Source organism: Teleopsis dalmanni, chromosome 2 (assembly GCF_002237135.1).
Source record: "Teleopsis dalmanni isolate 2A chromosome 2, ASM223713v2, whole genome shotgun sequence".
Classification (NCBI taxonomy): Eukaryota; Metazoa; Arthropoda; class Insecta; order Diptera; family Diopsidae; genus Teleopsis; species Teleopsis dalmanni.
In genome coordinates this window covers 229,468,599-229,531,681 of record NC_051847.1, presented here as the reverse complement: position 1 = coordinate 229,531,681, position 63,083 = coordinate 229,468,599, and the positions used below count along the sequence as shown (strand labels likewise).

The window sequence follows — 63,083 nt, the reverse complement described above, 5'->3', positions numbered from 1 at the left end:
GAGCTGTTTTTTTGTTATTCGATTGCATCCCTCACAAAAGTCTGTTTCTTTTATGATGTGCGCATCTTTGGAGTAAACACAAGCCAGTCAGCATATTTTGAATCCTGATTGGAGATGACTTTGGCTTTCTCCTTTTTACTGTTTATCATTAACGACAAATTGTGTAAGTGACGTTTAACGTACAGTGATTAAAATCCAAGGGGCTTGACATTTCAAAAGTTTTATGAAATAAAAGTTGTCGAGAAAAACACTGATTAATTGCTGTTTCTCAAACAAGAATTATTTCTTTTTAAATGCAAGTCCAACTGTGGAGATTTTAGGTAGTGTAAATAGAATTGTTGTAAGTTTGGAAACGGTTAAGTGTCTTATAATTGTGGTACTAATTATAGGAGAATATGCCCTATCCACTTCCATTTACGTCTTTTAACTTCAGTATTCGCACATACTTGATCTGTTCGCTTTCAAAGTTGTTCATTTGATATGCGAATTGGTCACCATATATTAAGAATCTGCCGTAAGCACTTGTCATACGTTTCGCAGCATACTAAATGCGGCTTTGGCTTTAACAACACGTGCAGCAATGTCTTTATCCGCGCTACTCTTGTTTATAACTATACTGTCCAGGTACGAAAATCGGTCGATGTTTATTATAAAGTTTCCGCACTTTGCGTTTTTGCCTAATTGCTCTAGGTTCTCCTGCAGGTCGCTTAATCTAAGGCTTAATAGACAAACGTCATTAAAATACTCGAAATCCTCTAACTGTGTAAAAGGCGTCCACTGTATGCCTTTCCCTCCATTCATTGTGGATCACATTACTTCCTCCAAAGCTAAGATAAACAAGATAGGCGACATGGTACAACCTTGACGAACACCAGTAGAAATTTCAAATGGATCTGAGAGTTTTGCCTTAATTATCTGTAAAATTTTTATTAGCATACCTCTCCTTAACAACCGCCAAATAAAATCGCGTATCATCTTGTCAAAAGCTTTTTTAAAGTCAACGATATTAGAAGTTAAGAAAGAAATACTCATTTTTAGGTACATGAAACGAAAGCAGTATAGACGTTCAAAAAGAAATTAAGAAATACAGTGTAGGACAATTAACTTATTGAGGCGAAAACGGAGTTATATTAAAATAAGATAACATGCACAAATGTTAGATGATCATTGATTTATATGAATCATATTCTAGCTCGTCTTCAGAATATCTGCTGTTCAAAGTGTGATCCACCATTGAAATCTTAATATTCTTTACACAATTTTGTGAAGAGGTGTCCCGAAAATCTAGTCCAACTGCCAAAAATTATACGCCATGCGTCTGTAAAAGGAGGCATCAATCCAACTGCCAAAAATTATACGCCATGCGTCTGTAAAAGGAGACATCAATTCAAACCCTGTCGAAAAACATTATTTACAAACCGCACTTATAAAGATTTATTGCCGCTTAATCTTCTAATTCGATTTTCAGTCTAATTTTTTATACCAAAAAGAAATACTCATTATTAAAAAAGATTAATGTTCACGTAAAGCTTCAAAAATTTATAGATAGTTAAAAATGGGATCTACCACTGAAGCACAGAAAGGATTCCTTATCATATAGTACTACTTATTTAGTTGCATACAGTTAGATTATTGTATATTTCATGGTAGGTTCAGATTCCATCTAAGTGTACAAAAAGGAATATATGGACTTTGAACTGAAGTCATTTTTCTACAAACTAAATCCTCGTGTCAGTGAGATCAACTTATAAAAAAAAAGGTATCGGTAAACATGGTTCTGGACGTGGAGTGGCAATAAAACCCCAAATTGGTTCATCTTGAAATCCTGATTAAAGCAGGAAAATTTATTCAATTATTATCCAACATAATGTAAAAGTAAAGAAGTCTTGTACAAATAAATATCGGTTAAAGATATATATAATGCTGTAACAGATGTTCTCTATAAAATCAAAACAGTTACTCAATTTTTTTCTTAAACTGTTAAAATTTCCTCAACGCTTTAAAGTAAAATCATGCACACATGGATTATCCAAATCTCTGAAATCAACCAACAGATTTGTTTGTCTTGGTTTTGTCACGATTATAAATAAAAAAAAAAATGTTACATATTTTAAAGGATATACCATTTCTCGTCACATCCACCCAGTAACTCATAAATTTTACGATTATTCACACACTAGCGGCTTGTCGGCGCATGAGCATCAAAATCCATCCTTCTTGTGCAGAAGGAATGTGGTTCATCCTTAAGAAACTCCAAAACAGTAAATTGTTAGTATTCAATAAATTGTGTAAAACTATTTGGAATGAAATGGTTAAACAAATATTAGCCCAAAGGAATTCAAATAAAATTTATTTTCCTTTTTCTGGTTAAGAAAAGTTAAGCGCTCTTAAACATTACCGACTAGAAATTTATGAATCGATGAATGGATTGCGACTTAAGTAGTCTCAAGGTTCTCAATAAATTGATATTGAATATTGAGTATTGAAGTATTAAAAAAATTTATAAATGATTAATTGCAGGAATTGCAATAACAAAGAGGACTAAATTCAATTCACTTGAATTCGATGGAATAATGTATTTCATGAGAAAAATCCAGATAGAAGAAGCAGAGCTACTTGAAAACATTTATACATGAAATGAAAAATATTTGATTTATTTAAGGAACTCCCGAAATGACAGACACAAAGTTAGAAAACGTACTACAGACAACAGAAACAGTACATTTTTTACACATCCTGCCTTCTAATTCCAAAAGGAAAAACGTTCGACAGTTGCTTAGTTTAGCCGTCTAGCCGCTCCGATCTCTGCGATAAAAGTAGTCAAACGCACATAAAAGTCGTTTTTGCTAACTAAAAAACAACAGTCATAAGTCAATGAAATTCAATGAGCAAGGCAAAGCGGGTTGAAGGAATGACACATCATTTGCATTTCATCCTCTTGACTTTGTGTGGAATTAAGTTGTTTCGCTAACCTTTTTAGGCTGGCTTGGGAAGCAATGGAGACAAATTCTTATGTGCAGCAAATTTACATAAATTTCGTGAAATTTATTGAGGCTGCGTCAACAACATTGGAGAACTTTTCAAGTTTCGTCAAAATATTTTGTATCGAGTACAAATTTTACATGTCCTCTTGAAATATTTTTTGAGTCATAAATTGTCTGGCGGGGTGCTTAAATTGATTTTAAAAGCTTTTCATATTTTTGACTACGATAATGACATTAAAGCAATATTCTCTATATGTCCATGTTGAACATAGGCGTAGATATGGTTGGGTTGGAATGGCGGCCTTGTATATCAAAGCCCACTTGATCTCAAATAATGGCCTGTTGGGATAAATAGTACAAAAATAGTTTCAGTGCTAGAGGTAATGAAGCAAAATTGGAATGAATATGGGTTGTTTAATCACACAAATTATATGTTTGGCTGAATTTTACGAGAAATTTTCCACACATGTTTTGATGATATGAACTGGTCAACAAAATTATGCGACTTATCGCTACTGGAATTTTTTACAGAGTCACGTAAAGAATCGTAATTACATGGATCATCTCAAACCTTTGACGCTCTTTAAAAAAACATTCTTCAATGTGTGGTTGAGTTATTCCATAAAGCTGGCAATGATTCGATAAGTCTTCTAGAATTAATTCAAACCGATCCAAAGCTGTAAAATGTCTAGTAGAATTTAATTAAATAATGTTGTTCTTTACTCTTAATAGCAAGTTCCAAACAATTTATTGAGATTAAAATTTTATGGAACACTCAATTACAAGTTGGCCTTTATATACGTTTACTTTTGGAACCACGAAATGGGTAACTTATGTATCTTCATTATAGACCATACCTACATCTTATTACATACTAAATATAATTTTATAATATTTTTATTATGAATCCTTTTTCTATAAGAGTTAAGATAAAAATATAACCAATTGAGAACATTCAGAAAGGTGATAAGAGGTAAGAGTTTTCCAGTACTTGCTGTTATGCTGAGATAATTTCAATTAAAATCAATCTAATAATTAATTGGCTACATAAACCTTAAGTACATAATGAACGAATTTGTACTTCATTAAAGGACTGAGTAAATAACACTTGTGTGATTATTAACACCGAGTCCAATCAATTCCAAACGACAGGTCGCACTTTCGCACATAATATGCAAATATATCTTCTTCAAATTATGCCGTTAACCTCATTGTTGATTTACTATTGACAACATTAGTATGCAGTCCTGGAAACTCATATGTGTATCCGTACAGACTAGAATAAATATTTACGAATTGGCATGAATGTACGTCGGTACGTACACTGATAGTACGAGTATATATTCGTATTTTGCAACAATGATAGGTTTGTTACATATAAAGCCGTACACCTTAAACACGTTTATAAGCACTTACGGCGGGAGTTTGTATGTGGTTGAAGCATTAAGCCATACAAGTATAAATAAGTATTTTGGTCTCGTAAACACGTACTCCTTGTATATGTGCCAGGACACAGCTTGGCGTGGCGTAGAAAAATGCAGATTCACACATTTTTAGTGTATATGTCGTTAGTTGTACGTGATTTCGTTTTGGGCTGCAGGCGCCAAAATATTATCACGACTTCAAATTATTTGTTATTATTACATTGTGGACTTGCCGCATGTTTTTTAAATGAAATAACTTTAATGTGCTGTAAATTTAATAATAGGACATTAGGTGCTATATATTTGCTAAATTACAGATAAAATTACCTTTATTTAATTTAGTTTATATGGTGAAAGTCACCGAAATCCTGGTGGTACTCATATTCGAAGTGGTTCAATAGTGCACATGTGGCTTCTCTGGTATATTATATATCTAACACTTGGTAAATCGATTAATATTGTATTTAACGCATTCCATTCTCAGGACTTTCAGTTTGGATACTGCATAACATTTGGTTATATATAATCAATATATAATCATTTGGTCAAACAAAGACTTCAAAAGTGTGTGGACTTCAAAAGTTAATGACGTCAGCAAAAAAGTCTTCAAGGTTTGGTGAACTTCACCCCTTTTAAAGGAATGTAATGGACTGAGCAATCTAATGTAGTGGACTGAGCAGTTACAACACGTTCCAAAAACTTAATTGCAGGCTGTCTGTCCGAAAATTTGCTATATTCATATTAAAAATAGTATGGCTCCAGATCGATCGAGTAAACCATTACTTCTGCCTCAAAAACAATGCAATGGTGAAGCAGGCGAAGCAAGATCCTTGGATCAAATTCGTCGATGTAAATAAATTAAAGAATTTAGATCTTAAATATGCAGAAAGAGATAACTTTGAAATCCAAAATAGCTATAAGAAGGTTGTTCAAACGCACGAAGTATTTCTTAAATTAAATGATAGTTCTATTTACGATATGAACCTTGTCTATAATTGCTTAGCAATTAACTAATTTCAAAATCATTCAGTAAAACCTAGGTGTGATGAGGTTTTGCAAGGTATAAAATAAATTTATAAAGTTTTTGAATATAAATCAAAATTTGTACTCAAATTGAAACAACTCAGTCCATCTTCTTTCCTGATATACATTTTTATTAATATTTATAAATTCTAATGCCCAAATTCGTCGGACGTACCCCAGCTTCGCACATTTATCAACAGCCCATTGACAGTTTACAATTTTATTACTTTTTTATTAAAGCAAATAGTTACAAAAGGACAAATGTGTGGAGTCCTTAAAGCACACAAATATCCTAACGTGCTGTTACTTATCGAATATATTATGTGTTTGTTTAATAGTAACATTTTCATATCGTGTCCATATTATTACATTTATTTACATAAATATGCTTAAAATATATATACTCGGACAAATGGATATATGAATGAGTATTCGACACACACGCATGAATCTCAATATTTTTATTATTTACATTTCTGACGTTTGATGTTTGTTATTTTTTGGCACTTGTTTTTAATGTTTTATTGTGAGGGGAGTCCGACAAGAGCCTTCAGATTTCAATAATAAGGTCAGTCGTCCCAAATGTTTTCACTGCATTCATGTCTGATGATACTCGACCACCTCGAAAACTTCAGCAAAGCATAAGCATAAAGTCTGAACAGCTTGGGACGAAACTAAGTAACCGCAACGCTGCAATCGTTTCGATTCGAAGCAGTGCTGGGCCAACTAGGATTGAATTCGATGCATCAACTGGTATGGGTTGCATTAGACAAACATTATCAAATTAGAATTCATTTAGCAAGTCCGAAAGCTGACAGTTCTAATGAAACATTGTGTCGTTCCAAATGTTCATGCCAAAACATGCGGTCGAATATTTGCGCTTCATTTAAAAGAACTCAGAAAAAGTAAAAAAAAAAAATTGAATTGAAAGTTTAAGTTTTTATTTTAAAACATTTTTTTATGTGTTTATTGTGTGGAAATATAGCCATACCCATGTTAATTTAAAATCTGTACTTTGTTGTTTTTGATAAGCAATCCTTTATGGTTCTGAGCTGTGTATTTGTCTAAAATGAACTCATAAAAACGTTTGTGCTATCCTTTGTTATGGAAATGATTTGTGTTTCTTACCTTATTTATATAAATATTTTTATTAATTTTAATATTTACAATAAATACATATATATATTAATAAATACATATATATATACCTAAATTCCATTGAAGGCAATTAATATCCATTCGCTAAACTGACGAAGGCTATAATGGATTAAAATCACAACTGAAAGAAGATTAAAGTGGGTTGATCCAAAAACAAACCGGAAACAGGAAGTCAACTTAAAGTACAGTCTACTATTTTGACCTTGACAGTTTACCCGTATCTGGTTAGCAGTACTCGCAAATGCAAATGACTTTCTTCCCGCTGTACTATCAAGGATGTTTGTAGCTCTGGTTTTGCGGGCAATCGATGCAGAGGTCTGATTATTCAAAGTCAATAGCATTGCTTAGCTGCGTAATGTATGCCAAGACATGTTGCTGAGTAATAACGAGCAATTTACGAGTTTCTTAAAACAACAGCAGAAAGTCACAAGAAAACCATAACAGTATATCTTACAGACCTTAAGAAATACTTGGAAGCAACGCATCAAGTTTCTCCTTAGAAAATATTGTTGTTTTTTGCTTTTAAATTTATTTGGCTGCTCTGCTTTGTTTTGTATATTTGCCAGGATTTTAAAGGAGAATATAGCATAATAAATAAATTATGCGAATTTATTGTTTGTATTGAAGAAATCTATTTTGAAATAATTCCACAGTAACCGTGGTTATTAATAAATTCTAATTTTGTGTAGAGTACCGATTTCCAATGGTGACAGACAATCAGAGGGAATAGAAATGGGGCGACACGGCAATTGATACTGTGCATAGTATGTATTTAAGTATGTAACTGAGTATGTATTTAAGTCAAATTCACGACCTAAAAATAATTATTTTCTGCATTTGTTTTAAGGCACATAAATTTGAGGATGCTATCATTTCAATTGGCCCACAACTCCCCGTGACAGTAGGAAAATACAGAAGGCAATCATTGATCTCATCAATCAAGTGCAATCAAAGATTAAAGCGTGAGACTACTATTGAATTTTCACGAAATTTTAGTTTTCCCTATGCTGATTTTCATGCTCGTACGTTAACGTGAAAGCAAACAGGTATCAATTGAGTATAAGTGCCATGGACTTATGTCTTACTTACACTAGGAACACTTACTATATTGAATGTTGCTAATAGAGAGATTTAGTTCAACGCATGATTCAACTTTCTGTTAGGAATGTTTTCAAAGTTTAGAAAACTGGACGCGGTTATTTTAAATGGAAATTTAGTTGATTCTCTGAAGAATTATCAAGAAATAATGCATAGATTTAGCTTAACCAATATTAGTACCGAATTGTTAGTGAACAAGTTTCATATACGTACATACATAAGCATTAAAATCTCTTCATGTTCGAAAATTATTCAATGTCTGAGATCAGTTTTCTAATACCACAAACGAAATTTTTTATGTTCCTGATATATTAACATAACTACATGTTCCTAGTCTGATAATATTGATAATATTTACAAGAGCAGTGAACTCTAAAGAATCCAAAATAAAATGCCCCAAAATGTTTGCAGTTTCAAGTAGTATTCGTAAGGCATAAGGTATTTAGAGGTATTTAAAAAGTTTATATGTAACGGATTATGCAAAAGCAACTATTGCGGCCTAGAGTTTATTAGAGTTTGAGATTTTTAAGTAGTGCACTATTACATTGATACTAAGTTTTATAAGAAAATATAACCAGTATGTACAATACTTACTATTTCCATTGTTGCCTTCCAAATTTAAGAAAAGGAAAAGCATTAAAAGGAAAGATTAAATGCAACACTTGGAGTTAGTAGAAGAATCTAAAAGTTATAGATAACACGTTCGTTCTATGTTTATAACTACCTATTATTTCTCTAATATATAAGTCGTTAGTTCTGCACATATTGTTCCGTATACATAACCATAAGTTTAGGAATTCTATTTAGAATTCTAGTCCCTTGTGAATCTGAGAGGTGTTGCTATTTTGAATTTTGCGTTTTGTGTTCACTTTTTGAATGTGAAAAATATTATTCCTAACCAGTACAGGATACGAGCATGTGATGTGTGTTAAACTGTAGTTTTCTCCTAATTCTCACATTTTCTATAAGCTCCAGTAAAAAACACTTTTGTACATCTTTTAAAAAAAGACTCGATTTAGTATTGGCTTCGTTTGAAGAAGTACGATGTATTTGAATAAAAAACCTGAGAAATTCTTCTTTAATTTTGATTGCTGAATAGTCTTAAACTGTCTAGATGAATGTAAACAGGTCACTTCTTCCTTCAGTGAAGTCATTTATGATTTTTGTAATTAAAACATTGTATCGCTAAAAATGTCGTCATTGTCTGAAATTTATTCAATAGATCCGAAGTATTTCTATACTTTAATAATTCTCAATTTAAAAAATAACATTAGTGACTTTCTTACCTAATCTTTAGTGACTTTCTTTGACTTACTGACGTTTTTTCTTAACATCCACGTCCTTATAATCAGTGTTATTTTCTCACTCAAAGTGAAAATAATTTTGCGCTAAACTCTTCATTAAAGTTTTCATACAAGCTTTTATATTTACGCCTAATTGTTTATTTTTTTAAATGAACATTCCAAAGGATTCCTCAACGCTACATCTCGCATAGCACGTACATATTTGTATATCCTAATATCCTGTTTTAATTACATCGAAATTACAAAAACAAGACACGTTTCTTAGCACTCAAACTCTGATTTAAAATGACTTGGATGATTTGGAGGATACATTTTTATACACTTAGTGGAGTCAAAGATGGTTTTATTTCCAACACTTCCAACACATGCTCGGAAATTTTATTTTTCTGTTGGTACATAAAGACTTGAAAATATTATATTTTGGGATGCATCTTATTATGGATGTTTGGGTACATAACTTTGATAGCTTTGTTATCATGTATTTAATTTCAAATGATGGTACATAACGAAGTAAGAAAGGTGAAAAATAATGCTGCGAGGAATCACACACATCTACGAGTATATCTACGCAATAGTATCCCTAAGCTAGATTAGGAACTCATTGCCATGCTTTGAAGTTTTTAAATGATAAGCACCGAAACCATAATCTTCTGAGTCTGTTATTTCATGTTTTTCCCATGCACACATATCCTCACGATTTCAATTTGCTGCTTTAAGTTATTACAGAATTGAATTTTTCTAAATTTCGCACCAATCGATGTCTTAATGCTCCAAAGCAAGTTACTTCCCAATGCTTTTTATATGAAGAAAGTGGAGTTCGGAATTATTTAATTTGTTTTACTGTGTCTTATTTTTAAGGTCACAGGTGCGAATCAGCTCTTGGTTAACAGTCACCTTCCCAAAATGTGGAGTCTATTTTGGTTTAGTGAAAAGGAAGAAAAGAAATTAAACTTTTGATGAAGTCATGATTTCGTTAACGTATTTTGGGCTTGAATGAAAATTTCATTTGGAGTAAAGTTGCGGTATTCCATCGAAATTACGTCAACCATTTAAATTTAATTTAAGAGCTTTGGTTGAGGTAGGTATGTGGGAAGTAAGTATCTTATAATGACAGTCGTTACTATTGAGTTGAAATTTAAGAAATATTTTAGCAAAGTTTTAAACTTGTGAGATTGTTGAATATATCAAGATTAATTACTGAAGTTTTAATTTGCAATTATTATATTACATTTTTACCTATCTAGGCATACGTAGCCTTATTTTCATAATCAGTGGTCAGTGAAGAAAACTAAGATTTGTTTACTACTTTATAAGATTTTTGATTTTATAATGGTTCATTACCGAGTTTATTGTATGTATAAGAAGTAAACCATTATTTTGAGGAAATGAAGTCTTGCATCTTCTACTTCACAGTTCATATATTTTCTTTACAAACATAATTTGACTTTAAGTTTGTAGGTGACTAAAGGCGCTCGAATGTTTTCTTTCAACTGACAATTTCTCTCTACCGTATTGCATTAAGTTTAACGATATCATAGATATCTAGCAATTAAGAAAAATATACACCTCAAGTACTCATAAATTATATCTTCCAATTGTTAGATTTTACTCAACTATTGTTGAGATTAGCAAATAACTTACTAAGAATAAGTTTGTGTATTGACAACAACAAATAAAAATACATTTAATTCATATAATTTTGTCTTCATTTAAAGCCTTTGATTATTTAACAATTAAATACAACTTAATACAAATATATTAACAATACAATTTTATTAACTACAAGTATATTAATATATTAACATGTAATTTACAATTAAGTTTAATAAATTAACATTCTCTAATATCCTTTGACATACAAAAATCTCATTCATTTCAATGCAGCTAAAATCAAAATATTTTATTTATATTTAAAATTAACTAAACCTAAGCTATATGTACAAATTGAATTTTAGTTAGTTAAAAGGGTCCTTAAAGGACATCATATACAATGTTTATTTCTATTTACTAAATCTTCTGTTATTAACAGCGAAAAAATCATGTTAATTCGTGTAATTCAGTTTAACTAATATTGACAATAATTATCACTTTCAATAATTTTTGTTATTTTAATAAATTTCATTTATTTATTTTTTATTTTCCGATTGGAAAACGCTAGATTTATCCATGCGCCATTTTATGGCTCTTAAATTCTAGCAATAAAAAGTGCAACGGAACATCAATCATTGTCCGATGTTGTTGCTATTTTATTAGTTGTTATTTTTCTTATGTGCTTCTTTGACAAATCAAAACTCTTACTGTTTTGTTGTACTTTTATTAGATTACAATAATATTCATTCTATTGTTGTTTTTTTAGTTATTCCGTCTTTCATACATCCACTCATATTTAACGTATTTTCTTCTTATCATTTCTCGCTTCTTATTTTTTGTTTTTGTTTTTGTTTTTGTATATGTTCTTAAGCTTAACGAAGTGTCATATGTTTTCTTGCTCGTCTTGCAGGGTACAGCGGCACACTTATTCGGCTAGCAGCCGAATTTAAGTAAGACGAAAATTGATGGACATGTTTTCTTTTGCGATGCTGCAGCGCTGCTATTGATGTTGATGAGTTCGCTGCTTTATCGTAGTTTGTTTTTGTTGTTGCTGTCATTGCTGTGTGTTTAATGACATTTGACAATGTTGATGAAGTTGTTTGACATGATTAGTGTTTTTTTTATATAAATTTTTTTCTAACTATATAACTAAGTATGTTCTTGCATATTTCTTTTTCTTAATAGCTTTGTGTATTTCTTCGTGCTTCATCATTTGTGTGTCTGCGAGTGAAAAATTTTAACATGTGAATGTGGTTGCTGATGATGGCTGTGTGTATAAGTTATTTTATTTGATAATTGGTGTTGTAGCAATGCGTGTAACTCATTTATTTCACACTCAACATGTTCATGCATATGCCTAAATTCTTAGTCCTTTTCTTGCTTTTTGCTTGCTTGTTTCATGTTATTTATTTGTTACACTTTTTTCACATTGTGGTACATATATGATATATACGTACACTTGTACGCAATTTTTTATGTTATTGTCGAGCGAACGACATTTGACGGTTGATTGCACATATTGAGCATATAAAAAACATATTGCATTAAAGTAAATATTTGAATAAAATTTTATAGTATTTTTATTGTTAGCAGTAATACGCAAATAAATATATCGGCGCCCTTTTTAAAACAAAATCAATTGTTGTTGTTCTTGTGCTCGATGTACGCTTTTTAGCCTATAAATTTACATTGTGCCCAATTCTATTTTCTTTTCGTTGAGTTATTGCTGTTTATTTTTCTACGCCAAACAAAATTCTGCTTCATTAGCTTAAGTAGGTCTCATATTCTACTAGCAAATTTTAAATTTCATACATTTGGAATGTTTCTATTTCTCTTTCCTTGCCCTTTCGTGTGTCGTGTGTGCTATTAACATCATAATGCCTTCGGCATAGCGCTATATCCCAAGCCACTGTTGCGTATCGTCAACTCTGAGTTCGTGGGTGTTTCGGTTGCAGCTGTTACTGCCGCCGCGGGGTAAACTACACGCATCAGCGCTGTCGTTGGTGTTGGCGTGCCGGCTGATGATGTTGACGAAGAAGACTCCTGCCGAATGCGGTTGTTGGCTTCCGTTGTTGAGCGCGGTATGGTGAACTTTTTTCGAGCGCGCCAACGAAACTTTTCCGTTAGACTGTCTAGCGTTTTACCACTTTTATGGGGTTGCGCTCTGGCTTTGACAGTCTTTCGGAAATCACGGACCTGTGCTGGTTGCTTGCGGTTGCTTGATGTTCTAGCCAGCGGTAGAGGCGCGTTGCTCATACCGGGCAAATGTGCACGCATCAACTCTACGCGCGGACTAGTTTGAGTAAGATAAGCGTCTTGATCGCGCCGGCTTATGATACGAGAAAGTTTGAGACGCGAACGGGAAGGTTGTGTTTGAGCGCTTAACTCAGCTATTGTGTTCATTGGTTGCACTGGTTGCGTGGCAACTAGAGTTGCTGCCATTATATGTGGTGCCACTGGCGCAACAGGTCGATTGTACATTTCAGTCTCTTCTAAGCAGTGTGGTTCTAACTCAATGTTACTCTCCTCCCAATTTTGAGAGTTAATCGACATTCGATCTTCTACAGGTCGTGAATGCAAACTGCGGCCAGTCATGTTGACACTTGAACGCTTAAGTTCTCTTAATCGATACGAGTTACTGGGATGTGCATGATTGTGGTAGTGACTGCCAACCTCTGATTCAAGTAGTGAATTCGCGTCACCCACCGATGAGAGTTGCGAGATTTGTGTTTGCAATATGCGATGCTGCAATGAGTCATTGCCGACGCTGCTACGGTGATTGCCGTTGCTATTGTAGACGTCATTCTTGCCAAGTGATGTCAGCAGTGTTGATTGTGATCCTATTGATATGCAGCGATTACGATGCGATGATCTGCAGCTATTGTTTCCACCCATACCATTGCCGCTACCGCTGTTAGCACTGTTGATCGTTGTGGTTGTTGTTGTTGTACGGATGCTGTCCTGCAGAGAAAGATGATGATTCGGGTCACGACATTGCAATTGCACTACTCGGTAAGAATTAAAATGCTCTAAGGCATTATTATTCACCGTTGTGTGCAGCCGCATGGAACCGTTCTGGCGCAACAGAGCGCTGTAGTTGTGATTCTGCGTTTGGTACCTGTTCGCAAGTCCAAAGTGACGAGCCAATGTCACCTAAAACAGAGAAGAGAACAACAGAAACAACAACAAACAAACACAGGAAGTGGTATAAAAAATATGTCAGAAATTAGGCAAAGTAAAATGTTAGGGTTTGAGGATGTGTGAAGGTGAAGAAGGTGACAACAGTTAGCATAGTTAGTTGAGAGCAAATGTATTATAAGATTCAAATGAGTTGACATCTTACCTTGAAGGCCTCACGAAATTTGTGACTCATAATGTTGTAGAGCAGCGGATTTATACACGTTGAGAGGAAGTACAGCACGCCCGATGTATAATCCAGTATGTGAAATATATCATTAAATATTTTGGACTCAATGCCAGCAGTTGAACCATAAACAGCCATAAGACGCTGGGCATGGAATGGAGCCCAGCAAAGAAAGAACGTAACAGCAACAGCAACTGCAAAAAAAAGACACAAGAAAAAATTGAATAGAGAATTAAAATAAAGTCACATTGGACATAATTTATGAAAAAACAAATAAAATACAAGTGAGGGTTTATTTCAAACATTCCAGTTGATATTAATAATATTTAAATACTATCAACCCAGAAATCTTAAAGTTTTTCCAAAGTAAATTATATTCGTTTAAAGCGACGTCAAATTAAAACGACTTTATAGGCCGACTCAAGGATAACTCCTCCTGTATTTTTATTTGACCAGAAATATAAGAAAACGAAAGAAAAACAAATGTAAAATGTGAAATGAAATTTAAATCAATTTGTAGAGAAACTCTTTATTGTTGACAGAATCATTTTAGTAGCGCCCAATTTAACTACGAACACACTTAGGTTCTGGTTTTTCGTTTCTGTTTTTGTTTTCAAATAGAGTGAAACACACAGATTGTCTGGGTTTGTGGGTCTATGTTAGTTGTGGGTCTGATTGTTTGCCTAACATAGTTTGAGCATTACTTAAACGCGATTAAACTTAAGTTCTGCTGCTGCCGTTTTGATAAGCAGTAAAATGCCTGAAAGTGTTGGATTTAATGTGCACTTGAAATTTATCAGCCGTTTTTGTTCTGAGCTTTTCCAAATGGCAGACAAAAGTGATTTGGACACATTTAAATTGTTCCAGTAACACATTCTCGTTTCGTGAATTTCTAAGTTAAGTTCTCAGCTTAATAATAAGTGCAAAACGGTTGAAAGCAAGTGAAAGTGATCCCTTGAAATTATCAAAAACTTTTGACGCTTTTGGTAGATTTATATATCTTTTTAGTTTTTCAAATTTTTAAATTCAGTGAATTCTATTGTAAATATTCAACATATTCAATTAGTTCACAGTGCGTATGAGTGACAACAATTCCGAACTAATTGAAGTGTATAGTAGTGGCATATTGTAAAATGTAGAAATAAATCGGTATTATTTATTATTTTTCTAAAATTTTGTAGTTAGAAATATGCATCAATGATTTAAATGTTTTCGATTAAGTAGAGAAGTAGCACAGTGGCACAGTGGCTTATAAGTGATGAGAAACGTTGTATTGAAGTATTAAAAAAAATGGTATGCTTCCTCTTGTGTTATTAGAACTAACTCTAATCAGTGTTAGTTCTATCCCAAATTATTTAAACGTTATAGTGTCTAACGTAGGCAAAAATATTAATTAGTAATTAAAATATATGCAAAGGTATGTAATATAGATTTTTTTTTCATTATTTTTAGTTTTTTTTATTTTAGTATTTTTTATTATTAAAACTTATTAATTCGCTCAAGTTTGTATAAACTTATCAAGAATAAATAATAATTAAATCTTATTCAAAATATAGCTTGTTCAAAGTATATATCGTATTTGAAATTCAGATATACAACAAAACTTTGTTTCCGTTACTTACCAAGCATGCGAATGACTCGACTCTGTGCGCTAATACCGCGATTTACATCATAGCAACGTCTTGGCACCGCTTGAAGCAAACGACTACGCTTCAACTTCATACCAATGAGCACATACAAAACACAAATCGCAGTCATGGGTCCACCGAAGAAGATGAATCCAGAGACGGCAAACACATGTGCGAAGAAATCATTTTTCATCTGCAAAGAAAACGGAAAACAAATAAGAAAATTGACAAAAAGTCAAAACGAAACGTCAAGTCATGATCCCAATGTACACCAATTGGATGATTAGAAACAGCACATGACAATAATTTTCCATAAATGACTTGTCTTATTTTAAACTAAATTCATTTCTTATGTCAGTAGAGCAGAAATTTTGTTAAATAATAATTATGATAAATTATGAAAACAGAATTGTTTTAATCGGATAAAGAATATGTGTCAATTAATACAACCAAGTTTCAACTCACCGTGCATGAAGTGCCACCATCCTGTGCCACAACGGAAAACTGCATCGCCTGTGGAAGAGCGAGTAGGAGCGCTGTCACCCAAATGGCAAAAATGAATTTTATTGCTCTCGATAACTTCGACATGGTGTGTTGTCTGTAAAAATATGATACAGAATAAATACAAAACATTTTCTTGAACATTTTTTTCAAGGAAGCTACTTAGTGTAAATTATTTTGCATGATTTTGAGTTTTTTTTTAAAACTGAATTATGTGCGCTTAAAACTTTTTGTTTTGCTTCAAGAATATAAAAACAGCCAAGTTTTATGAAAGTGCAATATTTTGTTCGACTCACCGAAACGGATGACATATGGCGATGTAACGCTCCACTGTAAATGCCGTTATCGTCAGCACTGTGGCATTGGCTGCTGTCTCCGATAGCACACTTTCCATAACACAAAGGACATCCGTGAAAGGATAAGAATACGGAAACCACAAGTTATATAAATCCTGTGGCATACCTACAAAATATCAGACATGTAAAAGGATCTGTAGTAAGTTTGGCATTCACTGTACGTGTAGCGTTTTTTAAACTAATATTTTGAAGGTATTGAACTATTTTTTGTATATTTAAGGCATAAATCATTCCCCAGTGAGCGATTTTGCTGTATTTTTCGTTATGACTGAGTAGGACAGTGATTTGGTTTGTTGAAAAATCGTTGAGGTGTGGAAATAGTAAATATATTTGTGAGCAAAATACTGTTAAAAAGCAGAGTTGAAGGCGCAGATACGAGTGATTCAAATACATCTAAAGTGAGTAAATAAATAACATATGCTTAGAATTAGAAAAAGAACTGCAATATCTAGAAGTCGACCAAAACATGACTTGACGAATAAAATTTTATTGGGAAATGAAATTTATACAGTTTCTTATTAATTTCTTCTTGTTATCGAAAGAGATAATCATAGTTTAAGAGAACTAGTAAAGATATATATATTAGTTACGAATTACGGAAACTAATATATATATCTTCACTAGTGCTTTTAAACTAAGATTATCTCTTTCGATGTCTTTCAATCAATATTATTTTTTCAATTTTTTATTTTTCAACATTATTTGATGATTATCATATAACAGTTTCTATAAGCGGTTTTGTGAAATTCTCCAAATATTTTTTGGTTTCTTTAATAATTTCTTCTACTGGCGCTATTTGTTCTTTTTTGGTTTCTTACTTTCCTATACCTCAAGTGATGTATATTTTAATACATATATTTGAACTATATGAAGAGTGTATGCGGATTAGACGGTTTGAAACAAGTTTGAAAGATGCCGTTGTAGTTGTGTAATTCGTAGCTCCTTTAAAAATTAAATGAAACATCAGAAGAAATATGCTATATTATGCCTCATTATTATAAAAAAGGTGAAACTGCAATGAAAATATGCCGAACAAATTGCATGGTTTATGGTAAGGACGCTGTAAGTAAATCCCGAGCAAAGAAGCAATTTGGTCGACTTTGTTTCAGAAACTATGAGGACAAAAATGTACCTCGTTCTGTCAGATCAATCACTAAAAAAGCCGAGGACAGTGTCGGAGACAAGGAAAAAGACGTGTTCCACCATGACAAAGTCAGGGCTTATGCATCTCTGATGATTTGAAACAATTTGGCTTAACTTGGGAAGTTTTGACGCATCTACTGTATAGCCTGAATCTTGCATCATCTGACTATCACTTGTTTGGATCTTAGAATTCTTTTAATGACAAAAAAGCGTACTAAAGATCTGCTAAAAATCACAGAATTTTTCAACTATTGGAATTATGAAGCTACCCAAAAAATTGCATGAGATCACAAATTTCAAAAAGGTGAATTTAAGTGTTTTCTATGAGAGTTAGCTTTCAATATTTGGTATCTTATTAGTATTATAAGCATTCAAAAAATAAATTTAAATTTGTATATTTAATAGAATAATTTACAATACTTTTAGCACTGTAACGATTAATCACAGTTTAAACTTTTTTACATTTTCACAATAACTTTTCAGGGTCTGGAAGTTAAGGTAAAGATTTGCATTTAAACTTCTGGCGCGTGGTTGGCCACCGTTTACCATATTGTTTGCAATTGAATGCAATCTTGAGCATGGTAACTGCTTCACAGAGTTGAATACAAGAAAATATCTTTCCCTTTTTCATTGTGGACACACAATCAAACGGAATTTCATTTACAGCAACACGAATTCCAATTTAGATTTGAGAAAGGAATTTACAGAAGAACGTTTACAGAATGAAGCAAAATCTGTTAAAAACATTTTTATTGTAGAAGTAAGAAATCCTTTATCCATCATGTTAAGAATATTTTATAAATTTTTAATAAATAAAAAACACGTTAAAGTAGCAAAAGTTGTTTCAACAGTTTAAATTCTTAAAGGTTTTAAGCAATTTGCTCTATTGTATTTATTTCTTAACTAAAATTTCAGACAATTTAGTTAATAAAAAATAATTTGTTAGTTTAAAAACCTAAAAAACATATTTTTTTCGCTCTTCCGAATTTTCATATTTAAATAATAAAAATCATAAAATAATACGAGCGTAAATATTGTATGTGATTTGATATGATTTTTCTAATAGTGAAGCGCTCATAATAAAATCTGCAAATATCTACAAAAATCTATAGAAGAAATAGTTAAAATTATTCTACACAATTTCATAAAAAATAATTGCACACTTTGCAAAAATGTGGCTGAGCAATAAAATAAATTAGTGTTGCTCATACGCCGTGGTGAACAAATGTTTCGAGCCAAGCGAGCATATGAGTGTATGTGTGTATGCGTGCGTATGTGTGTGTGTGTGTTCGCTGGAAGGTATTCATTTATGCATGAATTCATACGTTGGGCTATAAAAAATGAATTATTTTTATCAAAGCGGTAAGGGTTTGCATAATGTTTACTGATTACAGACGAATGTAAAGGATTCTGTGTAATGCTTTGTGTAATTTTTGCATATATTTAATGTAATTTTGTGTAATTTTGTAGTGCATAAAATGAAATAGTGAAAAAAGTGAAAAAAAGTGAAAAAAAGTGAAAAATAAACGAAGTGAATTCAATGGCTGATAAATACCAATAAAAAGTGAAAATGATCTCATAAGAAAAGCGCTTATGTTGGTGGGGTTACTTTTGCTCAGATTAACGACCGCAAATGTACGTTTTAAGTGTCTGCATTAGTAGTGTAATGAAGTTAATTTAGATATAGTTAAAGTAAAAAATAAATCATTTTAATGTCTTATGAACTGCAGTAACTAAAGTTAACAACATTGCAATTATTTTGTGCCTTAAGCTCTTCACAATCATATATGACACCCAATCATTTACATACTTACATTGACATTTCTCATATAAATTCCCTCAACAATTTATAACCGATGTGTCAATCTATTGGGCATAAACTCACCTGACAACAGCAAAATCATATCGGACACAGCCAAATTGAAAAGATAAAAATTGGTCGCCGTGTGCATGAAGCGATTTCGTGAGATGACAATGCATGTTATTAAGTTTCCGAGCACACCTGCCACAAAGATGAACGCATAGAAAATTGTCAGAGTCATCAGCAGCGGTAGTGGATCACGTTGTGGCTGTGGATGTTGTGCGGTGGTCAGCAAATTTGTAAGATTATCTGTCGACATATTCAGCATTTGACTGATGTTCTGATGGAATCTTTTATTTTGTCGCAAAAATTGTTGCAAATTTTCGATGTCTAGCGCTGTTATTGAGGCATTGACACCGACCACCTCGGAGGAGAATAAAAATGGCGAATATGATTGATTAGCGCCATCAAGTAATAAAATTTCTGCTGCCGCCCCCGCTCCTAGCGGCGACTGACCATCTGCAGTTATTGTGCTCATTTCGCGGTAAATTTTTGTCTTTAATTTATTTCGTTGACGTTTAATCAATTTCTGGATGATGGAGTCATGGAAGACATCTTGCTTCTCTGCGTATGGCTGGATTAGACAGATTTGGTTGGTTGATTTTTATTGCTCTCGTGGAAAATTTTTATATGCAGTCAAACTAAAGTAAGAAAAATTTCCATTGATGCAAGGAGTTAGCAGTGTCACATGGAATTCTGAAAATTAAAAATAAAATTTTAGATACAATGAAATATATTAAAAAGATACAAACCTAAAAAGGTATTTGAAAGTTTAATATAATCGCATCAATTTAAATAGCTCAAATAAAATTTTTTTTAGTTCAATATTGACAGAAAACATTGTTTAATTAAAATAATGTAATATTCTCGAATCCAAAATTTTCAATAACCTTATATCCTGTATTTATTTCTATTTAATGAAATTTGCTAAATTCGTTTTCATACCATCTGAAAACACACCTTTTCAAAAAATTAGTTAGTTCACATGTCACTTTCTCAGAATCCTTATGACTTTGTGCAATTTATTATATGAAAATGCAATCAAATGCATTTCAAGTGCTTGGTTATTAAAAAACGAAATCATATAAAGATCCATAGTAATTCCTTTCAATAATTTATATTAAAAGTAAAATAAGTTTAAAATGGAAATTAAATTGAAATTTGCTGAATATTTACAATTCAAATCTTATGAGGCAGCAGTTAATATGTCATATAGGCTCTATGCTTTATGCAATAGTATTAATTAAAAATTTAATATTAACAGAAAGAAATTAATTTAATTTATTTTATAAAGTATAGATATCTAATTTTTTTATTTATTATTGAATTCATTATTTAACGGCAATTGTTTTTATTGTTCTTCATATATTAATTTTGATATCCTAAGAAGACTACAGTGAAATCAACATTTAGCCGGCACAGAGGAGCCGCAGTTGGAGATAATAAAAATAAATAACGAGAAGTTTGCAGTTATAAATAACTGAGTCATTTGCTTAGTTAATATCAAAATCATTTTAAAGTTCCGCATTTAAGAAGTCGTAAATCGATAATGATTGACACAATTAAAGATATCGTCAAAGTGATTTCTTGTGATATGCCCGATCAACTCTCAAATGATTGCTGACTTTAAGGTTGGAAGTAAATTATTGTAATGAAAACTAATATATAGCATGCAATCCATTGCCCTCAGTAACATAGGTTGCCTTCTTTGGACAAATCTGAAGCACATTCGTGATACTTCTTTGGAAGTGCTGCATTGGCTCGACACTCAACATCAAATGACATCTGTTAAAGCATTGCTTGTTGAAATTTTTTAAGTTTTAAGTTTTAAGAAATTTTATGATTTACTTCAGGAATATTCTGAAGATCATAAAGATTTATGATGGCAGTGAAGTTTAATTATATAGAGTTTACACGTATAAATAAATTTAATGGACCGCATAATGTTGTCAACACATTTCATTATCATAAGAGTACATTTCAGTTCTTATAAATCACATTAATTTTATAATAATTGATTTTATTTGATTTGTAGAGAGTCGAAGGGTGAAGTAGCTGAATGGTAGAAGGAAATTTTGTTTTCTCAAGTTAAAGAGCAACGTTTATTATATTGTTGACATAGTAGTCCTTCTTAAACCAATCACTTTATTGGCAAATACACATACCTATATAATGAGCTCCCCCAAATACTTATCTTGGTAGCATGTAAACATAGTTGGTGTTAACATATTTTGTTACTTTTGATGATCGTGTGATTTTTAGTGGATACAGTATTTACGTTACTCTCATTCTATGTTTTCTTTGGCATATCAAATATTCGCTAATTCAGTTTTCAACTACTTCATCATATATGAAATATTAATTAGAATAGAATATTCAATGCAATGTTCTAATATATTATATGAACAATGGCTTATAACAAAAACCATTAGCAATGTACGTCCTTTGGCTTTTAGTGATTAGTGATTTTCAAAAATATTTATTTGGTTAATAAACACAGTAAAATCGACTGAGTTCGTCTCCAGAACCATGTTTTATTTATGTTTATTGTTCTTGTAATTAAAATGATTAAAAATATTTCCTATCTGCTCTCAAATAATAAATAAGCACGTTCACAATTATCATTTTTAATACTTCTATTTGCAGCTATAAAATTTCAATAAAGTGAGATTGCGGAGTATTGCACTTAGACAATGCACTTAAAATCTCTTCACTACAATTTCTGCATAAGTTTCTGCATCAAGTTTTAGTGAAGTGCTTAGATTATAAGTTTTAAGAATATTTTTATAATATTTTTAAGAATATTTTTCTATGATAAACTAACGAAATGAGTTTCATCCAAAAACATCTCAACATTACAATACAAAACCATCTTAGTGGTACTAATATAAAGTCACTCGCAAAGAGAAATAATATTCATTTAAAATCGGTTAGAACGAGAACTATAAATATTGTAAATGAAAAATTATCTTTACAAAATTGATTTTTAAACAGGAAACTAAAGTTCATAAATAAAATGAATTTTTTTTGCAATTTGAAATTTTAATTTTTGCATATTTAAATCAATAGCGTATATATATATACCATATAAATTACCGCATATTTTTCCTGAACTTTAAATATTTTATTTTCATCTAAGCATTCAAATTTATGAACAAAAGGGAAATTTCCTGCACAAACACAGCTCCTGAGATTTCTATTTCATGCTTTTGATTCTATTCTATTGTTATTTTCCCTTAAGCCACGCCTATTCATTTACACTTCTGCAAACGTTTTATGTAGGTCAGGCGCTCTGTGAACTGTCAATTGCAAAAGCGAAAGGATTAGGCCTGAATGTATTGTATTTGCCTTGCTTATATTCTATATTTTTACACATTTATCCTTTCTTAGTCTGTTGCTGTCTTCGCGAACTTTCACTTAAGCAAATGTATTTCTTTTGTGTTAAATATACTGTTCCTTGCTCCGTAGAAGTCACCCATCTGTCGGCAGACATTCAATCAGTTCCTTAACATTTGCAGTCCTGGGTTGTTAAGTCAATTAATCTTGTTAGTAGAACGTTTTATTTATGGGATTTTCCAGCAGATTTATGCATGTAGCCTCTCCTCTGGTGACTTTTCTATGTATTTTTGCTAAATTGCAAAACTCTTAATATTTATGTTCTTATAAATATTAAATTCACTTTTAGTAAAAATTTTCTTAAAAAATTTAAGTGTATTCTGCCATTTTCAATTTATATCCTTAATCACCTATCTTTTCTGGAGCAGCTTATGACATGCCCTTCAATTTGTCTATTAAAGTCCTTATGAGCCTAAAATATTATAGAAAAACAAATGTTGTAAATGTCATATGTCTGTAATTGCATTTTATTTTTAACATTCTGATATTTTCTGATGTGTGGTCAGATGGGCGAACACCACCCACCTGTTCGAATACAAATGCCAATTTTTAGGTTTTTTTTGTCCCTTTAATTACTAAGTATTGTCAACGGTCCTGTATATTTCAATTCAACAGCACAGCAACGTTTTAGCTTTTCATCGATGCGAATTCGGTTTCATATTCCTAACACCAAATGTAATTTTCTACACTTTAATGTAGGTTTAAAGCCAGAAGTATGCCATAAAGTATTTGTGGGATTTTTCCACTACTGTTGCCGTTTTGCACAGTTAGAATAGCTATTTTGTCCCAAAGAGAGCGTATATAGCGTGCAGGTTAAAAATAAGAAAAGTCGGAAGTTTTTCTATTTATTTCACATTATTTTCATTTATTTCGTCGCTAAATGTTAACATTTTTTTTTCTATCATACTTGCCCTTTTAGAAACAATGTTATCTTAATGTTATCCTTATTAAAGAGGTTTTCCTACTGGCCGCTACGTAATTTTTTGCTTTACTTGCTGACATTTTGCTGCGGTTACCGTTTGATCGTGAAGGACGGGACTAACGCTTCCATTCTAAGTCTGTTATTCTGCTATTTAAGGCTTACTTGTGTTGTTGTGCTTTACTGTCACGTCGTTTGAAATTTATGGTGTGAATATTTATGTGTACCGGCCTCAGTCAAAAGGTTTTCTAACACAGCGGAAAATATTTAACTAAATTATTAAACATTTAAAAACTTTAACAATGAATTTTTTCCTCATTCTCGTACTGCTGACTCATGAATTGTGGGAGCTAGCAGAGTGGAGAGAGTGGGTTATAAATTCTATTACCAACAAATTTGCTAACATTGTGCTCTGTTAACTTAAGCAAACAAAAAACCTAAATCTGGCCTTGTATTTATTCTCCATTTTACAAAAACATGTCGGCTTCCGGTTCGCTTAGCGAATATTACTGAACGTATTTTATCCTTTTTTATTGGGAGTGAAATTCAATCTTTAAGCAAAAAAGTTTAGCTTTAATTCTATTTGTTCATTGCAAAAAGTTCGTGAATTTATATTTGTTGTGAAACTTAAAAACTTTTTCACTAAAAGCATTTAAAGTCCGCTTCAGCGGCGCTTCATATGCGCACCGTGTGAAATGAACGACTTTGGCAACACTTTTTATTGCAGATTTACACTTCGAACTATAAATTAGCGACAGGATACTGAAATGTACAAGTTTACGTGGCAAGTAAAATGGAAATATAAAAGCGTAAAGTGCTTATCGCCGATCCCAATATAAATGCTGACAGCAGTAATTGGAGCAATGAAATCATTGAGGACAATTTTACTGTCCTCACCTGCAGCTCTTTATGGCAAGGATTCTGATTATTTTATAGCTACAAAAAATCTATTGCTTTTAGAAAATTTGAGAGTAGTTAATAATACAATTAGTGTCAGAAAAGAAAATTTCATAAGATTTGTGAAGCAAATTATATTGCACTACTTCATTGATCAATTCTGATTTTTCAAATACGTCATTAGCTTTATATATAAATTTTTGTCTAATAGATACTTTCCAATCTGCTGCTTAGTTCCTAGTGACTTACTTAGGTATTCGCTCTATTCATCCTCACCTTAGATTACTTTCATTATATGCTGTTCTTGTTTGATTTTGTGTTATTAAATTTAACCTTTTATAATATTTTCTGTTTTACGTTGAATGTTCATGTCTTATTCAAATAAAATTTTTTTTTTGCAATAGATACTTCCCAGGCTGCTGCTTAGTTTCTAGTGACTTACTTAGATATTCGCTCTATTCATCCTCACCTTAGATTACTTTCATTATATGCTGTTCTTGTTTGAATAACTTATCCATTAGGAGCAAACTTATGAAAAATTGGCAGAGTATTCAGTGGTGTATTCAGAAGGAATCAAAGGGGCTAGATTCCTTCCTTGACAATATCATTAGACCAAATTCTGAGTCATTCTATTTATTATCTCAGAAGCAGTGGAAAAACTTGTTGAAGAGTTGTTTTTGGTTTCCAAGTAGAGTGTATTAAAATAAAATTCTTGAAAATTATATGAGGCTGTAATAATGTTAATTTTTTTATATAATAGGCTGTTGCTTACTGTCATTTTTTCTGCAAAACTTATTAAACATGTAGTAATTTGCTCCTAAAAGGAGTAAATTCTAAAATTTATTACTAAACAACACTGCTTTGCTTAGTCCCGAGGCACAAATACACCGGCTCTCATACCGGAATTTGAACCGACAAATTGTTTTTTCTCTCAATCTCAATTTTATAATTTGCATTGAAAACAACAACAATTTTATTCATGTCATCCCTGAGATACTCTATATAATATGGCATTTACTGACGTTTATGAATATTATAACCACTTCTTTATATTAAACCTTAGATGTTCATTCTATAACTTTTAAACCCATTTTGGTACTAATTTATTTTTATTTATTTTATTTATTTTATTTTAAATTGAATTAATTACTTAAAGTATTAAGTATTAAATTGAAGAATATTTAATAGGCTACGAATTGTATATAATTTAAGCTGTTATCGTTTATTGTGCATATATGATCCATAAATCAGAAAGACCCTGCACGTGAAGTTTGGGAGCATTATTAAATAGAATAGAATGTCTGAAATTCATATTACTAAATAGTGTTTTAGGAGTTCATAAAATAATCTCAGACTTCTTGAATTAACTTAATATAGTAAAGACCGATATGTTACTTAAATTCTGTTCAGTAAACACATAAGCTAGAATTGCTAAAAACTCTGTTATAAGTATAGATAAATCACTTTAAAACCTTTATTGAGGTTGCTATAATCTTATAGATTATAAGATTATTCAGCTTCGTAGGAAAGTAAGACGATCGCCCAGTACTATGGCAAATTACTTTCCAATTCCATGTAAATAATTTCCAGCTGCGTTGCCATAATTTAATTAAGTCACACGCAAATTTGAGTAAAATTAGCGAATGTTTTGCGTTTGGCCACAAAATGTTCCCAGCGATAATTGCGGCAGGAAAAACGGCTACAGCGTCAACAATAAAAATGTTGCCGATAAAAACAGCAAAGGCTGGAATGGGCCGAGTTCGGTTGTCAAATGAGGCAGTAACAAGGGCGTTTAATTTTATCGGATTTGTGAGTGGTTGCAGCAAAAAATGTGCTATTGATAATGAATTTATGAATTTCCTGTTGCTTTGTCAATTGGAAACACTCAAAGCACGCAAACGGATTTCTAATTCAAGGACAACGAAGCCAAATCGAAGCTAAAGTATATAAAAAAGAATTTAATTAAATTAAGCGCATTTAGCATAGCAACAGTTGCTGACTTTCGTGCAAAGTCAAATGAATTTAACTAACATTGTGAGAATATTTGTCGTATGATTGCTATGTCAATCAGACTGCGGTCCTTAACTAAGGATACGGTTTTGTTCCTATGCTATATTGCGATTACTTCGACTCGCTGAAAGCATTTCTCTGACTGTACGTGTCATTGGCGTTGCTTCCTCTTCAATGAATTCAAATTAATTGCAATAATTTTGCTGTTTTTTATTATAATTATTGTGGTTTGTGGTTGAAATTAATGCTGCTATTGATATTTATCAACAGCAATTATGTTGCTGCTATCGACATTTTTTCCATCGTTCATACAAAATATCATTTATATCTGCAATCTAGGAAATTAACTTAATTTCAAATTAATATACCACAGTTTCGTGCGAAAAACTAACATTTCATTAGAATTAAATTTAATTTAATCACCCTATAATATTTTGATATATTGAAATTTAGATACGCTTATGTCCAAAAAAGCGAAATAATGATTATGATTCCACTAATTTGACAAATATTTAATATTGCTGTTCTTTTTGTGTCCTTGTTGAAAAACGATTACAATTATAATTCATTCGTCCATATTTCGAATCTATAGATAAAAATAAGTAAGACCAGTATAGTCGTAAATCAATCGAAATGCTAAATTTTTTTATGTTTTTACGTTATGTGTGCCTTTGCCTATGCAATTCAAAACTTCATTAAATTCTATTGCTATCAATATTTCACTACTAATCATGGCATAATCAATATTATTTCCAAAAATACGAAAATCAGTTACAAACAAAATTAATATAATCGCAACATGCTATCAATCTTATCAATTGTTTTTATATCCGAAAGATACCCGCAAAAGCTGATAGATTTATCATTAGAGCGATAAATTCGCTCCCCACCATTTCGCAATATTCTTTAAACAATTTTTCAACAAACTAAATTATGCAAATTACAATTATCATTAATGTTCGAACATTTTTATTAATATTTTTATTGCAAAATTAAGCAGCTTCCCAACAAATTGGTGTTCGAACTTCAAAGTCCTTGCAGCTCACAAATTTGTTTTCTTCAACTTTGTGTTACTGTTTTTGAATTTTCAAAAAGTTTTTAAATTACATATTTTCGTATATAAAATAAATATTAATTTTTTAAATTTGCATAAAATCCATTTGATAGCAAAACTTTTCGCAACTTACTTCCGGTCCGCCCTTTCAAACCCTCATGAAGTGAAACAAAAATACTTCCAAATAAATAACACATGTCAGCAACCCAATTTCTGAATAGAGTAACTAATAAGTAGTCAATTTCATATATTTATCTTTTGAATATAAAAAAGGACTTTTATTTGTTTATCTTTATTCAAAGAAATTCACATCAATTGAACTGAAATGAGTCAAGTGTCCTTCGAGTTAAAGTAAAATTATTAGGTATAATTTGCGTTGGAGGAGCGTAAAAGGCAAAATAAAGAAAGTTTGTCTTTACTTACAACATATGAACGTCATCATTCTTAATCTGAGCGGTTTTGAACTATCTACCCCGAAAGTTATACTTTAATCAAGTTCTTTTTCTTATTTGAGTAACTGTACATACTTTAATAAACTATTCATATACCAACAGAGATCTATCTGACAACTGTGAAATTAGATAATCCATTTATATAAGTATTTATATATAAGTAATTTAAGTATATAAATATATATAATAAGTTAATTACTTTATAATAGGTTTACTTTTACATGCACTTGAATTATAGCACTTTTACGTCTGGAAAATCTGAACTCAGAAACATGTTTTTTCAAGCATTCATTAAGCTCTTTAAATAATGAAAATGCTCTTTTCTGTATTTAACACCTAAAACAGGAAAAAACAAGCATCCATAAAGTTGAAAGACAGAACTGTATAAGGAAGTCTCATTAAATATGTATTGTATATATCTTGTTGAAGATATTTATTGACAAAAAATAGTACAGTTCTTATTCTACAATTGAAACAAAAAAAACTAAATCATTTTAAAGATTAGAATGAATATTCCAAAATAATAATCGAAACCATGATTATTATATATAGTTGAGATTTTAGAGAGATTCAAGATTCGAGAGACTACGGATTTTAGAAGTATCTTTGTTACATCGGGAACTTATATATAATCATAGGAATCAATGAAAACTATATGAGAGCTTCAATTGACATTTGGCAATTCTTCTTTTGGGATTACTAAAGTTATCGATACATATATAACTTTGTCTACTATTTAAAAACTTCTTTTGTGCTGTGAAGAAGAAAAAGAAGTGCAACAGAAATACTTTGTATAGCCGATGCTTAAAGTAGGATGATTTATGATGACATGAACCTGATTTATGTGACATACAAAAGCTTTTAATCTATATTCAATTGGTTTGTATGTCCAGGGTAGATATGCACGTATGTTAATTAAAATATATCCTCTGTTTCACATAAGTCACATCTTCTTTGAAATCGGTACATAATTTCTTCGATATTATGCTACATAATATAATTATTTATAATTATTTATTTCCAGCAATCTGTTAGCAAATTATTTATGATTGTAGATTGAAAAACTATTATGTGATCCGATCGAAATTCATTGAATGAATTTAAATTGTAGTGAGTAGATGTAACTCTACCAAAGGAAAACTCTATCTAAATTTTTTTTTTTTAATTGAATTGAAAGAAAATGTTTGTCATTTTAAAATTTTATGTACATAATATTTATCTTAGTTGTTGGTTGTTAACAGCTATTAGTTTGACAAAAACAGTCCGCCCCCAAAACATAGAACCTTGAATACTCAAAATCTACCTGTGGAAAATAAAGTAATTAAGTACCCAAAATTCCGTTGGCATACAATTGTAATAAAGTCTTTTCAAGTATTTTTTAAATAAAAAGTATGCTGAGTGTATAAGCTTTTAGTAAAATATACAAGCTCACTTCATCGTCCTGCGAATGGAATCCATCTCGGTATGCGCCCCTCGTAACGGAATAATTACTCCATAGCAACGAATAAATTTAGTAAAATTTGGATTTTTCTAGCTTCGTTTGATAAAAAGGTCTGGAAACATTATTTATTACCTTGTTTTTGCATAACGGCAAAATAAACAAACAAACAAAAACAATTTGAGTGAAATTTTTTGGAATTTTGCGGAATTTTATGGAATTTTGCATCTTTCCTAGTAGGAGCATCGCAACAATAACAATCACAAGTGTAGCAAGGCAAGAAGAATATTTTCTGAAAGTCGAGTAATTAAAAGAGCCGTAAATAAAACGCATAATAAGTGCAACGTACCGTAAGGACTAAATAACAATTAAATTTAAACCATTAACAGGCGAAGTGACGCACGTATCTGCACACATGCGAACATATTGAAATCTCTCCAGCCCTAAGATGATGTATAAGTGTGTACTTATGTGAAGAACCATTGACTTTTAATGCTTCTGTGGACAATTTTCGCTTAAGACGAGAGTTGGTATTTCAGTTTTGATAAAATGACACACTGAAGCATTAAAAAGGATAAAATTGAAACATTGCTTGTCTTATTTAATGAACATTTCATGCGTTTGGTTCTAATACCATTTAGATATGTTTTATAAATATCTCAGCAAGAAGAAACACAACAACAGATATATCGGTACCGCCACTTAACCACATAAAAGGACATTTGATGTGCAATGACTTTTTGACTGAGTACTCACAATTTTGCAAACTCCATTTCCAGAGTGTGTATAGTTTACTTCAGAGCCTTGGCCAAAATAGAGTTTAACATTTAACGGAGATTGCATATACAGATTGTATATCTGAAAAGTGTGGGGTATTAATATAAACTTAAATCTAAAGTTGTGATTAGCGATAAGCGATTAGCGATTATAATTAAAAATAAATTGTTGTTTGTTATATTACGTATAATACAAAAAGAAATATGGTACGAATTAATTGTATATTGTATAATAATACTAACTGGATTTTTAAAACAGTCCTTAGTTTTCTCTAAAACTTCTAAATAAAGTTTTTAAACAATATTCAAAAAGATTAAACTTTTTAAAAATGTAATGAAAGCAAATTGATATAAGGACTTATGACACAATTATAAGGACTTGCAGTTTAAGAAGCATTTTTGATATATGTATATTAGAGACATAAATTATTATAAGTTTCTTTCACAATTGAAGATAGTTCTGTCGGAATTAACATTTTTACTCCAATGATGTCCATACTTGATATGAAAAATTGAATGAAAAATTTTTCCGTATCTTAAACTTCTTTTTCTATTGTAATAGTTCAAGAATTCAATATTGGCCGATATTCAATTTTTTGGCCAATATGGGTACGCAAATTGAAAATTAGAAGACTATACAAAGATATCTTAAAGGATCATATAAAAATGATCGAATGTCTATTTAACTATTTCTATTGACATAACAAGCTTATTGCTTGGTCATTAAGTATTAAGTAAACAGTTAATGTCTCAATCCTCAGAAGTTATTCCAATTATTTGCTTTCAACACAAAATGTTTAAAATAACAAGCGGATAAGATTAAAATTGAGAACTAATTGAGCAATGAATAAACTTAATCATTATTATAAATTAACAAAGCTAGTAAAAAAATCAATTAAACTTTATTGTTAAACTTTTAGTCTTTATCTTATATGTTATATAGTACTTTAACATTTTCTTAACAAAATCCAGAAGAAAAAAATAATATTTAAAAAACCGTTAGCAATAAAGGACAGAAATTAGAAAACTGGGAACTCAGCATTGCTGGGTATTTGCTGTTAGTGCAAAATAGTACAACAAAACGTATATGTGCCTTAGCTTCAACTCAATTAAGTTTAATTAAATGCGGTTTGGTTATGTGTAGATCCGTGGTTTGTTGGCTTTGCCCTTTTTGCCAGACCATTTCAGCAGTCAACCATTTATCCTTTTGCGGCCACTACGTCAGTCACTGCGCTAGTCAGTTAAGCAGTTATTCTTATGATCCATACAATTCTCGAAATCGCACTGAAATAGGTTTATACCCGCATAATTATGCGTAATTTAAAAAAAATTATATTCCGTCTGCGTCATCTAAGCAGGCGGTTCACTGTCGAGCGCTGTCGAGCGCTGTTGAGCGCTGTTGAGGGCATTTCAGCGTTGATGGCCATCTTAATTATGTGCCTTAATTATTCATGGTTAAATACTTTGGCTGAATTATAAAAATGTTGAATTTTATCTGTAATGCCACTTCATTTGCTAATAGTCGGTTATAACAGCTAAAAAGTATCTATGCGAAATATAAAAGCAAAGTTTTTTTTCCTTTTTTGTTAAAAAATTGAAACGAAAATTTTTACTTGCTCGCAAGGATGTAGACAATGTAATTTCGGAAAAAGAAAAGACAAAAACTCGTAGAGACAATATAATTAATTTGCTTAACTTCCAGGAAAGAAAAATTTTATGTTAATTTACTTACGTCGAATGAACGAGGATTCTTTGCCTGGCAACTCGCATTTTTCTACACCCCATCCTTGATATGCCTGGCCTTTCCTTTTTTACTGTTAAATTTACTTTATGAAAAATGTATTTATGGTTTAATTTTTGTTTTGTGTTTATCCGAGCATTTCCCAATGCTTGTATTCTTTTGTAGCTTCAGATTTCGTTCAAACAATTTATTTTAATGCCTTGTGTTATGGTCAGTAACAGTTTTCATTTATCAAAATTCTTACAAAACACCAAAAAATAACTACGGAATATACAAAAAATAAATATAATAAAGCTTTTACCTCAGTTTCATGCATGAAAGCAATAATGACTCCATTGACTGCTGATGATATAGACAAAGGATGCAATTCGATACATTAAACTAATTGCATATTAATTTTCTTTTTATCGAAAGTCAAAAAATTCTCTATGTTCTTCAACTTTTCGACTATTTTTGTGTTTCATTTATTTAAAGTGAGTGAATCGACAAAGGATTTCTTTTCAATATACATACATATGTACGAAAATACGAACTGAAGAATCTTGTAGATGTGGCCTTAAATGTAAAAAAATGTATCTTGAATGGGTTTGTTAAATACATAAAAAATCTAGAGTAACGATTTAATCGTTAATCGTTTTTTTATGGTTAAGAGAAAAGTAGAGATACAGTTGGATCCTTTAATGGATATTTGCACTTCATTTATAAAATGTAGCGTACAAAAGTTGTGCCTTCAAATTAGCATATTTTCAAATCTCATCAATGTGGTTATGTTCAGTCCCAGTTAAAGGAAATATTTAATAGTTGTTAGTGAATTTCGAAAGAAGTATTACGACTATATTCTCCTCTAGAGAATAATATACCGACAGTAATATTACAATTTTAAATCATCAATTAAGCACTGCATGCCTTCTCTCTTCTCTGTATCTTCTTATATGTATATATGCATAATATCAATGTATCTTAAAGTGAAATATTCAAGAAATTTGTGTCTATATTGAAGACATCATAACTAAGGATTCTTAAAAACATGGAATTCAGTTTATATGTCAGTTCCGTTTAAAATTTTTATACGGTTAACTAACAATCGATAACGCTAATATTCTGAGGATAACAATAGCCCTTTCTTCTTAGTGTTCATTTCCTCCTGTGAGGCATAGGACTGCAACGATATGTTAGGTGATTATTCCATGTGTAGTGCGCTTCTATCATTTCTCTTTCAATTGTCCTTCTCTAAGTTAAAGCCGGTGCACCAGGGACCGTGGATTTGTGGATTTCACGTCAAAGCTAGTTGTGGAATGTATTATTTTGGTCATAGGATAGTATGTCCAATCCATTTACATTTTCGCATTTTTGTTTTCTTCACAGCAGCTTTCTGATTTGTTTACAGCAAAAGTTCACCATTTGATATGTGTTTGTATTTGTAGGATATTTGTAGAATCTTCCGCAGGTATTTATTTAAAAATATTTGTATATTCCTTACTATCTGTTTTGAATGCTTCCATGTTTTGCAGCCATTATAACGGACTATTTTTACATTTGAATTGAATATATGTATTTTCATTCTTCTGTTCTGTTTAGTATCTATAATTGTAATTAATTTCTAAATCATAATTTTTCTACAAGTAAATATTTTGATTTAATTAAACTTAAAAGTCAGATTTAAACCACAACTTCCGAAATGAATTTATCTTGCTCTATATCGATTTTTTATCCTAAGCTATCATATCGTATATATATATCATATATTCTATAAAATAAAAGAAAAAAATTTATAGGTAAAGTTGAGATTATAACTCATGAAATGCGATTCGCTTGCTCTCGATCAATTTTTTATCTTAAGCCTTCATGTATTTCGAAAAGAAACGTTTTTCTTGTGATATTATTGCGATTCGTGGTTAAGGCATAAACCCACTCCATACTAATCTGTAAATATTAATATGTGCACATCAGCGTTTACGATCTTATAAATTTACGCACAAATTACTTTTAATATTCGACGCCTACGTTTGCCATAAACACTTGATAGGCGGCAGTGCTATTTTTACAGTGTACGCGTGATGTTTATTTACATTTCATATTTGAAACTGTGCCTTCGCCCTGCCAGATTAAAAATGAGTAGCATTTTAAGGTTGGTATGGCCATGCTCCGAACCAAAAAATATATTAAACGTTGTGTGACACATACATTACTCCATCAACTCGTCATAATCATAACTGGAACGAACCATCAACATCAACATCACTGGCAATGGCAATGGCAATGGCAATGGCGATGGCGGTGGCAACATAAGCGTCATGTCACCAAAAATAAAATATGAAGCCACAAATATATAGGAATAAAGAAATTCTGACAACTTAAGAAAAAATGTAGCGAATTTTTTTAAAAAATTTCATCATTTTCGACATTTTCCGCAAATTACTTGCATGCGCTCATATTAAGGATTTTCACATAAGCAGAACGCAGTAGTACACATTTTGCCAGTTTTATGTGATGACAGCAACGATAGTAGCTATCGTTTTATCAGTAATGGCCAAGCTTGAAGTTGTAGATATAAAAAAACTGGAATTGTAGCAGCCTATGGCTGATAGCTGGTGAGCTGGTGAGTCAGAAAATCAATCAGAAAGAGTTTATTGGGTACGCATTCACTTGTTACCCGTTTTGCAAATGTGGTTCTATGTTCAGTCAGACACAGGATATGCGATTTATCATTGTTGATTTTGGTGTTTGCTGCTTGTTAGTTATTATGTAAGTAGGTCAGGTCTAAACCATACGCCAATACGCCAAGCATGCAATATTGTCATAACAAATTTGTGTAAATTTGTGTTCTCACTACTGTACTTGACAGGATACTTATACCTTTCTGTGTATAATACGTTCGTTTACGTTGGCATTCTTAATAAGTTCTATTAAAGGACAGAAACAGTGATCGGTTTCGGGTGTACTTGTGTAAACTTTACAATTTTATCTTTATATTTACACAACCATTTCCTTTTTTATTGCAAATTTCCGTCACGTTCACATTTTTCAACATGTTGAATTTCATTTCATTTTGCATTCATAATATTTTTGTATTTTCATTAATAAATGAATAGAGCTGTGTAGAAGTATGTTATCTCAAAAGTATGACGTCAGTAGTGCTCATATTACTTGCATGCAAAGTATTCTCGCTTCCTACTTAAATGACTTTAATTCGATTTATCTGAACAAAATTCTCTGTTATCCTGGCACAAACAGGATTTCACTTGATTAATAATGTTAAAAGCTTAATTTGGTTATTTCTTCTATTAATAATTAACCATTATTTTTTGGTTTCATGGTGCACACACAGGTTTAATGTCAATAATATTAATGTTTCAATTAATAATTGATATCACAAAAAGGATACTTTTTTGTGTTTACATAATGTATCGCATAATTCGAGTGTATATGTATAGATTTATCTGTGGGTTGGTAGTGATTGGAAACCTGTTTTCAATTTGAGTGCTGTCATTGAGTTTTAATGATTACGTTACTTCTTAATGACGTTACTAATTACGTTTATACTGACGCCATTTTCTATGGCTTATGGTATATCTCATAGTTTGTAGCTAAAATTAACATAAAAATCAATTTTTGATTGTGCAATGCATTGTGCAATAACATTGCTTATTTTAATATTAAAATATATAATTTTTATGTATATTTAGAATGTAACTGAATAAGGTTATATATGTTGCACGCAGTTGTAATTATGAATAAAATTCCTTAATCAAACAGAGTGGAAAAAAGTATATGGTGTTTATTTGAATTTGAATGTTAGAAATATTGGGCGCTTAGTACTACCAACTGGCGACAGCAAGCAACTAATCGGGCTGACTGGTGGAGGCTACTCGACGCGGTCAAGAACGACTCACGTCTGTAATGGCCAACTAAGTAAGTAAGTAAGTAATTATGAAATATAAATAAAATAATCATTTGTTTATAATATCACATATAAAAAGTAAAATATTTGAAAGCCATTTTAACAAATTTAACGACAAATTTAATCCTGATACATCACATATCTTTAATAAGCCATTTTGGGCATACTTGTACTACTATTGAGCTATAGTCATCACAGTTGATAGAATAATCATAAGATATTTGAGATTGGGACGCAACGGACCATGATTGTTTTGAAATTAATTCCACAAAAATGAATAAAGTAAAGATTTCAGAACAATATATTTTTAAGGGCTTAGATGAAAATTTAATATAATTTAATACATCGCATCCTCCTCACAATTTTTAACGCAGCTGTCAAACTGAATTATGAAACGAACAGTAAAAATATTTCCAATTTTACATTAAAAACTTTTAACATTTTCTCTTGCTTTCAATTTAATGGCTTATGAAACGTGTGTAGTATTTTTTATAAATAATTTTTATAAAGCAATCAATTCACGTGCTGTCCATTACCGCTGCTTCGGCAAGCACCAATGCTATGGTTAACGTAGCGAATTCTGCTGCAAATATAAAATAATTCCATACATAATAGAAAAATCGTATAGAGCATGAGTGAAATGAGTAAAATGGGACTGTATGTGTTTGTTAAATTAAATTTAAATGGCGCTACCCTTCACGAACACCTATACTCATACGTGCTTGTACATACGCAACGAGTCTCGTTGGTAGTCGGATTGACTGAGCGCATAGCAGTGTTAAAAAACATACAACAAACGGAATTTAAACGAACATCGCACGTTGACGAAATGACGACATTTTGAATGCTTGTTGCACATACACGGCTTACGAAGCAATGGCTCTAACTAGCAGCAATGCTGCAGCGAGCAGACACATGCACATGACTGTAGTGCAACAACGAATTATAGCATTGAAGCTATACCGCGTAGACATTTGGTTAGTTATGTTGCTCTATAAATGATTTACGGTTGAGAGCTGCGACATAAAACTGCTGCATGCGTGTATGGGCAGGAATAATGAGGTTAGAGTAGCGTCGTTAGTTGCGCCAATTGCACATAAAAAGCGGATTGCAGCAGTACAGTTCTGAATTTATTGAGTTGTTAGTGTAAATTTCAAAAGCTTTAATGAAAATAAAATTTTATTGTAATTGAATTTAAAGGATTTACTTGTTACACAATTGCATTTTTATGACTTACTGGACGTAAAGTTAGTTAGTTTTTTTTTTGCTACTATAGAATATAACAACACACGATACAGCTAAACGGAAACAGATTTGATGTAGATGGATCTGCGCTCTGTAGTATGTGCAACTTAGATGAGACTGAAGATATTGTACATTTTCTTGGCTGTTGTTATATTCTACAAGAGTTTCGATTAGCTTACTTTAGTAAAGCTATTCTATCTTATGAAAACATTGGGCAAAAGTAGCAGAATATGTAAAAAATTGTATAGCATACCGGTCTTATTTAATATCAGAATATAATAATTAATATTATTTATAAAGCGTACCATTATACTCGCTATTATACAACTATTTATAATACCACTATTATACTATAAGTCGACGGACGACATGTGACACAGTCGCTATTTTGATTATATTTATACAACATATAACACCATTTTACATACGATTACATTTATGGTTTTCTCAAAAATGGTAGTTTAGTAGCATTTTGAAATAGTAATTAAAATCGATCTATTGAACTGCAGAGTGCACACCAAGCGTTCTAAATTGTTAACTTCATTGTAGCAAATAAACTTTTAAAAGAATTAATAAATATTTTATAAAAGGTTATCTACTTTTTAGCACCATTTCAGAATAGCCGTCTATGGTATCATACCTAGAACATATTTTGATTGGGTGCCCGAACAACCTCTTTCGGATAAAGAATTTTTTGCTGTGATGTTCATTTTTCACTTACGAGATAAGTCAAGAAGTAAAATATGCGCATCAGGGACAGTGACATTCCTCCTGTAACCACAGCATCCCAAAACACCCCTGTTTGGTGTGACATGTGCTTTGATTACAATAATTCATTATCTATTTTAAAGTTTCGAAGTTAGACATTAAAAAAAAACATTTTTATAAAGATTTTGATTACATTATTTCTATACTTTGTTTGAACTTTGCCATTAGGTATTTAATGCAACACTATTTAAATAGCCTCTATGGGAAATCTTACAGTACTGAACCCGTTTCATATAATTTCCGATGATTTGTCAACACATAGCTGGACATAATTGATGGCCGTTCTTCTTAAAAATATTAGGAGTGCGGATTACCACATAAACATGATCATTTGTTCAACCTCTCGAAAAGAACTTTAGTGAAAAAACTCATGATATTGGTGGCAAAATTATATCACTAGGACATCACAAAATTAGTAACAGAACATCTTACTTATAATTATTTTGTGAGCGGCTTATTTGCCTTTAGTCTGTAGCACGATAACAAATGTAGCAAATGAATGATTTCCTTTGCTCTTGGTACGCCGTTTCAAGTCACAGATCAAAAGTTCTTGAGTCCGATGTTGTAAGTATATTTGCTCCTTACTTCTTTCCGTTTCTTTAAAAAGGTGTCGAAAATTATTATAAAATATTGTATATGTGTGTTTTGTATTTTTCTACAAAGCATTTCTAAAAGGTTGTTTAATGGATTAAAGACTCACATGGTGGCTTTCAATACTTTCCATCTACTGAAAAAAAAACATAAAAGCCACTGAGTTAGGATTGTTTTTACTCTATCTCACTTAGATTAATAGATTTAGCTTCTTTGCTATTCACTATTCATGACCACGCGAAGGACGGTAGTGGGATTGGTGTTTTTTAATAGTGAGCCACAATTGATATTCGAATAATTTAAGACATAGTTTTGCGTTTACCTGATTGAAAATGTCTCATAACAGTGGCGGTATAGGTAATAGTTAAGGATGTTGTTTAATTTGATTGCTCATACTGCCACTGATGCAGAATAAAGTATTCAAATATGTATTACATTGTAACTATAAAAACTCATTTCTCAAAATCTACTTAATAGTTTTCTTGACACATTGTATATTACTATTTTATTACTGACCAAATCTGAAACTAAACCTCTTGTCCATAAATCGACCCTCCCTTGTCAGCTCATATTATTAGTAAATATTTGATATTTTCTAATTGCATTGCAGACATTTAAGTGATTAAAAGAACGTTAAGCAACTGCGTGTCTTTCTACAGATTGTGTATCATCCCATAAAGAAGTCATTCACTTATTCTGTTGTACCATTAAATACCAATCTCAGCCATTCATCAATGTACTTAATTTCTTATTTATTTTATATATAGCAACTAAATTAATTTCAACACTTTTTGCTTAAAGTTATTTATGTATTTATGTATCGAAATCACATAACGCGCAAAGCATAACGCACTCTTGTACTCGTATACTCTTGTACTGGCCTTGTAGTCTGCAGTGTTTAATTTGGAATATATTGCCACTTAAATCCGACCATAAATCCGTACTGCCTTTACCGATAAGATGAAGTCAAGTCAAGCACTTTGTGCGCGCATTCAGCGAAAAAACGACAAGTTGGTTATGTTTTGTTAACGCCTCAATATGTTGCAAGTAAACAGCAACAATAATAGTATAAACAACAATGAAAAAGTGCCAAAATCTAAAATTGGGAGCTGGAGATAATATCGAAGAAATCTCTTTATTTTATGGAGCGTACAGCATGAAGTTTGGAAGGCAGTTTGGTATATGCAATAAGTGGCAAATGGTAAAGGGCAAATGGCAAGTGGCAAGTAGCAAGTGGTAAGTGGCATGTTCTGGCCTGTTTTAGTATTGATTAAATGTGCAATTTGACGCGTCGTCCTCATTAATCAATTGTTGCATGTCTGGTTTATTCTGCCTTTAAATCATTTGCTCAATAAATGTGATAATAGCGTGTTGATAATAAATAGGTTGTTAATTAGCTTACTTTTGCTTAAAAATAGTTGTTTTTAAGTATTTTTAAAATTTATATATTTCATCAATTCAAATGAAATAAACTATTTTGAAATGGAATAAACTAATAGCATAGCACTCAATAACTAATTAAATTAAATAAACACTTTTCAAGGTACCATGGTACATTAGGACGAATGACATCATCAGGGACCTCAAGAATGATCCGATCAAAAAATACAAAAAGGATAGAGCCCTGAAACTATTTACGAGCTCTGGCAGGCTTACCAACACTGCGTTATCGAATCTCAGAATGGTTACAGGCTCCCCGAGGAGGTATGCAGATCTGAGTTCATTTATTGCTTGGTCTGATAACGTGATAAACAATAATCCAGTCAAGGCGTAGAGAGGGATTATGAAGAAATTTTGGAGTTAATAGAGAATAAAAGTATTCAAGTGTATTGACTCATATAACCTCAACATAATAATTTTGAAATGGATTTTTTGTTGATATATTTTTACGCAATTCGAAATTTTTTGCAATTTTTGAAATTTTAATAAAATTTTAATGGGCTTAACTCCTTCACACTTTCTACATGTCATGCATACATGTATACATGTTTAATTAATTTTATGGAAACATATTGCATTATATCAGTTCTTTGATACTGTGACAAAATCCATCAAATTAACTTTTAATATTTTCAGAATTTAACCAATTTGCATTTAAATAATAACTGCAACACTTGACGCACGTCACTCATACGCCATGTATGCCGCACGCTCAACTTTTGTTAATTGTTCGAGTCCTTAATTGGAAAATCGTTAGCCAAAATTTGCTTTTTCAAATGAAATTTATGCAAAACTCTCATAAGTGCCTCAAAATAATAAACAAAGTATTTTAAGTACAATGAATGAATATTAGGTCTTTCACTTGAAATATTTTGCACGCATTTGAGGGAATTTTGCCAGATTTTCTAATTAATTGTTACTTGCATTTATCTTAACAAATGAACGATTTGAAAACAATTCATCTACTATATGCATATAAATCTACCCAAATACACAAATACACAAATATATCTATTAGTTTTATTATCAGCATAAATAAATATTTCAATTTATTAACGAATATGTCCACAAGCTGAACAGCTCAACTCAAATATAAAATCAATCACAGTGAAATACTTTATCTTAGAAAATTAATGAATTTTATTGACGTACTCAACGTTATATGCCAACAATTTATTTTATGTGGGAGACATTGTAAATACGTCTGGTGGCAGTGGGGTTTTATGTTGTACTTCGACCTTTGATGACTTATTGAGTCTACTGTTGGTGATAGTATTGCTCTTGCACTTGTCTTTGTCTTATTACTAAATTTTAAAAACAAATATACTCCGCTTTTTACACAACCCCTAGAAATTAATACATCATGAAATTCGTTTTTCATATTTTTAAATATAAAAACTAGATAACCCAAAATCATCTGAAAAGTAATCTTATTAAATATGTATATGAGAATTCTGTTTTTCTATTCTAATAGATTGAATGTATCCAATGCCTCAGCGAAAAACCTTATTTAAAACCTTTTAAAAACCTTTTAAAACCTTTTAAGGAAGAGTTGATGTTTGTAATTCCACTCCAGTAATCAAGAGCAGTAAAAAGAAGTAAATGGATCTAATGCTTTGCAAGCTATATATTAATCTAATCCGCAGAGCATAAAAAATATTAGTAGAGGGAACAGCTGTGATCTCTTCCATCAAAAACCCGGATTAGTTTTATTTGTTGGGGCCTATTTTTCAATTAGATTAGACAGAAAAATTTTTTAAGTATTTAATGTTTCTATTGAGCTTATTGGGTCTGTGGAACCTATTTTTGATGTCATTACGCGGGGAAGTGACATTAATCTCCGTGTATTTATGAGTTTACATTACTCTAAAATAATTGAACTAATTAGTAAGTTGTGTGTAATTCATTCATTTATTAAACAAAGAGTGAGCCTAAAGATTTTCTGCTATCACAATGGTAGCTAGTCACTGAAATAGTCGGCTGAAATTTGGAGAAGTTAAAGCATAATTTTCCAAACCAAAAGTCTTAATAATAAAAAAAAAGTTTGTGGACGTGATGTCAACAACGGAGAATATAGATGATCTGTATTATTATATGCTTATCGCACGATTGACGAATAAATTACTCATGACTAAATACTAGGACTAAATAACAATAGAGTAAAAACTTATGGAATGGTTTCATAGATGGAACAAGTGATTTCATGTATTTTTAAATTAAATTAAAATTCTATCTTTTTTTGATATGAAGCAAGAATGCAATACGAAAGTGAAATATAAAAGCGATGCCTCTCGTTATGATCTCAAAAGCAGAATATATAGGATTAATAAATTAATTTAAAAAAAAGATATTTATTAAATTTTGGCGTAATTCGCCAACAGAATCTAATTTCTTGGCTTCAAATTTTTATCAGAAATTGCAGTTGCAAGAGCGCAAAGAAAATAAAATAATTTAAAATCTTCGAACTTATTTTCGATTTTAAGCTTATTGTCAAGAAGTTTTGAACTTTTCTACTTTCTTGAATCCATTCAAATATCTGAAGTTTGTACAGCAATATCAGTGTTCAAAAACAAAAGCAGATACACAACTTCTGACCTTCATGATAAAAAATTTCAAGGATTGTCAGTTACTCTAAATCCGCTAAATGTATTTCGTATATTTTCTTTCTAGTACATTTATTTTGCGAATATACACACAAGTCATAGTTTAAAGAAAACGGGATGCTGAAAAATATTTAGCTCAAAAATACATCCCATTGAATATATTTTTCAAAAAAAAGTATTGATTGTATTTTAGAATAAATTTCAAATTAAGTAAAATAAAAACTTAAGCAACCGTGAAGATAAGCGTTCTTAATGTAATTTAAAATGTTCTCGAAGTAACATTATTTACTCCCTTCCACATAACGTATACTCTCTTCTTCTGTACGTATCAAAAATAAATTTATATATTAAGTACACATTGATAAGTGAATCCACCAAATAAAAACATTTTCGTATCCTTGAATCACATTCGGTGTATCCTTTATTTCCTTGTCGTGTCGTAATGATTGCAGGCATTACTCTAACAAATTACAGTACACAACTTGAAATTGAACGCTTGTTATTAAGCTTTTGATGTATACACTCAGTCATTTTAGTCATTTTTCCTTTACCGCTACCTCTGATCCCTCCATTTTGAAACTCATTCTTCATTGAGTCATTCATTCAATCACTTCGCTTGACACTTCCTCAATATCCTTTTATTTTCTTGTATTGATTTCAATTTCGTAACATTTTGCCTCTTAAGTATATATATAATTCCTGTATTATACGCTTTTGTAGTTACGCTGAAGGAAATCGCGATTGATGATGTTTTGATTATGTATTGAATATGAAATGGTATAATTTAATGAACTGAATGTCGGCAGTTACGGTTATGGGGGTTACGGTTACGTTGTCACACCGACCTGAATATTTCAATCAATGTACTCACTTCAAAACGATGTTCGGATGTTTAGAATAATGGCGCTACACAGTTATAGTTTAATTAATACTTTAAATGAAGTTAAATAGGCACCAAATGAATTTCATTAATCGCTTAACTGCTTTGGGAATTGAATTTTTAATTCTGAAATTGAAAATATGTTTGCAAGAATGCTCAACGACTGAGCTACACCCTACCACATTTATTTTTTTCTTGGAATTATGCCGGTATATATTAAAAATGTGTGTTTTTGTAATAACAATGTCAATGATTTTGATGGAAGATTAGACCCATTGTGTATTTTATAATAGGCACACCTACTGGGAACATTTTGTGGTCAATGCTTGAATTGATATAGCGAAAAAAAATTATCGTAAAGAAGCAATGGAAAATGCTTCAGATAAAAGTTCTATATTAAATAATATAATATTTTTTTTTGTAAAGTCTATTCTATGATACACATTTGCTTGGAAGAATCCTATTGTACTAATTTCACTATTGAAATTAATATAATGGGCTTTGTATAAGCCCTTTAAAGCTTTGTGAACAAAGTCCTGAACTAAATCTAGAGAAGAGCTCTTAATCTGTTCTGTTGACAGAATTTCCATATGAAATATGTTTTTTCTGTGCGTTATTAAAGCTGGAGAGTTACAAAGAATATGCATATATTCCGCTGTATAAAGACCAACATGCTTTTTCAAGACATCAATGTAATTTGTAAGAGACTTTCTCAACACTTTGTGTAAGTGGGCTATTTGTGTAGTGTTTTCAAGACTGTTACAGAAAGGTTTCCATGACCACCGTTTAGATTTCCTAATCTCATTGTTGCACGCGGTCAAGGACATTCTGTAGTCTACCCACACCCCTGATCGCTTAGATAAATTAAAGAGCGGACAAATAGGATAATGGAATATGATGTTAAAGAACACCATCTAGAGTTCATGATAAAAGAATTGTTAACTACTTTAATAAACGAAGAGCTTCAGAACTTTAGGCACCCCAAAGAGTTTCAAGATATTTTTTAAAATATCGAAACTGTTGAAAAGTTAATAGATTAATGTCTGCTATGCATAAAACTTAGCTTTTTCAGTTCATATAACACCATTCTGGACCATTCACTATTCATTATATTTGTATATGTCAAATATTTTCTACGTCATTGAAATTCCAAATACATTTTGATTCTATTGTACTAATAAGTTCATTTAACTAAATTCAAAGGCATAAAGTATAGTCTCACTTATTCTATATGATTTGAAAAGTCAGAGTAAACTATTGTAAACTATTAATCAGCTATTACCATGATGAGTTCACTTGGTGCTAATCAATTGCTAATCAGTTCATCAGTGGCTGCCATTGTGATGTGCAAGTTAAACCATAATTTTCCTTTTACAGTCAAAAGCTGAGCCAATTGTCTTTTGTAAGTTTCCACAATATAATGCCAAAAAAAGCTCTACTCACACTTTTCTACCGTGGAACCAGTCTGAATGCCACTTTGCTTTTCTCATATAAAATTCGAATGAAATACCTCCAAAGAGTAATTAGAAAATTAATTTGCATTGCTTAACATAATTTTCATGGACTGTAAACATTTTGACACGAGACCCAGCAAGGGGCCACCATAAACTGCCGGAATGAGTCGGCTTAAGTGGCACTGAATAGAGTAATGTGGAGTCGACCTCAGTCACCAATGGAGAAGGATGTTGAACGCGTGTAAATATTTGCGTATACTTTTGTATACACTGAGACATGAGCTACCCGTGCAGGGCTCTATTATTTGCTTGTGCGGTTGATTATAAGGATCCTGGAAGACACTGCCGAAAAAGTGTTTTGGAGAAGGTGCAAGACATTCTTGTAATAAACAAAAATACAGTCTGAGCGTGTGTCAATTTAATTTGTATTTTAATTTTTTCTGCTGTTTCTGATTATTTCAACTATAAAAAGTTTATAAAAATTCTAAAATAATAAACGTGAATCAACACAAAAATGTTTTTGTAATTTATGTGCAAATAATTTTATGAAAACAGTAAACAATTTTCACTACACACCAACTCCGAACGACGAGAGCTGAAGATACTTCAGGTAGTGGCGATGACAACGCTTCGGAGATAAGCAGAAATCTATTTTATATTTTATATTTTGTCACATCAGCAAAATATTTATCCAGTGTGAGGGGTGGGAGGTTGTTACGTGAAAAATAAACAAAAATTTTCCACTTTGCTATTTGTGTTTCTGTTTATTTGCGTATAATTTGCAGTTCATTGAAATTTAGGACTCGGGATTAGAAATTCTTTAGGAGTTTCACCACTGTTTATTGACGATAAGATTTAAAGTGCATGAAATGTTTTAGAAATATCTTTTTTTTTAGTAGACTTGTTGTATGAAGATAAAGATGAAGCTACTTTTATTTAGCTAAAGTTTGAGGACGGAAATACGAACAAACTACGGAGGAATCCAATTTCCGGATTAGTCCGTTTGTGATTTTATAGGCAATAAATTAAATGCGGGTGATTCTCGATTTAATTAAGAGTGTATTTTTGTGAAGTGTAATTTGAAAAATTTTATTGTTTACTTAATAAATAAGCATTTTAAGATAAGTTTAAAAATAATTGATGTATATGAGAAATAGTGAATCAGTGATGCATTCTGAATAGTATATTTATTTGCAAAAAGTGTTTGGGAAAATGTAAAAATCAATCATTCTCCACCACTCTAATGCAAGCTCTGATATATCGACTGTAACTAGTGATTTTATGAACACTTAAAACATTACATCAATAAGCTATTTATGAAACAGTTCTGACTTCGTATGAAATGACTTTTTTTCTTTCCTTAAAGCCGGAATAATTGAGTGTTCATATGTTAAGTCATCAGATCATGCTTACTGTGTTGTTGTGTTGCTTTTAGTAATAAAATTAAATTCACTATTGAGAAACAGCAGACATTTCGAAAAATAACCTTAAGGAAGATATTCAAACTTTCCTAATATTCATAGAGATCTTTCTATTAAAACCATCATCAAGAATGTAAAGGTTGGCTGGTCCAAGTTATTCAGCAATAGATAGTCATCCCCTAAAATCAGCTTCACTTCGAAGAATTCAAGCGGTGGACTAAAGATTTGAACGAATGATCTGTTCTGTCATACTTCAAATAAAAAGGAGTGTTACAATAAAAGTGAAGTGGATTACCTAGTTTTGTCAGTGTTGATCAAATGAACATAGAGAAAGATGTAATAGTATAGGCCTAATAATTTTATGTAATTTCAAAGACTAATTGCATGGAGAACAATTTCCTTATGTAGAATAAGCAGTTGGTGGGTGTTACTATGGAAGTTACGGAAATAGAAGTTCCGTAAAAATGATTATTTTGACTTTGTTAAAGCTTAAGTTCTCATCACTCGAGGTTAGTGATACTACTATTTTTTGTTGAAAAAGTTTTCCAGATCAGTTAGTACTATACATGTAAGTGTTCTTATTAAAATAAGCTCTTCTTTGAGCAAATAATACAATTGTTATTGCAATCGTTGTATATGTATTCCAAAAGCAAAAGGAAGGAGTGAATGTATAGCCTTATAATTAAATAGTGATTAAAATAAAAATTAAGTGTTTTTTAAGTTTTCAGAAAAATTAAAGCATTATGGAAATAAAATATAATAGCTCATAACACATTTGGAATAGTAGAATATTTTTTGACTGAGTACCCTAAGTAATTATCGGGTAGTTGTATAAGTTAATGATGAAACACTTTATCGTTTCGTTTACCTTATTTGAACTTACTTAACTTTGATTGTATGATGAAGATACTCTAATAGTATGTTTAATTCAATGTCTTCAATGAATGAATATCTTAACTTGTAACGAAATGGCATAAGCTTTAATTTAATGAAATTTTATTTTATTAACTTTAGCAACAGTTTTAGTGTACAGAATCGGAATGTATCGTTACCATTAAAACTTCCACATTCCTTTGATCCGGCCAACGTCAATAACAAGACAATTAAACTAAGCTCATCGCCCATAATTTCGCACAAATCGTATTTATCTTTAACTGTTTTATTGTTTTATTAGCTTTTAGTTTAATGTAATGAAGAAATTCATTGACAATTAAATTAATTATACGCTAAATTAGACAAATGCCTTATTTATTTGTCACGACGAGATTTGACTCGAGTTAATGTCGCATCCACAAGTGCTGTTATTGCTGCTATTGCTATTGTTGTCGTTGTTATTGCTTCTTACCTATGCAAAAATGTGGATGCAAGAATGTTGTTAGCTGCTGCTTATTGTTTCAATACATTGAACTCGCTATAGCGTTCTCAAGACGTTTTTCTAAAATATTTATTCAGCAAAGCACTTTTTCAAATGAATACCGAAAAGTGCTCAACATCGAAGACGGCCATCTGCCGCACTCGGCAGCTAAGCGTATGGACTGCGCTAATCGCTATTGTTGCTGAGATTAAAGTTACTTTTGCTTAATATAATTTTATTTTATTCTATCAAATCTGTTTTGTTGGGCTGTGCTTTCGCTGTTCAGATATTTAATAGCAAAAACAAAATTTTTTTATTATTAATGTTGATTAGCGCATTTAGTAGTCACATTATGCGGGCAGCACTTGATGCTTTATGACGCATAGAACGCAGCCGGTGTGCTGCTGACTGCTTTGAGGGCTCGGAAATATGGCTCACATTTTATTTTATGGGAAAACTTTGACTGCCTCATTAAGTGGCAAATGTGCGTTAACACGACCAAATGAAATATAAATCAAAATCAACTTAAATGAGTTTCATTCCCAAACATCAAATATCATACTATATTTCATTATGAATATTTGTTGCTCAGAAATTCTCCTGAATTCTTTAAGAGAATGACTAAGAGTCGCCTGGATTCATTACACGTGAATCAAGCACCCAATAAAACCAATTAAGTCAGCTAATTTCTGTTTTTCATTGCTTGAATTAAACGAATTAAATTGATACATGCGCGCCCACTGCATTATTAATTCCGTTTCCGGATTGCGCGTACTGTTGCGGAAGAGCGCTACTTCAGTGAAACTATTAAAAATCAATTTGCCTTCTGTTAAACGTTCAGAAGTAGCACTCAACACTGCACACACCGACTGACATAATTAAGCCAATACACACACATTCGAGCAGTTCTGACATTTTTCCTTTGCATGTATGTGAGCGTCCTGAACTGCTGTGCACACTTGGATATTAATTCAAATAAAGTCAATTGAGGCTTTTTTCCTGATCTGCTCATTTTGTTGCTTTATTAAGTGCGAAATCCTGACATTACTTCATTTCGTTTCATTTCTTTCCATTGTATTTCGTTTTATTCGATCTGAGTTCTGTTTGCTCCATTACTTGATTTGCTTTCCTTGTGCTCGTCATATTCATTGGGAGTGCGGACACGCACCTGTGGATGACACCTGGAATAAATGTAAATCACTTGAGTGTTACGACTTCACAGTCGAAATGACATTCGAATACTATGCGTGCGGAAATCATTATTGATGAGCACGAATGTAAGCGAAATAAATTATCTGGAAAAAGCGTGCCGACAACTAACAACAACTATAACAACAACAAATCGTTCCTGCTTCTGATTAACTTTCACGTAAGGTGATTGTCCTTCATCGAATGCGGCAGTGTGTAAGGATTTAATTAGCTGAAGGTCGAGCCTTTCCGAATTCCTCCTTTTTTATTTTTTTTATGCCAGTGTGTATTAATTATTATGGATGGTTACATTCTTATGTATTCAAGAAAAATATGCTCTGGCTTTTTATTTTGATATGAAAAAATCGTGTGCATCAGACACGGAAGCAGCTTCGATCTCATATGACCTGCATTAGGTGATAGTTGATTTCATCGTATTTCTTTACTTATAGTTTAGTTTTTCGGTGTTATTTAGATTCTGGACAAGTATTTCATCTACGTAGCTGTTGTGTTTTACTGTTCGTTCGTTTTCTCTGGGAGTGTATCAACTGGCTTCTTACAAGACACTAACGTTAGTTGCATCATGTGAAAGAGCTCAAAATGCTCATCACACTCTCATTATTCTAAGCGCTCTGGTAAAGCCTCTTATGTGCGTTTTGTCAAGAATATCCTTAGTCGATATATTTAAAGCATACATAAGAATTTTGGTATGTCTTGTTAATGCAACATCAAATATTTTGATTGTTTTGGGAATCCTTCAACTTTATGTGAAATATAGATTATATTTTAAAAGCCTATTCTTTACTTGTTGGACTATAATAATTATAAGACAGAGTACTGATCCAGGTAATACTTGAATTATCATCGATGTCATACATAAATATTCTTTCCAGAATGTTGCTACTAATAATTTAGATATATATTAAATATAGAGATGTACTTAACTCTACTAGGCGTCAAACTTTAGAGTACCAATTATGTATTTTAAATTGGAATTTTTCACATCCAATGTTACTATTGCACAAAACCGCTTCTATTTCTTCCGTAACCTTATGTGCAAATCTGCATACTGTAGTCGCCACACCAGTAGTATTTCTTCTTGTCGTGCACTCGAGCTGCTTTGTTCCAACAGACCACTTACATATAACTCTCCTAAATCCCTTCTCTATTGAATTTGACATAAAGAGTGGTTCATACGTCGAATGCTCACTGGGCATTTGAAAAAAATGGTTTGTGCTTCTTACATCTATATGGGAATTATGGGAATCGCATTAAGTGCTGCAAACGTCTCCAGTTTTTTGTGTGTAGCAGTTTTCAGAACTTCTATACGTTTCAGATTGCAGATCATATCAAAAGTTTTGATGTATGTGTGTATTTATAAAGCAATTTAGAAAGTAAAGAAGTAAAGAGTATCTCTTCGTAATTCTATGATTTTATAGTTTGATTAAAATTTCGTTCTATGTTAATTTTCAATTTTGTTTAACTTAATTTAAAAATAATTAATTTAAGTTATTATTTCTTTTTCATGTTGAAATACACTTAACTTAATTCCATTAAACCTTGATATATATTCCCCTTTAAACGTTGTGCCATTTTTATAAAAGAATCGGAATTTTTCTTTTCAATCTCATGCCCTTAAACTTTATTGTTCTTAATGCCATTAACTAAGGAAAACTGGCGGCACTCCACTATTCAGTATCTTGTACGAAGCTAATTATGATTAAACTGAAAGCGATATGAAGTGGCTTAGTAATTATTTTCTCAAATCCAATTACATTTGCGCTACAATTTAAATATACATAAGAAAATGCTTTAATATGAATGTACACATTTGTAAATGTTTTGTAAATGAATTTGCTTGCAAACCTAATCTAAATTCTGCTTGGACATTTGTAATTAAATTGTACTCAGCAAAGATTATCTTCAAGATACAAATACTTTAACCATTAAACGAACTCCGAGCAAAAGCTGTCAGCATTAAATGAAGATTTCAAAAAGGCAACAATGGAATTATTAAGACTCCAAGCAGCAGCGAACAATAAAAATCTCAAGGCAAAAGAAAAACAAACTAAATTGCGGTAGGCAATCGCACTTAGATACATTCATAAGATACTTAAACGTGTGCACATATGCGTGGAATAGGTATAAGCCAATACAATGAAACGTGTGAACTTATATGACAATCAAACAATAACAACAACAACAACAACAACAATAACAAGCAACAACAAAAAAGTTATTGTCTCTAATAGCCAAACAGATTCAAGTAAATTTTTTCTATTTTAAATACATTTCTGTTAAGGATATTTTGTTATCTTTAAGCCACTGACATTGCGGGCGAAAGTCAATCGGTTAAGCACAATAAGGACACAAGAAATAACTTAAAGTATATCTGACCGCTGTGGTGAAGTAAAATAAACACTTTCTTATCCTGACATGTTTTATCTCATATCTGCTATTTGTATCTTACATTTAAAAACAAACGGGAAAAAGTGAAAAAGTGTTATTTGATTTAAGTCCTTGCCAAAGTCCAAAGGTCCTTTGTAACGTTATGTTTTCTGTTGTTGATAAAGAAATGTACGGTAAATTTTCGTATTTGTAGTCCTTATTTATCTGAGTTTATTATTTTGTGTTTGGCTATTTAAGATATATTTTTGTTTGGAATTAAAATGATTAATGCATTCGTTGTTTACTTTATTAATGAAATTTAAGTCACAATACATGTATGGCAGTTCTTGAGTTTGGTTTCACAGCAAATTAATTAAGATATAATTAATAGATAATATAATTATGGGCGAGAAAAGCATAGGATTTTGTAGGCTGGCTGCGTACAGCGTATAGTAGCTATTTTCTTTCTCTCCAAGTAGCAATGAACTTTGTGTCAATATAAATGCTATACTATTTGTTGTAAAACGGTATACGATATGATATATTTATATGATATATTTAAGTTCTTTTATTAAGTTAAGTTGTTTTATTAAAAATTAAATGTTCAATTTTCAAGCTAATAGACAATTTGATTATTATGTTTACTCTCTATTAACTACGAGGTTTCTTCATAACCCCTCTCTAAGGCTTGACTGGGTTATTGTTTAAATGAAGATCACTGCATCAGACTAAGCAATAACTGACTTCAGATCTTACGTTTAATCTTAATACACTTGACCTGTAAAAGAAATAAGTTTAACCGAGTCAGAAATCCACGTCCACAGCATGGATGTATGGATTAACAATTAATAACTGTAGTACGATAGAATAGAATAGTACGATAATATGCAGAACGAGACGGATCTAATTAAAGTTCATAGTTTCAGTAAAGTTGAGACATTTATCTAGGTACTACAATACATTGATCAGGGAAGAAAATACGTGGATTATATAGGAAGTGAAGTACAGCAAGTACAACTAAAATAATGTCAAGCTTCTTTCCATCATGTATGAAGAACAACATAGTCGAGATTTTTCAAGTGTCCTGTAGGTAAAGCTTGAGTTTAAGAAATAGTGCTTAGAGAGCTTTTTGATTTTGATGACCTATAGCGAGCTGAAATATTCAGTTTTTAGTTTAAGTTCATCAGTCCTCGATATGGACTGTATTTAAGGAATTAAGTCTTTAAACTAAAATAAAGTTTAACTAATTTGTATCTAGAAAGTGAAATTTATATTGAACTTCGATTTTATTCGAAATTTATGGTTTAAAATATAAGAAATAGTTGCATTTACAATATTTCTGTTAGAAGATGGAAAGGGACAGTAGAAGAATTGTAAACTATTCTTGTAAAAAAAAAGAATATACAAGGGAGATTAGAGCATATCTATTGAGATTGAATCACTCACGACACAAATTTAGATCCTAAAATTAATTTTTAATACTATTATTTTCATAACGTAGGTACAATCGAGTTGGTGAAACGGATTATAGTATATAGTAGAGTGTCTTCTCACATTTTTATAACCTTTTAATAACTTACCAAAGACGAAACCTCTATGAGTGAAATTTCAAAGCACATAAAAAGCGAACATAAATTTTGATCCTAAAGGATCATAAATTCAATAATTGACATTCTTAAAAGCTGTTTGAGCACATAAATTTCTGCTTTATTTTATTTTAATGATTTATAATGAAACTTTTACTCGTTTTTAATAGACAAATTTCACATTCATTACACTTTATGGTAATACACAGCATAAACATCAACTCTAACATTAACACGTACATTATTGCAATGTTACAATGAACAACACAACCGCACATATAAGCCAAGAAAAGTATCTGTCAGATACGCAGCGGAGTGCAGTGCATATAATTTTCATGGAAATCGCGGCGCGAAATGAATTTGTCCAAGAGAAGAGCAAAGGTGTTTGACATTTTTTGCGTAGATTGTGTTTTAATAAAACACATAAAATTAACAAATAATAATAAAAATACTTGAAATAACTTTTATGCGTTTTAAATTCTCTGCTTTGATAATAAATTTTTATGCATTCATAAAAGTCATCACTGACATGTGAAAATTCAATCAAAGTCTATTAAGGCCAAGAGTGACCATACACGGCGGCACCGTGGCCCACGCAATCCAAAAGATACTTCTCGGCATAATATAAAAGATTATTCATTCTTAGGATTTTGACAACTCAGAAGAAAGTATTTACAAACGAATTTAATGAATAGCTTTTCTGTCTGTCCGTCTGTTTATAGATTCTTTGCGATTTTATTTTTTTTTATTTAATTTTATATTAATTAATACATTTTCTTGTAGAACAAACATAATAAATTGCAAGTTAAATATTGCAATAATGAATTACTCGTAATTTCGACTACTTCAGATATTTTTATTTATTTCTTAACTGCTGAAAGTTATTTTTAATTTTAATGATTTTTAAACAATTTTCATTTGTTTTAATTGTGAAACTCAGAGTCAATCGATCCCTAACACACAAATTGCCTTCAGATATGATTTTCTTGCCTAAGTTATTGCCTTCGCAACGCAAACATGACAACTTGAGACTTTGTTAATTACACAAAATCATAAATTTAGATTAAAAATTGTATTAAAAGTGCTAAAGAATATATTTAGTCTTCTTCATGTTGTTTATTTTCAATCGAATAATTAATAAAATGTAGTCGCGATGAAATCGAAAATAAAAAGCTACAAAATTAAAACCCAAATTAAGTCAACAAAGTTTTTACACTGCCCAATGAAATTACTGGGACAACATTGCGCTAGTGTAAGTAAAATTAAATTATTTCCCATTGTCTGGATTTGAATTTCCAACTTTGTGAATCATTCGGGAGGAAACTACCAAAAATCAACAAAAAAATGCGAGAAGAGATTTTAATCAATTATATATAATCAAAATAGATCCTCGGAACTCAGAGAAAGAGACCGCGTGAGCACTGCAAGGCTTACTGCAGTTCTTTCTGGTTATTGGTGTATAGGAATCCACGCAGAGAAACTGCGCATTCCCCATAATCCTCACTACAGGAATTGTGGAAACCCGTCGGAAAATAAAATTACAATACATTTTGGCATCCAGAAGATATAGGTTCTAAGGAAGATACTTCTTTGATAGTTTATCAGACTGTTCATTGGTGAAGACGAAAGACCTATTAAATTGTCTAAATTCAGCGGGGTGGATTTAGTCTCTACTCCTGTATACTAGGGTTCTTGTGAGGAATGTAGCAAATGTAGCAAAACGGCGAAAAATCGGTAATTGAGGTACATGGAAGTTATCCAATGGCCTGCCATTGCAACCAACTAACCAACCATATATAATCAAACAAAAATTTTCATTCACGGTGACCAATTTTAAATTAAAATGTCTCAATTTTGGAATAATAATGATGCCCAACGCATAATCAACCTACAGTTTCTCGCTACAGTACTTTACGATTCTCCCTGTAGTCTAATTAAGTGGAATATTTGTGACCAGCGACTATAGTTTAATAATGCGCTGTGTTAGAGAAATCTGTATAAAATTTATACTTTAATTTTAAACTGTTACGGCAATCAATGTTATCAATAGGCAAGTGATTCATTTAACTGATTAATAAGACATTGCTGCTCAGTCTTGTATCTCAGAATCCTGAAAATCCATTTTTATTTAACATCCATAATTTATTTTATTTCACCACTAAAGTATTTGGCCTTCTAAAGCAGTTCGATTTTTCACATTTAAATACAAGATAGTAACATTATTTTGTTCTTATATATAATATTATGTACTGAAGGTATCAATTTTTTGTCAGATAGTGTAGGTATTTCCCGCTACAATTTATACACGTTTTTGATAAGTTTGCACTTGCAATGCCTCACTTATCTCTTTTCGAAGAGAGTTTTTTCGAATGAAAGTAAATATATAAAATTCGCGAAGATTTGCTGGAACGAGTTTTGTTGAACTTGTTTCTTTCGCATGCTAATATAATATATTAATTTTAATTTAACCTTAACCTCTAATAAGTCAATGATACTGAGTTAGTCAATCTTTCACGATAAAATCTTTTAAAAGAAAAGGCCAAAATATTTGAAGAAAATTAAATTTGTTCAAAGGCGAAAGTGAAGACCCTAAAACGGAGTGACACATCTTAAAATTGATTTATTGCAATTACAATATTTTTTTTATGTATTTTATATAAAAATTCTTTATAAAGTTGTAAATAAGAACAATTACAGATTTTTTAGATACACAAGTATACAGTATTGACACACAAAAATAAGTCATTCAATAAGTGAATTTCTTACAAATTCCTTGAAAGGACCTAAACTTAGTCTTCATTACTTTTACTTAACAGTCAAGAACACTAGGACTGTATGTATAGAATTTTTGAGGTATTATTTTTTGTCTATAATACTGATTCAAAAAAATTCGAAAACTTGAACCATTCTCAATAGGGCCATGTTATATATACAGTCATGGTCACTTTAAATATGAAATTGTTATTGTTTTTAATATTTATTCAAAAATTGGGAATGAGAAAAATGAAGAAATTTCGATTAATGACTGTTCGTGAGAAAAGCCTTACGCTGGTGAGACTTTCTGTATCATTTGTATCATCACGCTGGTCAAAACAGTGTTGTACATTAATAATTATCTGAGTTTGCGACTAAGTGTATGTAAATATGTGTATATTTTTATGGATATATTAGGTATTTACACAAATATAATTACCTTTTTAAGTCCAGATACAAAAAAAAATAACAAATCAATACTTGCAGTACAAAATTACAGGATTGTGATATAACAAGTGACTGACATTGCTATGAGAATTCATTGCATGACTGTCTTTATAAGATTGCCCTTGCTTAGTCATGACGTATTAAAAAATTGTACATTAACTAAATATTCGACAGCTAGAAATTGCACAAAGCGAGACTCTGAGACGAATGACATCCTCATATATATATAGAGGATATATAGAATATGTAGAGGATAGAGCCCTGAAATTATTTACGAATTCTGACAGGCTTACCAACACTGCGTTATCGAATCTCAGAATGGTTACAGGCTTCTCGGGGAGACATGCAGATCTAAGGTCAGTTATGGCTTAGTCTGATGAAGTGATAAACAATAATCCAGTCAAGGCATGGAGAGGGGTTATGAAGATACAACGCAGTTAATAGAGATTAAAAGCACTTAAGTGCACTGGCTAAACTAGCCTCAACATAATAAGAAATATTCACCGATTATTCAAGCAAAATACTTATACAATGAGAGATTCCATTCTGTCAGTACTTCAATGTTTAACCTAGAATTTCTATAATTATTGATGCAACTAATTTAAAAGTTTTTGTTTTTTTTTATTTAATAAAATTATAAAATGCTCATCGACCAGTGCAGAAACGACAAATTTAAAAACTTTTGTATTATTCGCAAAACTGATAATTAATCGAAATTTTCCAACTAACCCAGTTTCTATTAAATTTATGTTAAGAAAATATTTCTTAGAAATAAGTTCCAATTATTAAACTCCTAATTTAAATACACAGAAGACAAAATGTTAAAGTTTCGAAATTTACAGGACAATTGAATTGTTAAAATATTCGTCCTAATAAATGGTATCTCAAAGATATTATTTAACAACTCTTTATAGAATATTGAAATCGTATAGTTTTACAAATTAACGTGCCAATGCCGAGTCAAGAAGATAATCTTCTTGGTTCGTAACTGGAATAAGGATTTTCTATTGGAACTGCCATAAGGAATTTGAGAATTTTCTCGAGAACAAAGCAAACGACAAACTACCATTGCTGAATTCGTTGTCGCTAATTAAAATTCATAAAATGCAACCAAAGCGGAATGCAGCGATTTTGTATCTTTTTCAAGTTTCTCTCAATTGCTTACTTTATTTGCTTGACTGCCTGACTGACAACCTGACAAACTGACAAACTTCAACTTCTGTTAATTAATTAATTATCACCAAAGTTTGGCAATTAATATCTTTCGACATTGCAGGCAGCTGAGCGCGTGTGTCGATGTTATTCGAGATACAATGCAGCGTAGCTGAGCTCAAATGATCACAACAACTACAAATGAAGAAATTTAATTTGAGCTTAAGCCACGTTTTGGAAATATTTTTTAAAAGTCAATTTGATTTTGGATTTCTATAAGAACTTTTTTGTGTTCAATTTTAGACAATTTCAACTGGTTTGCGCTTGACACTTTGTATCTTTTTTAATATTGAATATTTTGGTTTTTAATTTATTTAAAATTCCAGTATAATAAAAGCCATATACAACATATAACACACAAAATATAGAATTCAAATCGATATGAAAATAATAATAACAAGTCAGACCGCATTCAGAAAATGTTTTGTCGTTGAAAAAATCTTCTGAAATAATTCGATACCAAAAAAGATGTACCCAAAAAGATTTTAATTCATAACTCTGCTAATTTGGAGTTTGTATTTGTTGTAAAGATTTGTGTAGCTGCTGTTACCGCTTTTGGTGTCATTGATATTAAAAGCAACTTTTTCCTTATCCACCTATCACAACATCACAACAGAAAGATTTCTCGCGTCGAAATTTCTATCTGATGGATAGAAAATCAAAATCTTTGTGATTGCTGCGCTTTCATAGCAGAATAGCAGAATAGCTGAAAAAGATAAAAATAGCAGAAAAATCACCTTTACGAATTTACAAACACATAAATTCATATTTAAAGAATAAGCCAATAATTTATGAGCTACAGTAAAACACAGAAAATTACATCAGCTACTGCATTTATACGCGCAGATACTCACTCCAAAGAAAAAAAAGCAAAAGTATCTCTTCCAACTTTCACGTGTGGCGTGCTAAGATCTGGAAGCTACTTTGTTTCAAACTCGAATTAAATTTTTATTATTTTGTTAATTATTTTGAAATTAAGTTTGACTTAAATTTCGTAATTTTATTCGATTGTCAAAGAAAAATTATGCTTTCAATATGAGTATCGCGAATTCTTAGCTTAGCAGCCGGTTTCTGAGAATTTGTATCTTTCGAGTGGTGCTTGAATTGAATTTTGTCAAGTTTTTGTCAAAGCGTGGCTTATGGTTCAAAATGAATTTAATTAGCATAAAATTAGTTAAATAACAATTTTATTGCAAAATATGCTTTTTATATGTGACAAACAAAAATATAAATAATAATTCTTTAAAAGCATTTTATGTTTATAATCTTCAAAAAAAATGTGGATTAGAAATTTTAGTTCAGCTAATTAATGCGAGATACATTTATTCACTCCATGAGAAGGTTTTTTGTCTATAGAAGTTGTACTTCGGATATAACAAATTTTTATACCGAAAACCAATTTGTTAGAATCTTGTGAACAAGAATCTAGTTTCGTTAGATACTCGTGCATTCTTAAAAGTACTCCTTAGATTGCATAGATTGTAGACTGTATATTTAAACATAAATTTATATATTGGAAATTAACAATAACTGTTTTAGGTAAGTCTATTCATTTTAGAGTAGTACAGAGTATAAGATTCGCCGAAGAGGGGGTATTTTAGTCCGTATACTACATATCAATGTTAGAGAGTCGGACACACCATATCGACAACTGTCGATTTGACAGTGCATACAGCATTCCACCTCCCCACCACAAAAAAAAAACAAATTCATTTTAGAGTAGTACAGATATATTTTGAAATTAGTGAGGATCAGAACCTCGATGAACTGTAGTGTCTTAATTTTTGTGTTTGAAAACCCCAGAAATTTCTTCAATTTCGTTCATATTTCCTTTGGTCGAGTAATGCAAGAAAAACATCATTGGAAATTAGACATTATTACATTACCGAATTTCAAGGAGATTAAAAATTGATAATATATTATCTTCTAGTAAATTAGAAGTACAGAAGTATTTATTTGTCAAAATTGTTTTAACTGAACAATTAAAGTAAAAGGAGCTAATAGCGTTAATGTTCGATTTATTATATTTTTCAAAAAAAAAAATATCGTTTTAAATGTGTTTTAATAGAAGTAAAAATAAAGATTGTTGGCTCGTCAACTTTAAAATTTTAGATGGAAATAACTCCCTGCTTCATTTTCTTTAAAATCTTTTATAATTTATTACTCTCAAATGAGCGAACTTTTGAACTTTTAAAAATTAACAAATGGTGTATAGTAATTAGCCTTTAACTTTAAATACACATCACTTAAGAATTCATGTTACTGCACTCACGCAAGCAGTTAGTACTCAAAGTAGCTTATAATTACATAAAAAAAAAAATAAGTTAATCAAAGAACCAGCTAGCGGTACAAAAAAAAACGGAAAAATTAAAACCCTGATACATAAAAAGCAAGAACTTATCTCACAAAATCCTTAGAACATGCTAACTTGCAGATATTTTTATGTTTAAATAGAATGCAATATACAAAATTAAGTGCCAGTTAACAGCACTAAAAACACTATAAATTAAAAAAACAGCACGAGACATTTTTAACGAATATATGAACATAGTTAAACAAATTGTGCGAATTCTCTTCTTAACCATAAGAAGCTCTCACACAGTTTGGAAAGTAAATTATATATAAAAATATAAATGTATATATTACTGTATTTCATCAACTAATTTCATTATTTGCCTTGAATTCCTTTTTAAGGTATCAGAAGTTAAATATTATTAAACTGAATTTAACTTTAATTATTATTACTTAAAGAGTCAAACTTCCACTCAATGTTCTACAATGTACTACTATACATTTATTAAGAGCACATTTGTATATTTTTAATTTATTTTATTAAAGTACATAAGTGACTTGTATGGAGCTGATATATTAGAAATAGAAATATCTCCCAACACCATTCATACACGTGAACTTTATGTTTTCATCTTTATTGAAAAGTTGAAGATAAAACAGTCCTTCAATTAATAAAGAAGAAACTTGATTCTACTTGGATTTCACTTTTACTTCGCCAAGTGCACTTCTAGTTAATTTGTATTAATTAAAATAATGCGAAGGCGCATAACCTTTAAAAACTTTTTTCATACTAAAGAAGGATGTAAAGGATATCAAGTTACGTGTATATATATTTCGGCTCCATATTTTCTAGTTGGGCTTCTGTGATCGTTTTAATGTAAACGTTTGCTTCAACATTTCCAAAAAATTGATTACCTTTAAGGATACCTAAATGTAAAAGGATAAACAAAGAGTATCATTTAACCAATTTGCGGATGTATCTCTGTATGTGGCCGGGTGTATCCGGGTGTGTCCGGGTGTGTGTGACAGAAATTCGCACAGAGACATGAAGTTTGCCAAGTTAAATTATTGTTTTTCATATAAACTCATATAAAAAAATTGGTTTCTATGGCTTTAGGCAAAAATTGAAATCGAATTTTGCTGCGGAAAAACCTTTTCACAATTTCTGTTGGCTTAAGACAAATTAAATAAACATTAGTTTTTTGTTTATATATGATACAGTGTGACAGTATGACAGTATGACAGTGTGACAGCGTGACGCTGTGGAACAGTGGTATGGATGTTAAGTATTAAAAAACACTTGGAAAATATTTCATTTGGACAATTGCAAGAGTGCGATGATTTTAAAAATTGCGTTGGGTTTCAGATTGGTAGAAGTCATTAAAGAATCGTTAAAGGTACAAATTGAAACGCTTTGCAATTTCAGATTTTAGGCAATAGCAACACTGCATTAATCTTAACAGCACACTGACATGACCCCAAGGCGTGACATAGCAGCATTAAAATCGTAACTCATACGATAAAAAAACTCTGAACTGTTGAAAGTATCTCAAATATTTTTTGTAAATTTCTTGAGACTGAAATGTTTTTTTTTACTTTGGCTGTGTACTTACTTATTGTCTCACTTTGCACAGGAACTCGCAAAGGACATCTGTCGTCGCATTTATTTTTACTTCAAGTTATTCTCACTTTGACTCCTTTTGTCACTACTTGACATTGGTTCGCGAGTTTCCCTTGCACCGAAATTTTCCTTTGTATCTTTTGTGGCTGGTTGCACTTAAGCACTTCACTTTTTGTTAACTTGACTTCAAGTTGTTATTGTTTTTATCTGAATTCCGAATTGCGAATTCTGTATTCTGTATTCTTTATTTCATTCCAACTGCAGCCCGGCGTTTGGCTTTATGTACAGCTCCAGTTGTAAGTACTCTTTTATTGTGGAAATTAAGCATGACATGCTCCGGATTTTACGTTTTCCTAAGCATTTGTTTTCGCGTAATGCGGCGTTGTTAAGCTTAATTGTATCTACAATTCAACATAACATTAATTCGCCTACTTAGCAAACACTTCGCGTTGAGTATCTCAATTTGTTTAACATTTTCTTTGTTTTTTTTTTTTTGTATTTATTGTTTTTTCTTTAATATTCACTTGTAATATTTACTCATCGCATTTCACCAGAACTTTTAATGTCCTTAAAAGTTTTAATTCGTTTTCGCGTATGCGTTTTCGTTGTCGTCGTCGTCGTCGTCGTCGTCGTCGTCGTCGTCGTCGTCGTCGTCGTTGTCGTTTCGGGCCCTTAATTTCGTATTCGCAGTTAATACAATTTCATTTTTGGGAAGTGATCCTGCATAAATTAGCTGTCGGCTTACAAGGACTATAGCTGAGCAGGAATTTCAAATTTATGCGGAATTTTCTCTGCCACGAAATTTGACTGGGAAAAAACTTCAAAACTTCTCCTCATAATTTAAAACTAATGTTTAATATTTTTTTTTACTTTAAATGTTCACTTGATTAATAAGTGCGCAGCTTCTTTAAATTACATTGCACTTTGTTTATTATTATTATTAAATTTTTATTTTTTTTTTTTGAATGTATTTTTAAAATTCATTACTCATTCTTATCAATTTTGTTGGACTTAACACTTTTTGTTGTTCTCTGAAATTTTTAATGAAATTAATTTATTTTGTTTTGTTTAATAAAATATTTTCCATTTTTAATGAGTTTAATTAGCCATTAATAAATATTTTGTTAATTTTTTTTAATTATAATATAAATTTCTATCGTTTTATCTTATGAACGTAATATACTCGTATTAATGATAAGTCCATTGCCCTGTGATTGGAAAGCGCCACTACGGTATACGGTATAAAATTGTAATTTATTATTTAATTTTTATAAAAAAATAAACAAATTTCTTATAAGAGAAAAGATATTTCTGCAAATTTCATATTATAAGAGAAATTCCACTAACATTTAAAATCGATGAAAAACAACAATTTCAAACGAAGAACAGCGCTACTGTCATCACTTTAGAGTTACTAAAAAAACACATCATTTTGCTTTTGTGGTTTGTCACTGAACCATTTTATTCATTATTTTATATATCTTATTCTGGATCTATATAAGTGTAGAATATACTAAACATACTTAATATATTCCCATGAAAGAAGTTTGGTACCGCATACCACAACTCTGCTATGGAAACGAGAATATGGATATGCAGAGCACATCTTTGAGAGCATAAATGTTATAAACATGTTATTAGAAATTATATAAAATCTGATTGATAACTATAGAATAATTCTAAAATAAATATTATGCTATCAGACCTTTTACGTACATTATCTCCATAAGAATGCTTTATATAAGAAAAATGGATGCAAAATATATGAAGCAATTGCAGCACATTATCTAGTATTTCTATAACCAGTAGTTTTTTGCAATA

At 31.1% G+C, this 63,083-nt stretch overlaps 1 protein-coding gene across 2 annotated transcripts; it reads right to left on the bottom strand.

Annotated features, from left to right (window-relative positions):
- Positions 1-11,705: 11,705 nt before the first annotated feature.
- On the bottom strand, positions 11,706-62,179 carry LOC119682212. Of its 2 annotated transcripts, XM_038095583.1 has the most exons (8): positions 61,255-62,179; positions 19,459-20,130; positions 16,371-16,536; positions 16,039-16,171; positions 15,568-15,766; positions 13,925-14,139; positions 13,630-13,734; positions 11,706-13,542 (listed from the first exon to the last, which is right to left on the bottom strand). In XM_038095583.1, exons 2-8 carry the CDS (start codon positions 19,910-19,912, stop codon positions 12,454-12,456), a joined length of 2,361 nt encoding a protein of 786 aa, XP_037951511.1. In that variant the 5' UTR covers positions 19,913-20,130; positions 61,255-62,179; the 3' UTR covers positions 11,706-12,453. The 2 variants fall into 2 exon arrangements, with proteins under 2 accessions (XP_037951511.1, XP_037951510.1); XM_038095582.1 differs by having other exon boundaries at positions 11,706-13,734.
- Positions 62,180-63,083: the final 904 nt, after the last annotated feature.

Coding starts and splice junctions, on each gene's coding strand:
- LOC119682212 (XM_038095582.1), bottom strand. CDS start 19,912: ATGAGCACAATAACTGCAGATGGTCAGTCGCCGCTAGGAGCGGGGGCG. Junction 15,767..16,038: donor ATGGTGGCACTTCATGCACG/GTGAGTTGAAAC, acceptor TTTTCTTTGCAG/ATGAAAAATGATTTCTTCGC. Junction 14,140..15,567: donor TCGAGTCATTCGCATGCTTG/GTAAGTAACGGA, acceptor TTTTTTTTGCAG/TTGCTGTTGCTGTTACGTTC.